General features: G+C 40.1%; 2 protein-coding genes and 1 long non-coding RNA gene across 7 annotated transcripts in view; all 3 read right to left on the reverse strand.

Annotated features, from left to right (window-relative positions):
- Positions 1-1368: 1368 nt before the first annotated feature.
- LOC122153462 (YEATS domain-containing protein 4) lies at positions 1369-7251 on the reverse strand. The gene is made up of 7 exons (XM_042793056.1): positions 7107-7251; positions 6804-6923; positions 5594-5660; positions 5398-5492; positions 3839-3931; positions 3674-3761; positions 1369-1679 (listed from the first exon to the last, which is right to left on the reverse strand). The coding sequence occupies exons 1-7, from the start codon at positions 7155-7157 to the stop codon at positions 1510-1512; spliced, it is 684 nt and encodes a 227-aa protein (XP_042648990.1). The 5' UTR covers positions 7158-7251; the 3' UTR covers positions 1369-1509.
- Positions 7252-29239: 21988 nt separating this feature from the next.
- CPSF6 (cleavage and polyadenylation specific factor 6) lies at positions 29240-55440 on the reverse strand. 5 transcript variants are annotated; one of them, XM_042792201.1, is made up of 11 exons: positions 55293-55434; positions 46776-46985; positions 44712-44815; positions 43798-43943; positions 42895-43068; positions 41266-41770; positions 39957-40049; positions 38778-38893; positions 38289-38442; positions 37178-37372; positions 29240-29655 (listed from the first exon to the last, which is right to left on the reverse strand). In XM_042792201.1, exons 1-10 carry the CDS (start codon positions 55350-55352, stop codon positions 37183-37185), a joined length of 1752 nt encoding a protein of 583 aa, XP_042648135.1. In that variant the 5' UTR covers positions 55353-55434; the 3' UTR covers positions 29240-29655; positions 37178-37182. The 5 variants fall into 5 exon arrangements, with proteins under 5 accessions (XP_042648135.1, XP_042648137.1, XP_032855680.2 ...); XM_042792203.1 differs by having other exon boundaries at positions 37178-37369; positions 55293-55425; XM_042792202.1 differs by lacking the exon at positions 29240-29655 and adding an exon at positions 29662-37046 and having other exon boundaries at positions 55293-55425.
- Positions 55441-64355: 8915 nt separating this feature from the next.
- Positions 64356-72089, reverse strand: part of LOC116963355 — a 9253-nt gene continuing 1519 nt past the window's right edge. The window contains exon 3 of the long non-coding RNA XR_004408103.2: positions 64356-64924. This is a non-coding gene — a long non-coding RNA (uncharacterized LOC116963355). The remainder of the gene's footprint in view (positions 64925-72089) is intronic.

Here is a 72089-nt window from a genome sequence, read left to right on the forward strand (position 1 = left end):
ATTTTGGACATACCTGCCACCTGGTGTCTGGAAAACAACCTCATATCTGAAAACAACCTGAAATTCTCTTAAAGCTGTATTCCCATTAAGAAGCAAACAAGCACTGATGTATTTAATATGGATTAAACGTAGATGGAGCAAAAATGTCTTTAGGTTGGTATTATTACCAGCATCTCTCTAGAAAGAAAAGGAACAGGGTGACTTAAATGTTCCTTCCAGTCCCATCCCTACTAACCACAAGAACTCTCAAGTACATCTCTGAATTAAGTGTATTTACACATCTCCTGTGAGATGATAATGACACTGATGCAAAATCTCCCAGGCACAGCCTTAAACAACTTCAGACTAATTGTAAACTGCAGTGTGCCAAACCCAAAGGCAAAGGAAAGCAGTTAAATGAGATGGACCTAGGTAAAAAAAGGATTTAGTGATAAATAATACTTGGTAGTAAATGAGTAAGCAGTCAGTGTCTGAAATTACTGTGGTGACTACTAATGTGTCTTAGCTAAAATACTTAAAACCCCCAAGTCTTTATAGTGGAAGCAGCAATGACAGTAACTACCAGTTTTGCACGTTTGATGCCTGAAGTAAACATTCCTCGTTGGTAAAAGTGATAACAGTAAGAATATAAACTGAGATAAGCAACGTTTTATCTTTACCTACCAAAGGGTTACTTCAGGCGGAGCCTAAAGCTTCAGTGTAGGCAGTTGGACAAATTACCGTGCAATTCAGCGATACCAAACTGTACCTATAGCACAGTAAGGGGGTTTCCCCTCCCCCCGCTTCTTTGCAAAGCAAATTTCAATACATCTGTGTTTCACAATTACCACCCGGGATAAAACCACTGTCTAAAGTCAGTCTCAGCAATATAAATTGCTGGTGTTTAAGCTAGCACCCCCGGCAAGCACAAACTGTAACTATTTGTCTGGAATCACATCTTTGTAGAGCTGATAATGGACAGACCTGCAGAAACCACTGTAACTAGACTTAAGCAAGTGGTGTGCCATTGTATTTCAACCCCTGCTTTAAAGCAGGGTATGTTATTTACAATTTTTCTTGAATCTTGTAAGTGGACAGAGACAAAAGATACTAAAATAAAAACCCACATACTTTATTTTTAGCTTTAAAGATGCATCTCTAAATATAATCAGTAGAAAAAACAAGTTAAAAAAGTAAACACCAAGCATTTTGTAAAATCACATTGAACTAATACAAGACTTAATACAAGGTTTTCATATACCACTCAAATGCAGTTTAAAAAAAAAAAAAGTAGTCTGGTTTCCAAGATGCCTTCTACTTGAAATCACTTGTTAAGTACCCACAGATTTTAACTATAAAACAAGGATACATCCTTTCTTTTTTCTTCTATTTACAAAGCTATTTGCCACATACTTCACTCATTTGCAAGTGAAATCAACGTAGTCTCAGTTACAGAATTGAAGAGAACATGTACAGTTCCATGACTGAAGTCCTTTTTTCATTATAGGCTCTTTAGCAAGTCAACACTCATCACATATCTTTAGACTGATCATCTTCCTCAAGTTTTCTGATTTCATTCTTTAAACAGTTGATGGTTTCACGACTTGCTTTCAGTCTTTCTTTAAGCTCAGCAATTTCAAAACTAGTTTTCTTTTTGGCAGCTTCCAGCTTTTCCCTGGTTTTCACTTCAAGATCTGCAACTGTGGTGTTGATAAGAGAAAAAAAAGAAATATTTAAGTACCATGAAAAGTCGAAATTATTTTTTTTAATTGCAACATTAATTTGGATGGTGTGTGTTCTGAAAAAAAATGTATTACTGTTAGTCTTAAAGATTCAACAATTGTAGTCAAAATGGTATGCAAATAAAAATCTAGAATATTAAAAAAAAAAAAAAGCAGCTTGTTTCACAGCCTCATTCAACCCAATCATTTTGCAGAGTTTTTGAAAGATTAAGTGGGAAAAAAACCCCTGACCTGGCGACCACAAATAAATGGGAGATTACAGAGAATTACAAATAATGTATTTGTGATGCCCAGTGACAGCATGTCAGGCCACGGGCAGCAGCTGAAAAGCAGGAGGCTCCCTCTGAACACCAGGAAACACTTTCCCACTGTGAGGGTGAGGGAGCACTGGCACAGGTTCCCGCAGCAGCCGTGGGGGCTCCAACCCCGGCGACGGGCAGAGGGCACCTGGGCAGCGCCCCGGGCAGCTGGCTCTAGGGCGGGAGGGGCAGGCGACCTGACCTCCAGAGATGCCTCCGCACCTCAACCGTCCTGGGGTCCCTTTTCCACGTACTATAACCACTTCCTACTCTCCATCCCACCGGAGTTTTAATTCTATGTATCTAGAAGATTTAGTAGTGCTACCTCTGCTTTTACAAATACCTGACATTAGGACATCTCAATCTGGTTTACTGAGATAATTTTTTTTTTTTTTAATTTGTTCGTACAGATGTTTTTGGACTAAGCTGGTAAGCCAACAAATCCATGGAGGCTATGGATATCTCTTCATATCCCATATGCTACATAATCATGGGCACTGACAAAAAAATCTTAGTTTTTATCTGCTTCAGCAGCACATTCTAAGGAAATATACAAAAAAATCCACTAAAAGTTTCTATCTGCTCTCAGGAGAAACATTCAAAAATTTTAAGTGGGAAAAGTTTAAATTGGGACAAGACTTTTTTATGACTTGAATTATTAAACATTTTCTATACATAAACCATAACAACATGCACTGTAACAAAAATCCACCTCAAGACTGGCTGAGGTAGAAAAACCAAGTAGCTCACACGTCCACACACCCTAAGAGACATAAGGCAAATTGGAACCCTAACTCTGCAGAGTTTCAAACTCATAACCACCCTTAGCTCCAGTAATTCACTGACTAAAAATACCTGAGCTTTGTTGTCAGGGGAACACACAGATTAGCCAAAGGCCAGGTGAGCCAGAATACAATGACATTAGAGTTTGTAACTAACAAGGTAGGATTTGGGCTCAGTAAATATCACATTTGCTTTCTGAGGGTAGAAGAGATGAAATCCAGAAGATCAGAACAGAAATTATCACTAAATGCATTATATTTTACGAATCAGTGTATTTTAATTTAATTTCTTTAATTCCCTTAATATTCTGGTTTATATTTGAATACAGATTAGATAAAATGGATGCAAAGAACTTTAAGCTCTACTGAAGGAGTACGTTATGAAACGACCTACAGTTAAAGAGTTAGAAGGGAAAAAGACCTGAAGAGCTTTCAGACGCTACTCTTTATCCCCAAAGGGTTGCTGCTTTGACTTAAACTGTTCCGGATTTCGGTGCTTAAAGCATGATCTTTGCTTGCAGTTAACATTCCCATGAGCTGAACAGAACTGTACCGTGAATACAGTGGCCTTAGTTCTGTTTTAACTCATCTTAAAGATGTTAAACTAAGCGCAGATCATGCCATAACTCTTCATATTGTGTAATTCATAATTCCTCTTTTTTTTTTTTCAGCAGACATACAGATCAGAACATCTTAAAAGTCTTCAAGTAAATATTAGTAACTTTGCAAAAGTTGAAGGTAACTTACTGCAAAAATACAACTTTTCAGCAACATCCAAATCCACTGTACTGTCACAGCCCAGAAAAATCACTAAAAGCAAACCCAACTACTGTTAATTTCTAAAATTAAAATATTTTAATTTTCAACTTACACTCTGTTTCATGCTTATAAGCACCTAGTGTTAGCTGACGAGATGTTGTTAACAGCTGCTGCATCATTGCAGTAGGATCTTGAAATATCTAATGAAGAAGAAAAATACAGGGTATCACTGATACTCTTCAAAATAAAGTGAAGATTACATTAAAAATTCTCATACCATTTCATCATAGAATTCAGAAACTACAGTTTTCTTTCCCAGGATGGCATTGGTATCAGACTGAAAAAGCTTCAGCAAGTGATACAAGGTTACCTATACAAAGACAGAATTTTATTAGCTTCACAATTGTAGAAAAATACAAATCCTCTTCCAGGTATCAACACGCAGTATTTGTTCTTACCAAACAATTGTATAGGATTTAAAAATCTTTTAGGAATGGAAACATCAACGTCATATAACTTCAACAGAATAACTTAAATTTAATACTCAGTGTTCAACACACCAGAGGCTTCTTGATACCTGAAAAATGTCTGGACAAGTGGTTTAGTATTGGTGTATACACTAAGACCACCTTCTCGTAAACATTTCCAAATAGACGATTTAGTTCAACTTTCCCAACTAATCTGTCAGAAAGTGCTTTCTGTGACCTTATCATCCCTTCTTGTGAAAGAAAAACCACCCGGGAGGAAGCTGTGAATAGCTTTTCACTGAAATTTCTCTCTGCAGAGCTACTCTTCCATTACTATACTGCAAATGGCAGGAGCTGGAGAGGCACTGGAGCCCCCTGTCCAGCCCTGAGGAAGGGCTGACCGCTCAGACCACGACCCGGGAAGAGGACACACAGCCCACAGTTCTTCCCTTCCACGAAGGGGCCCGTGAATGGCCGTGGAAGAGGGTGATACCTTTCTCCGGCTGGTACTTCCTGGAAAGGAAGAACATGACAGGCACCGAAACAGCCTTCCAAGAACAGCTGCAAAGAAAAAAACACCCAACCAACTTTAAAACAGCTTGGTCAAGCTGCGAATGGAGTTAACACGACAAGTCAGGATGCTACTGAGCACAAGAGCGCAGGAAGCCCTTTCTAGTCTGGTGTCAATTTTCACATATTCAAGAAAAACATTAAATTCAGTCTTCCCCTCATTTGGCAGAAAAAGGCTAAAGCAAGAGGATCGCTGTAGTTCGTGTGGCAGAAGGAACTCAGTCCTTCCAGAAATAAACACCCCCTTCCCCTAAAATATCCTAATCAAGTTTCCTACCTAAACTTGGATAAAACTGCAAGGTATGTCTAAAACACAGGATGGGAAGAAAGAAACTCATTCCAATGCTTTATTCAACTAAAGTAGTGTCTGAACCTGGTTTTCTTAGGAGAGACTAATGCTAGCAGAGTATCTTTGCTGCTTTTTAACTGATTATGAACAAATCTGATAGACAAAAAGCAAAAACCAACCAACCAACCAAAAATATTAAATTCAAATATCCTAGAACTAGGAAACTACATACAGGAGAAATCCTCAGTATGTGCTCAACCCCGTAAGGTGCAACATGCAGTCACATATTAGTTAATGTCACAGAAGCCAAGTGCAGGAAAAGCAGTCACGAATGCCAACAGTAAAGCACAGAAAAAGGAAAACATGGCCAAGCATTAAAAACATTTCCTACAAGAACAGGCTTTATTACTTCTATGGCTGATAGGACTTATTTTGATCAGCAATATCCCACACTGCAGCTTTTAGGCCACCATAATTAATTATGTGTTGTTAAAAGTTCAATGTACTTACAGGTCTTTCATTTGGATCAATGAAAAATATCTTGATGATTATTTCAAATTCACCCCAGCCTGTTTCAGTGATTTCATATGGTGGTTTGGTAACAACTGCAGTAGGAAACAAAGAGGTGTTAATACGCGTGATATAACCTCAGTGGAACTAACAAAAATCCCAGTTCTAGGAACAAATCCCCAGATGCAAAACCCACCTCTTAAAGGATTACCATAGCTTTCATGCAACTTGAATTGAATTTTTTTCACATACGCAGACATATCCTAAAACAGAAACATTATTTCCGATTATTTATACAGCACACCAAACTACTGCTTATTCATCCACTCTGCTTGTCTATCATTTCTTCTGACACAAACACAGTATTTCTACTGACTTTAAGCACAGTAGGAAAGCAAGATGGTAAATCCAAGAATTAGTACTGGCATGCAAGTCTGTCAGTATTTTGTTCCCATGAACACGCTCCAGTTTTCACCTGGCCTGGAAAGGTCCCTCTAAAAAGGTAAGAGGAAAAGAGTCTTCCCTCTTTTTCCTTTTTGGAACCCTCCCCCAGGCTATGCATTTTCTCCTCTTACAACTTCTCCTCAAATCCTGGCTTTTTAAAACCCTAACTCATCAGCACAGCGTGCTGCACAGCGCCCAGCAGCCGGGGCAAGGTGCCGCGCTCTCCCGCTCTCCCCCACAGCCCTGCAGTCCCAGGCACGACATCCTCACCCTAAAAGCTGATTTGTGCCCCACGTTCAATAAGCCCATCTTAACATGCTCAGGAAAGATACTGTATTTATTCTGGCCTGGGTGCTCGGTGGACTTCTCCACAAATCAAGCACCCCAACAGCAGGTTTTGGTGCTTCTTTTATACACGAAAATCAGAGACTACTACTTTTCCAAACATGCCAACTAGATACTGATTGGTTAGTGATTAATGTTCAGTTATAATACTGCTTACACAATACTTCTGCTACTACGCATGCTCCAGGGAAGGGTCTTGACCTGGGCAGGGGTCTTTTTGACCTGTGGGTGTGGTTTTTGGCATTACAATGAAGGTAGTTCACTTCAGGACACTTTAAAAGTTAAGTTTGGTTGCTAAATTAGTTAATTGAATAGTCACTTTGCCAGGTTGTCAAATAACTCATACTTAACACAGTCAGTCCCAGATATTCTTATGATCTATGATGGTCTATCTATTTTCCAGCCTTATGGCTGATTAAGGTCATCTCGATCAGTATTCAAAGTTCAATTCAAACAAACTTCAGAGCCTCGCAACTGTCCCCATACGCACGGTAACTATAGCTACCGGCACAGTTATTAACCATGGCTACCAGCAAGTGCGAAGTATGCTACATCAACACAATAGGTTAAGCCTCTCCACGACCCACGGTGAGGCCGGCGACGGTTTAACACCTTACCTCGTTTCTGTAAGGCTTGACATAGACCGTCCACTGGTGAGTGTGACCATCTTCTTCCCTTTTCTTCCCAAAATACCGTGCGACGTTTCCATACACGATCGGCTTCACAATGGTAACTCCCTTAAAAAGAAAACCCAAAACAAACAAAACAAAACAAAACAAACAAAAAAAAATACACAAAAAACAAAAACCAAAACAAAACAGGAAGAAAAGCAAAGATGACGCGTTTTGAAAGGCGTTTTCCCCGTGTCCGTCGGCAGCCCGCGGAGCGCCTCTCGCCCCCTCCCGCCGCCGGGGCCGCACCTTCACCCTGCCCCCCGAGTCAGGCCCGAACTCAGCCATTCTCTTGAACATATTGCCCCGGCCGGAGGGGCGCCGCCCGCAGCCGCGCCGCCCGCGCTCAGCTCCCGCGCCGCGCGCGCCCGCCCGCCCGCCCGCCAGGCCCGGCCCGGCCCCGCCGCCGCCCGCAGCCTGCCTTTCCCCCTCCCACCACTTCCGGCGGTGAGGTGGCGTCATGGCGGCGGGGCGGAGTGACGCCACACCCCCCCCCCCCCCCCCCCTTCCTCCCCCTCTTTCCTCCTTTCTCCCTTGCCCGCCGGGTGTGAGGCGCTCCTCGTGGCGTAGGCAAAATGGCGGCGGCTCGCGCCGCCTGAGGCGCCTGTGGTGCTGCTGCTCTCCCACGCTGGGAGGGAAAAAGCCCACATAGGACACAAAGAAGGAAAGTGGCAAGCATGCTAAAAGGTGTGCAGCCGCTCTGAAATTCAAAGTATCCAATCTGTGGGCTGACTGCTCCAGAAATCTTTGTACATCTCTGGAATATATAGGCTATCACCTTCTTTGGTAAGACATCATCTGTCTTCTAGACAAGATCCAAAAGCCAGAGATGCGTGGCAATTTCTGCGCTTCTGATTTCTGAGGAAAAGCAAAGGCCTTTCCTCCGGCAACTTTCAGTTACAAGAATGAGCAGAGTAAGTCCAGTGAAGCAACTCTACATATGATGCAAAACAAATGGCTGCAAGAGGATGCCATATTTCCTGCATTTACCTTCACGAGATAAGCTTGAAATATAGAATGAGGCTACTGGGGTGACAACAAACTAGTTTCTGCCACCATTTTATGGTTAATCTGTAACCAAGCTCCTTTGCTCATGGCTTAAGAAGTGTGTTTTCAGTTGGTCTTCTTGGTAGATAACTATTCAGTTGTGCTGTAGTGCAGCAAAAGGTGTATCACCCTTCTGGCTAACAAGTTATATTTCTGGTACAAAGTTGTCCACAAGTAACACCCATAATGAAAAATATATAAAAAGACATGGGAGGGAAAGATTGCGGTTATTTCCATTTTGTTTGCTCTGTGAACTTGGTGGTTCTTTGGGTGAGCAAGGTATTAAAAATTAACTGACACCATTTCACTCTGTTTAGGTGTGAGCAGCTTGTGTTGGCAGTTCTTGTCTTTGTCAAAACAAGTTGTCTTAGCAGGACCTGTTATTTACATTGTTTTCCTGCGTAGCTGAATATAACAGAATATATGTTTGAAATGTTTTCTTGTTCTTGTACGAAGGCAGACAGCTTCCCATGATACTCTGAACGGCAACAGAGGACAGAAGACTCTTAAAACCACGTTAATTACCAGAAGTGACAGGCCTGAAGAGCATCCATCTGAAGTTACTTTCCATTATTGATTCACTTTGGGGCAAGGAGTGTGCCTGGCTGTTGGGCTGAATGAAGTCAGAGGTCCATGTTGGCATGGTTTTGTGCCGGTATCTCTGAATAAGGCCACCAGCTCTCTCTGGACTGCAGGTGACTGGGGAGTGATGCCCATGTGGCTCCTAAGCAGCGTCACACATGGGAGGGTTGTGCTAACCCAAGGGTAATGAATTCCTCAGTTTCAGGAGGAGATGAGGCTGAGGGGGTTGCTGATTTACGGGGTTGCTGATTTACAGGGTTGCTCTGTGCCCTAGTTGCACCCTCCAGTCAGCCCAGCTCTGTCAGTTCCTGTGATGGATGGGAGAACCTGGGGGGCTCCTCCTGGGAGCTGTGGCCAGACCCTGCCTGCAAACCACTCTCCAGAGCCCCCATCCCACGGCCACCCAGAGCATGTGCTGGGGCTCCTGGCAGACAAGAAGACAGTGACAAGAAGACGGTAAATGCCATGCCTAACCCACTCCCGGGAAGCAAAAATTCCCTACCCCATTCCTTGTGCAAAATAGATCTCACATGGACAGTGCTGCTCAGCTCAGAAGTATTATAGCTCTTAAAGCAAGTTGACAAGACCGGCATGTAGACCAGTCTTTTTCAAGTGGTCAGCCTCTAACTGTCTTCAAAGAAAAATTAGATTTCCTGAGGTTAGTGTAACTTCTAATTAATGAAGAGCTTCTATGGAAACCTTTTTACTCTGGAAACATTGAGATGGACAAAAGGGAAGGACGCAGTTCCTGTTCTAAAGAAACCTTTTCCTCCCACATGTACATGACTGCTCTGCAGATCTCCCTTTGGAAAGGGGGAAGGGTGGGCTTGAATGTTCTTCTGCTTTGTATTTTGTTCTGCTTTGTTTTTTAAAGATAGAGGCGTGACCAACCTGTGCTAATCTATTTGCAGCTGGAATATGAGAGGGCAGCCCATCACAGCACCACCTGTAGAAACAGCTCACCTGAGCAGGGGATATTGCACGTGTGCTTGGCACTTGGGGTCCTGCCACCGTTGCACCACCAGCAGCTGCTGTTCTGTAAGATCTGCGATTCTGATACAGAAAATCAAAAAGATGATTGTATAGGGAATGAACATGATGGGGGGGGGGGTTGGTCCTTTTGTTCTTTAATCCAACCAAATATGAAAAGCACATGCAGTATGTCTTAACTTCAACATGTCCTTGGAAAACCCGACACAGGATTTCTACTCTTGAAAATAAATTCCAGCATGCTTCTCTACATTACTCGCTCTATATAGAAGCACAAATCAAACTCAACATATATTTCCACAAAAACAACTGAGGAAAATACTACCATGTCCAATTTATGCAGTGGTTCTGACTGTATTTAATCAATGCTGGTCTTCTGGACAGAAATTAAGTGTAAGTAAGACTTCACAAAGGAAACTTCGGAAACCAGCTCAGTGTTGAGGCCCTCTCGTCATTGTTACTGCCCTAAGGGTAAAAATGCAGACACTGGGAACGGCCAAAAAAAATACTCTGCTGAAGATAACCTTGTCTCCTTGCCGGCTCCTGCCTCCATGGGTGTGGGTGGCCCAGCTGCACACGCATCTCAGGGGATGTGGACTGGTGGGTGGGCTGTGGCAGGCAGGGTGTGCTCTGCAGTGGCAGCTCCTGGCACGCTTTGAAGCTGTCAGTAGTCATAGCAGGCAGAGCTGCTCTCACGGCTGACCCCGGGGAGGGGTGCTTTTGGCCACTGCAGACGTGTCCAAACAGACCTGCTCACCTTGCTCCCGCTGCCACGCATGCTTCTGCGGAGCTTCTTGCTCACAGAGGCAAGAGCAGAGGTTTTGATGAGAGGCTGTGTTCAGGGCTTTGCCTTTCCTGTCTGGACTTACCTGCCCTATTTTGTCCTGTTGACACGTCACTGCGTCTGTGTCAGGGCAGTAGGAAGGAAGAGGGATGGGGACAGTGATTCTTGTTGAAAATGTGGATGTCCCATCACCAACACACAGATTGCTCCCCAGACCCAGGATCAGAGGCCGTGAGCCTCCCCTAGGGCCAAAGGAGATGGGTTTAACAACTGCCACTGCCCACTACTCCTTGTTGCTAGGTCCCACAGCAGTGCCTCTGCCCTCCCCTCCCACTCCTGCCCCACTCCAGCAGCGCAGCCACCACTGGCAGATGGCAAGCAGAGGAAGGAACTGCAGCAAGTAGAAGCAGAGCAATTAGGAACTGGGGAGGTATGATGAGATGGGCTGCCTCTAGGAAAGGCTTCCTGATGACTGTAGCTCAGTTAGACTGTGGAAACATGGCAGGGAAAGAGATGGTGAAGAGAAAAGCTGTAGAAAATAGCTTCAGACTGTGCCTGCAGAGATGGACTAACCCAGTGGAATCCTAACCTCTAAACTCCGGCATTCACATCAACCTGCTCACTTTAACAAAGCTTGCTAAATGGAAATTCCCACCCCAAGTGCCTCCTGGACTTACAGACTTTCAGGCTGTGTCCCCGAAAATTATTCAGTTCAAGACACTTCATAGCTGCTGCCAGATCACACCTCTCACAGACCTTCCCCAGGGCAGCCAATGGTAGGAGGCAAAATGCAAGGATTAGCAGAGACTTGATGTTGCCAGGGTGATGCACACAGCCTTTAACAGCGGGACCACAGGCTCTCCTGTGCTTGTCTCATCTCAACCTTCTCCCACCTCCCTTTGGTTCCTCTGCTCTGCAGTAACCAGGAACGCAGCCTCTTCAGTACACGAGCATTTCTTGGTACTTAAAGCATCACTCCACAGCTGACAAATTTCTTATAGAATGTGTTAGGCAACAGGAGAACAGAGTAACGTTATCTCAGAATAATTTTGTTTAAACTCTGGCAATGCCTACCAAAGAGAGAGTTGGCTATCTAAACCCTGCTACTCAGATTTGTTAGGAAATTATTATGAGAGTCCTGGTCTTACTGAACAGTTACTGCTCACCACAAATCTATCGCCATTAGCAACCTAACAAAAATAGCCCTAGGAAATAAAGAAATTTTAATTGGCATAATTACTACGTTACCCTGTGCTTCTGCAAAGGTGGTTCTTCTAGTCGAGTGCTCAAGTATGGCAATACATCATTTGCGTATCAATATGAGCAGCCTCATCATGCTGCTTGCTGTGCGTTCTTACACAGCACTGGGAGCAGTGCTGGGCTTATCAGGGCTCAGGGTGCAAGGAGGCCGTGGAGCCAGTCGCTAGCAAGTCGCATCACACACGAGCAACGGGGGAAGAAGCAGCACATGCAGCCTCCTGAACAGCCATGATCAATCAACCCTCATCTAAGATCTCCCCAAATGGTGAAGCATGAAAACCTCTCTGCACTAGCCACCAGCACCTATGTATTATTCATGTTTTGATAGTGGAATTAATATGGAGAAATGGGTTTTACAGCTAATCTGGAGCCCCGAGGTTCAGCTTGTACAGGCTTTTTGTTTCAGTGGGCATAAGGAAGCTGAACTACCACAAACAGATCTGCTTTCTAATGACATTCAAATCTGGTTACTTTTGACTAAGACTTTGAAATTCGGATCTGCTAAATTCATTTCAGAAGGTGAGTCCTGGCAAGAAACAATATGCCGGCATACAGTCTTATTTGATTTGCTTTGTTAGGACACCTTTGCACAGGGAATTGCAGAAGCTTTGATGGGTGGGCTGGAAAATAGTCTCTGTCATGTTCAGCAACCTCTAAGAGTTCAGACTTCCAATGTGTCCCACTTCAAACTGCAAATCTGCTAGAGAACAGCAGCTTCTACTACTGCCCCTAGACGCCACCTTCCATGCCAAGCCCCTTGATGATACTGTTTGCATCACGGTATCAGCTAGGTCACTTTAACAACTGTAAAGTGTACTTTTTTCTCTTTTTGAGGATTAACATTACCTCATAGTCAATGAAGTAGCCTGGGAGACCTGTGTTCTTATCTGACTTCTGCTGAGGGCAATAAGTAACTAGGGAAAGGGACACCTAAATACCATAGCTATCCAGTAAAGGTCTCAATTTTTTTTCACAATGCAGCTAAAACCCTAGTCTTCAAACTTAAATGTTATCCTCATTATTTTTATCCTCATATTTATAAGTTGACTCTAATAACCAGAACTGTGCTGTCACCTGTCTTGCAATCCACAATTAGTATTTCTAAATACCAGTGCAGAAATGGTAGCTTTTTACTGGCCAGACAGAAATACTCACCGTTACTGCCTCATTCCCCTGCCAGTGGTTGCCTGCCAACTGCACATGTACCAACCCTGGCTGATGTGCTGGTTTTACTGACAAGTAACAAATGTGGTGCTTGAAGCCATGCTTTGAACTTTAGGGTATCACAGGATGGTTGAGGTGGGAAGGGACCTCTGGAGGTCATCTGCTCCAACCCCTCTGCCCAAGCAGGGCCACCTAGAGCCAGTTGTCCGGGGCTGTGTCCAGATGGCTTTTGAACATCTCCAAGGATGGAGACTCCATAACCCCTCTGGGCAGCCTGTGCCAGTGCTCGGTCACCCTCACAGTGGAAAAGTGTTTCCTGGTGTTCAGAGAGAACCTCTTGTGTTTCAGTTGGTGCCCATGACCTCGCCTTCTGCCAACCTGCAAACGTCTGTAATCAGAGATTGCTTCGCTCCTCACCCGCTATGGCCACAAACAGGAATGAATGCCTTTAAATCACAGCCTGCAGCACGACTAGGGGAAACACCTTGCCCATTACAAAGGTGAATAAGCACAGCCCCAGCAGGAATTTGACTCCTGTTTGAACCGATGCTGCAAATTCCTATGAAGTCTGTTGAAACAGCGATGTGTGGCAGGAATTTTTGCACAATGTCCATGAAGCATGTTCTTGTTAACCTTCCAAGGGTGATGCTCTCTGATCATCCTGCCCACACTTGCTTAAATTAAAAGGAAACAAACACCCCCCAAACCTCCTTTATCCTCCTCCCTCTGTGCCAGCCCATTACCACCATCAGGACCTTCTCCCGTGGCCTGAGGCCCTTTTACCTCCTCCTTGCAAACAACTGCTCGGTCTTACCCTGCTGTTGCCCCCAGCGCTGCAGTGGAAGGGAGTTGCCTTGCAGGGTCGTCCTCTAATCTGTCCCTTCTCTGTTGGTATTTCACGGGTAACTGGATTCCCCTTGTTTCTTCACAGGGCTGGACATCCCTCAGCCCGTGCTTGCGGCTAGGAGAGGGAGAAGGGCTCTCCCGAAGCAGGGTCGGTGAGCACTGGTGGTGGGAAGCAGAGCTCCATGCTCCCTTGCCAGGACCATTCCTCCCTGCCGTGAGCTGGGCTGGGAAGAGGCTTTCAGGACACTCACCCAGCGCACCAGCAGGAACACTCTGGCTACTGGTGAGGGAAAGGGCTAGGAGGGACTGGTGGTGGCACATCTGCAGCGATACACGCCCCAAGAGCAACCCCCGGGGACAGTTGTCATTGCAGTGGCAAAAAGCTCAAAGTACAGTAGCTGCAGAGTGGCCATCAGCCGCCTCACGCCAGCCACAGGTTGCAGTATTTTTGAGGAGAGAAACAGCAGTAAAGGACTACACATCGAGTTGTTTTAAAAATGGCATGTCCTCCATATAGATTTAGAGCTCCTGTTCTCTCTCTCTTACTGTAGCAGGTACTTATTAATTTCTACTTTTATAACCACTTTTTAATTCAAACAGCTTTTCTGTTGAAGAAAATTAAATACATCTCTATTCTCCCAATTTTTTCTCTAATGAAAAAGTAATGTTTTCCTTCACAAAGGGTCACCTCTAAGAAAGGTCCTGTCCTGCCCATCACAACTGCCCTAAGAGTTGTTGCACGGGAGGAACTGGAGGTCTGGGTAGCTACAGACATTTCCAATAAAAATTCAGTATGAGAATGCAGGGTAAGCACACTGGCTGCAAACTTCACTGAAATAAGGAACATTTAAAGTAATTAATAATACTAATGTTTTAAACATAATGTTAAAACTTCAGCATTCAACTCAGATCTGTTGTTTCAGGCTGTGGGGAAATTCTGGAAAACAATACAACTTTGATTATTTTAGGATATTCATACTCCTCAGGAAGCTACAGTTTTTGGGGGGATACAAAGGAAGGTTTTGTCTGTCTCTCAATGAAAGCTCAGAAAGCTGAAGCAAAAATATAATTATCCACCAGAGCACTGACTAAAAATTGTAATGTTCATGGGCAAATCTCCCCAAAATTATCTCCAACTACAGTCATCTGGGAACTAACCCACTTTCCAGGTCTTCTGTATAGTTGTTCTACTTTACCTTTTGAGCTGGAAAATAACCCCAACACATCCCAAAGGAAATAATACTTGAAAGCGTTAGTTTTGCTTCCAGTTCAGGTTGATTCTATAAACCTGAAATGTTATTAAGAATATGCTTTTGTCATGGCTAAGCAACTGCATTCACTGCCCACAGACACTTGAAGTCAATCCTGCGGCTGAAGCCATAGAGTATTTTCCAGCCTTAGTCTTTGTGATGGATGGAAGATGCCACTTTCTCCTTCATTTCTTTGGGGCTCAGAAAGGAAAGCAAAAGAGGAGAAACTGACTTCATTTATTGTCACTCACCCAGTCAGTCTAACACTCTCGTACCATGAGAATACTACCTAGTAGTCTCTTAGGCCAGGAACAACTTTCTTTTTCAAAAGTTGCATTTAAAGAGGCCTAATAAGCAATTTCTGACCATCTTTCAGACCCTGAGGCTATGAACCTTTGGGACTTCATCCTTTATTTTGTAGGTGTGACAACTCTCCCTGTGCTTAGAAGAGCACTCCTCTCTTTCTCTGTTATTGAAAACGTTCCTGAGTGCATAAAAGACAGAAAACAGCAAAAACAATTCTACATTCACTCACAAAGAAAAGCTCGCAAGAAGCATCATCGTTCAAGGAAGTTCTGGCCTTGGAGCTAATGGATAAATTCCTGACTACACGTTCCCTTTGCACCTGGCAGTTCTGACTCCAAATCACAGACAAATAAAGATGTAATGAATTACATGGAAGCACCTGGGAGGCATCAGTCAGATCGGCAGCAAAAGCTTGATGATGTAAAGAAAATAAGCAGCTTTGCTTCACCTTGGGCACGTTCTTTGGATGGGCTGGTGCACTCCTAGGTGACGTTAGTGAACGGGCAGAACAGTAACCAAACATCACCATCCCTGCTACCGATCAGCAGAGAGCATTCCTCATTTTGAGTGTGCAGACGCAAGTGCAGGCACTGCTTGGACAGCAGAGCACCTAGAGCAACAAGTGCTCTGCTGTCTCCTACTTTATCGTTTCACTGTAGTAAAGCAGCAAGAAACTCTGTGACAATTCTGCAGGCAATTCATGGGGAAGGTTAATTACAACTTGTTTTACACATGAAATGCTGTGGAGTGGCTTTGGCAAACTGCTTAGGGTGTGCCTATATAAACCCTGCAACACTGTTCACTGCAGCTTTCTTATTTCTTAGCTCTGTTGAGCCAGATAACCATGTCATCTGTCTCTCACTTGATGTCAGCCTGCCCCCCCCAAACATTCCTGTTTGGTTTGTGATGGACAGCTGAATAGTTTGCCAAGATTATAAAAAAGTGTGATACTTCAAACAAGCTTTGTGAAGGACAAAGACGTGCTGGAAACCCCACCAGAATTTATTAGAGAGTCTATGGGTTATTTCAAAGTAACTACATAGCAAGAACAATAAAATGCACAAACTCAGTGACAAGGATGTTTCTCTATAGTATTTTAGAAATTACTCCAAACAGCAAGATGAACTGGCAGAAATAGCAAGTAGCAGAAGGCTTTCAGCCAGGTATCTTTCAGGGCAAAATTGCAGCAACTCCAGTTGCAGTGCTATCAACAGAACATGAGGAAAAAGAGATCGAAGAATTAAAGGGCTGCTAAAGACAACATAAAAATAGGCTAGTATTTTACAAAGATACAAAAACTTAGAATTAGTAGAGGACAAGGATTTCATATAGGAACAACTGAATGATCTAGAAAATGGCATAGCAGGAACAGAATAGGATTTAAGAGCATCACAAACTTTTCTATTGGAAATACTTAGTAGGACTACATACCCCAACTGATGACAGTATCTACAGGAGGCTGTAGCAGGGAAGATAATTTCCCTGCTAATGTTACCATGCAAACCCTGTTAAGGCCCCATCTGGAAAAGCATCCATGTTTCTCTTAAGTGAATAAATATTCTCTCCTGTTATATGAAAAATGAACTGAAAGGCAAATATGCAAGAACGGGAGGAGTGAGCGTAACACCATCTGTCCTAAAGAAGGCAAGAGCTTCCTTAAAGTAATTTACCAGAATAAAGGCAGAGGATGTATTAACTAGTTGTCATGAATGCCTTAAGGGGTTAAGTACAAGGTGAAGGGAAATAACTAGATGGGGAACAGTATCAGCACAATTAACGTAATCTAGCCAAGAAAAAAATCAGGCAGCATCATAGAAGGTTTCTAACCCCCGGAGCACAGGAGGAGTGGGACAGCCTTCCCATAGCAAGAGCAGGAGCAACCACTCCAGTCAGACCCTACTGGGTTGTAAGATAAATCTCAGAAGGGGTTGTAAGATGCAGTTCGCTGCCCCAGAATAGGATGGAACTTCATATCCTAGGCAATATATTCCCATCTGTATTGCATCTTTGCTTTCTCTAGTGGCCTTGCAATGAGGTGTGCAAGGGTAGAAGACACCCACCCCACTCCCAACCCCTTTTACCTTTAATTTGCCATGTGGGACATGACTTGTCCTAGAGAAGACTGATATGGAAGAATGAAAAAGAAATAACTTCCTTTTTTTTAAACCTCATGCAAATATTTGATCACCAAGAGACTACTTACTTGAACTTTTTTACCAAGATGGAAGCACTAGTTTAGAGGAACTGAAGAACCTGGCACTGGACGCATGCTCTATGCCTACTGAAATAAAGGAAATCACCTCAACTGAGGCAGTCTTCAAAGCAGTCACTTTCAGAGTCACAAGTAAGTTGTGGCATAGGGGCAGCTACAGGGGAAAAAAAAATTTATAGGAACAAATAGAATGAAAAAACTCTGTGTAATGAGATGATGGTGGAAGGACTGGAAATGAATGGTATTTTTTGAACTAGACCATGTTACTCTGGTTCCTGTCTCTAGCAAAGGCCTGGGACCACCCTGAACACAGGTGCTGAACCTGCTTCTACCTATCTATTTTTGGGGGCTGCTGCACGTGATCTGCCACCCAGCCTCCACCCAAGTGTGCAGTTTAGGTGAAGCTTTATCATATGCCACTGTAGTGAAAGAAATGAGCCATGCACAGGTTGCTGGCTGCTCCTCACAGAGCTGAGTCCTTCCCGTGCCAGCCACCTTTACACTTCACAGCTCTCTCGGACAGCACACGGATACTGGCACATTCAATAAAAAACAACTTCCAACTCCACACTCTCAGTAAAATGAGCAGGTGCCTTGGCATCCTTCCCAGGTTAGGTCGATGCAAGATCTAATTGTGTATTTAAAATTGCCATTTTTTTCCAAGTTAAAGAGAGGTGGGAATATTTTTATTCTTTGTAAATGGATTACACATAATCTCACAAGGGTTGACCTTTCAGAAGTGCCATGTAAGACTTTCCTCAAGCTTCTTCCAGTCCTGGAAAGGACAGACCTAAGTGGGGGAAGAGGTCACCCGCTCCAAGGATCAGGCGCAATTGGAGGTAGCGCAAACCTGGCTCCAGCGATGGACGCTGTGCTGCTGGCCCTCTTGCTAGCCCCAATGGTTTTAACAGACCATTAATTCAGTGTTGTGGTAATGCATTTTGGTTTTGGTAACTTGCCAGTTTTATAAATAAAGAATTGAAGAAGGCAAGGTTTCTAAAACTTCAAGTAATGCACTCAAGCCCCTCACAGTTAAAAATCAAAGCTAGTTATGGGTGTAATCAAAAAAATGCTGAAGGAGGTCAAGAATTTTATTTCTAAATTAATTTTAAGTAAAAGCCATAAAATTACTTTTTAAAATATTATAAATAACTAAATGGAACAGTCAGGGGATAACTTAAAATTAGGAGGGCACAGGAGGAATCCCACATGACAGGGAAAAAAGAAAAAAAAGTTACTTTTCTGAAGTATACTGATACCACTGTAAAAGAAACCCCAAGAAAATTCTCCAGCCGTGATGGAATCCAGACAGCAGATAGCTTTAATCATTATGGAGAGTTTATACTTACACAAAGAAGCTCAAAATACAGCTTTTCTTGCAGAGAAAAAGGCTAATCACTCTCATCTGTTTTTATAACTGCTAATAAAACATTGGCCTTCTCTGACCTTTTTCACTGAAAGTAGTTTATGTATTAAAAAAGAACCCACCACACAATTGAGACATTATTTCCAGCAGTTTCTTCTGCAGGGCTCTACTGGCCATTCTACACTGTTGACCATTTTCATTACCCTTATACTACAGGTCTTTGAGAAAACAAGGGCTGTGGACCTACATCTTGCAAAGATTCCAGGCTAAATGATTTAGGAAAGTGAGAACTGCAGTTTTAATTATGTATAGGCTCCAATTAACTTTTTGAGGTGGGAGCCCAAGTCCCTTACAGCTTGATCCATGAATAAGGATTCTGTTTGGGATGAATGGTCTCTGTTTTCATCCCCTCCCACCAATGTGGAGCTGTAACACATCCAGGCAGAACCACATATTTTTAAATGAAGCACAGTCTCCAGATTGTAGAAGGTGGCAAGGGTAGCTGCCTGTCAAGAAGTAGTCAGCTAAACAGGGAAAGGGAATACCAGCAAGCTTTAGAAATATGTTTCACCATTCTGAAATACAGTAACTCTACAGAGTTCCCTCGGGAACCCACCCATCTTCTGCTGGGTTTTGGAGATGTGTTCAACAGCCAACATTTTCTTTGCCTGTGTGGATGGGATCTTCCAGTGTTTTCAAGGTCAAAGAAAGGCTTCTGAGTATTGAAATATTTGTTTCACTCCAAGTGTATTATATAGGAAAACATGCATGGGAATTTAAGAGCAGCACACTCACAAGGCATTCAAAATATGTAGAAAATAAGGCAAGAAGCAAGGACAAAAAAAAAACACAGCTTGTTTATTTTATGGAAAAAGGCAAAGATGCAACTGCCATCTTCTTAAATTTAGACGGTTGAGGATTATCACATCTAGTTCTGCTGGCAAAGCTCAAACTCATAAGGAGGTGGATACGTGGGATAAATGATCAATGTGTGGATATCACAGGAATTGGACAAACAAGGGTCACAGGCATAACAATGAGATAATGAATTAAGCAAAGAGCAGTGAAGAGGTTTTTTCATGACACTAGATGGCAGGAAGAGACCCTCCCACACCACTTCGGCACATCTGCACCATTTTGAATGTATCCTTCCTTCTGTGACAACACCTAGGGGCCTAACTTTGCCATTAATATACAGGATAAAGAGAGAAAATCTACTCAATGAGTGCCAGTGCTAAGTAGATTCAAATGTTTTTGAAAATGTTCAGCAATGTATTTTTTTTTTGTTTGTTTTAAAAACCCCACATGTTTACCCTGGGTCAGGTAATTTCTGTAGAGCTAGAAAACAGTGTTTGAGAATAAATTAATTCTATTTCCCACTTATACAAAGGGCACAAGGTTTACAAGACTTACAGCTACTGCAGACTGATGGGAAGCAGAGTGCTAACAATTTTCTGCAGATTGTTTAGAAATGATGAATAAAAAGATTCAGACAATTAAAAGGGATAGTAATCTTCTATGGGTGGAAAAAGACCTGTATTTCTACAAATAAAAATGGTATTCAGTCGTTTCTCACACCATCTCTTCAGGAGCAGAAAAAAAGCAGAGTAACAAAGGCAGTAAACTTTTGATCAGTTCCTTGAACACCATATACTTTGTGTCTCAGCATTAAAAGCATGAACCAACCAGCATGTTTTCTGTAATATTATACGTTACATATGTATAAAAGACATATAATAGAGTCTATAATAAACATGTTTACTATAATATTTATAATAATGTTAAATAGATAGTAAGAGTTTGTTCTCACTTTCAGATCAAACTTAACTAGCAAAAATCTGTCCAGCAAAAAAACTTAACCTTTTCCATTTAGTACCAGCCATTTAGCTCCCTTGACACAGAGACAGCACTGCACCTCTCAGCTTGCAACATCCTTGAAACAAAATGTGCTGCCCTCCTCTAGCTGCCACGCCATCAAACTGCTTCTGCACCTTTCACAAAACCTCCTTGCATCCCCAGCCTGAAAGGAAATCCATTCACTCCCACCTCCCCCTCACGTTGGCCTCTGTTGCCTCTCTAAAGGCTCTCTTGTACATCTCCCAACAAGTTACTTTTCTTGGATGTGGAACAGGCTTATTGTCTCCCCACTTCCAGCCATTTACTCACATTTTTCAGAAGACAGAAAAGCAATGTTTACCTTACGTTCTAAGACGTAAAATAGATAAACATTCAATGTGACCAATACATTTTCTCCCTCTTGCAGTCCCAGCCAATCTGTCCATCTCTTAAACTGACATGCTCTCATGAGCAGCAGTGGCCTTACCTGCTCTCATAGGGCATGAATGAGCATCAATGCACTCTTCCCTATGTTTGGAGTAATCTCTATTGTTAGCCAAGGTGCATTCAGAAAGTCAAGTAGTGTCATGCTTTAACTATTTTAGGATATGCCAAACCTGCTGTCAGAGGTGTTGAGTGTGCACACTACTTTCCTTTAACAAATACACTGTGCTATCAGGCAGTTATCTTTGGAAAAAATGCAGATGTGAACTTGGCAAACATCTTCTCTCAGTTGACTACTTTATTTCTGAGTGTGATGCTACAGGTCTTGAAGAGGATTCAGGTAATTCCCAATGCAAAACAGAGGTTCTGACCCCAAAATGATAATATCAGTGTTTCCTTGTCTGGCATGTCATGATTTGTTATGGTCTAGCATTTCCTGATAAATTGGGTATTAAAAAACTCTCCGGTGCTCGCATCTGGTTTTCCTGTAATAACGTTTGTTAAAAAAAATGTATCTTTGTGATCATAAGCTACGCCTATACCTCTATCTTCCCATACTCAGCCTGAAACAGACAAATTTATCTTTCACAGCTTCATAGACTTTGCTTTGCTGATTTTGGCATTTTATCTGCTTTCTGCTGCTCATTTTCCTCAACTTACAAACTCCCCTGAACCAGCTACAGTACTATGAAATGGTTTGAAAGATGAACGAGGGGAGAAGAAGGAAGGAGGAACAGCACTAATACTCTGAACCTGAAAATCTCTTCCCACCCCAAACATAACACAGGTCAAAAAGGACACTTCTTAACTGCTTACTCCATGTCTGCTTCCCAGCAGGTGCTTAGATGTCTTTCATTTCCAGAGAGACAAATTCCAAAAACTAAAGCCTCTCCCTGATCAGTAGCGCTCTTCTATGGGCAGGAAATGAAGCAAGCTGCAAGCTCTGCAAGAAGAGAAAGTTCAGTAAGTGCCTTCAGCCAGGCTGGGTCAAAACAGGTGCAGCAGCAGAAGGCAAGGTTTCCTCTCTGCATAAAGACATCCTGGGGACTTCACTGTCCCACTGCTGGGGCTGCAAAACCAGCAGACCTCAGCACAAAAACTCCAGAGCTATCTCACACAAGCAACCATTTTAGGCTCCCCTGCTAAACTCCACAAATGCCTTCCACCTCCCTCTCCTCCGCAAAAACTCCCAGTCAGTATTAAAGGCCACGCAGTGATGTTACTCAGCCAAGTACAGCTGTGCTCAAGAACAGGTTTATCCTGGTGTGGGTCATTTTGGTTTTTGACATTTTTTTCTTCTTGTTTGCAACCCTGACAGAATAGGGTAGATGGGAAGGGTTAGTTCTCTTGTCTGAGGCCAGTCAGCCTGCAGGAAGAGGTGGCACAGAGGAGGCTTTGGCACCAGTTTCCACGTTGCTGGGCACTGCAGCAGGGGGGCAGAACAAGCAAGGACAGTAATTCTTCTGCTGAAGCCTGGATTCCAGCTGGATCTCACCCTTCAGCTCACCTCAGGTTCCAGGCCTTTCAACCTGCAGCAGCTATGAAGAGGACACTTAACAAGACTGGAGGCGAGGTTCTTTTAAACAGAATTGAACAAGAAACAGTTTTCCTAAAAAGCATCAACTTCCTTGTCTCTAATTCAAGGGATGATATCTTCCCCAGTGCTTACATGGGAAAAAACAAAACAAAACAATCCGTATTCAGTGCTTACCTTCCTTGTTCTTCTGATACCATTTCAGATCAGACCTTGATGATCTGGCATCCTGGCTAGTTAACCTACGCTTGAATGCTTCCACAAGAAATTCATCCATGTATTATTGAATCCTCACATTTATCTCAGAGTATACATCCTGTATTTTTGAGGACGGGATGCTTTACAACTCTCTCCTAATCAGCAACAGAAAAACCCTAACCTAGAGGAAAATTGCAACAAGTTATTTTAAAAGAGAGTTCACAGTGATTTTCCCCTGTCCTTTCCACCCAGAAGGAAGCCTGGAATCCCCCAAACCCCACCAGCCACAGCCCAACACTCCTTCTATCTCTGTCCAAACCCTCGCCCTGTCAATGAGGCCGAGCTACAACTCATCCTCATCTTGTTACAAACCCAGCTTAACTGTGAAATTCGGACATAGTCCAGTAAATCAGTGGCCAAGTTAGTTTTCCTATCCTGTTGCTTGCTATTTTGAACAAGTAAAATTTGAGCCCTTTAGAGTAAACGAATGTTATTTTTTTTATTACAGGTTGAGAGCACTAGCCAAAGAAATTCAGGTTCATTTTCTAACGAGCTCTGTTTCCTCTACACACACCTATACCGTCACCCACCTTCATTCATTCAAAAATCATGTTTAAATAAAATCATGAATGTTGTGATTTTCCAAAACAACCAGATTGCATTTCAGATTTCTTTTTGAAGCTGTAAAGATTAGAAAAAAAAAAAAAAAATCTTTCCCAAGTGAAAAATCAGCACTCTCACAGAATCTTACCACTGCCAAATGCCGGAAGCTTGTCACAGACAAAAGTTGCAGCCAACAACACTGCAAAATGACACCAGTGATCTAAGATGGTACAATGGATCTACAGTTAATGAACTTCAACAAATATTATGAATAGTTCACCCTTAGTATGGTACCGTATGGCAATGCTATTGACTTTTTGTATGTAACATACAGGTGTGTTTCACATATACAGTGTTCTGATTTAGCAGGATAGTAAAACATTTGGCCATCAAACCACAGTGCCCAAAGTAGTTTTAAATTATTACAGGATGGATATTGACGTTGGTACCAGACCAACTGTCTGCATGAGATGAGCAGACAACAGTTCAACCTGCCATGCAGCTGTTTTACCACTGCTGTGTTTAACACATACATGCTTTGTCATGATTAACATTTGGCAGATTTAGTCAACTCAAGAAGCCAGATTAAAATACAAAGGTTTACCATCATTGGTTTAATGCCTCCTATATAGCAAGTCCACGGATCCAAATATTCGTACATGTTTGATTCTGAAAAATGTAATTCGGACACAGCAGGCTTTTTTTTTTTTTTTTCTTCGGTTGACACATTACACATGGGTTGACTAAAAAAACTCTGCACTTCTCACTGATTTTAATAAAGACCAGATGAGAAGGACAAGAGCTAGTATGAACAAAACTAAATCTAGATTCAGAAATAATTATAGCACAGAATCTAGCTACAACTACATCAGAATGTCCACACTGAGTTTTAATGTCTGAGTATTTGGTAAGACTGACATAATGAGCACTGTAAAGATATCAGACAAGCTGAAATGAAGACAGACAAAAGTTCTTTTTTTATATAAAAATGGTCTTTATTTCTTCAATACAAGGTAAACTACTATTGCAGTTTAAGACCAACACAAAAGTTGGACAGCAAAATGCTTAACAGTCTCCTAAAGGCTGAAAAAAAAGAAACCCATGAAAGCTGAAAGTTATGCAACTGTTCAAGTATAACATCTAAAAAAGATGAAATGATCCCTAAACTTAACTAAGTACCTCTGCTGAAAATGTATTAAAATCCGCATTTGCTAGGATACCATCTTACCTTGTTGAGAAATATAGGTCTCCAGAAACTCAAGTATTCAACAGACTCTTTGGCCTGCCAGTATCAGGAAACTGTTTACTTATATATATAAAATCCTTTGGAGTCAGGCATTCTGACAGACATCCATTTCCTTACATTTTACATTGAAATTCTGCGTTACAACTCAGGCAAGCCCCCCTCCTGTATTTCAAAACCATTTCTTGAATAGTTTACTCATACATCCTTGTGCAAAATGGGAATCAGGAAATGGAATGGTACAGGAAGACAATACAGCCTTTGTTTAGAAAGTCAGCAGTGCTGGTAATCTTCATAAAAATGTAAAGGTTTACCAAATAGGAATGTATTTCACCTTTAAAACACCTGGCTTTCCCCCCCCCATTTTTTTTTTTTTTTTTTAATTTTAAAAAAAGGACACCTGCAGTAGTAAGGAAACTGAATTTGCAATCACTTGTATTTATAAAAGCCACACACATTCCTCATTTTCTTACATTTGAAGATCAAGGGAATGTCTGTTTCATAATGTAGTAATAATATGCACAGTTTAAAATATTTTCTATTACAAAATACAGTATACAAGAGGGTGAGGCCAAAGTCTATTACTTGAATATACTCCAAAGTGTTAGCACTGAATTATGTAAAAATCACATTACACAGTATGAATAGATGGGAGTTTTTACAACTTAGATGCTCCATTTCATTGGGATCAATGGTATACTGTTTACTATTTTCAAGAGACTTCAGTAAAACTAGTGTATTTCCAAAGAAAGAAGCTTTAAAAGACTTAAACACCGGCATAGGTCATACCAGATTCTAAAACCTGCTGCAATAACTGGGGCTACAGAAAGGATTCAAGAACTAACAAGTACATAATACACATATAAAATGAAATGCTTTATCATATTTTGTCCAACATGGGTAAAAAAAAATCCCACGAGAACTTCGAACTGCGGAACCTCTATGCTCAGAACAGCTCCTCTGTAACTCATCCTCTAAAGCTAAAATGAATCTAAAAGTACGTAGCATGTCGTATCTTAATTCTGGGGGGATGGGATAGGGAACAAAACCAAAAAAACACCTCAACAACTCCCCCCACCTCAAGCCTCTCTGCAATACTAATTGCAAGGCATCACGGTAAACAGTTGCAAGAGACAGTATTTCTGCATAAACACAATGACTATAATTAGCATGCTGCAACCATTATGCTTAAGACCTGTGCAGTCAATTACCAAAATAAAACAAACCCATGTTGCTTCTTTCCTATGTCAAAATACTTATTTTGTAAAGAATTCCATTTTCTTTAAGTATATGCACACTGACCTACAATTTCCTCCTCTAAGATCTTGAAGGTTTGTATTTCAACGCAGAAGCAATTTAGTGTCTTGGGTCTCTGAAGGGTACCAGTCTTAAACACACATGGTTTAAATTTATCTTAATGAGCATTATGTTTGGAAACTTAAGGCTGTATCTCAGTTTACACCAGAACCAAAGACAACTTTAAGAGGCTATGTATAAAATTCTATAAATAAAAATAGGAGCAAAGTCTGTTTAACCTGTACACAGAGAGCAAATGGATAAGAAAAGGAAATCAGTAAGTATTTATATAAAGAATGCCATGTATTTTTACTAGAAACGCAGATGACAAGTATATACAACATTTAAATCTTCAATTATCCACATACAACTAGGAAAACATTTACAAGGGTATTTGGGTATTCAACTAAACAACAAGGTAAAAAAATACTGTTAGAAAAACTAAGCCTCACCAATTTCAAAGGAACAAAACCAGAAAGCACTCACTCCTTAAAAAAAAAAAAAATTCAAGCTAATGCCTAAATTTAGTGAGATATCTTGTTTAACACAAAAACAACAGCTATCCAAGCTTATAAACCACACTGTAAATAAAATCTGAAGAAGTTCTGATAAGCATTTTCCAAAATGCAAACAGAACTAAAATTATTGGCACGGAAAGCAAAATGGGAATGAGGAAGAAAAAAAAGACTGCAGTTTCCAAAATGCTGCTCTTCTGGAGAAATAATTTTGACCTGTCAAAACACATAGTCCAGTAGAAATTATAGAAATTATACCTAAAAAAAAAAAAAAAACCCAAACCAAAAAACCAACCCTCTACTTTTGAAAAACAAGCCTCCAGTAAAACAACTTCTGTTGCTAAAGCACTGCAACGTGTTGGTTTTGTCTTTCAAGATAAAGTAAAGGACACAGCCTTAAGATATTATTTTCAACATTATTTATAAAATCAATGTTTGAAAGAAATAAAGTATTTCCTCACAGACTATTTTGTCCTTTCATCAGCAAAAGGAGATGAAATACAACCGGATGAATATCAAAGACCACAGCAGTAGCCATCATGACATCATCACCAGTCAGTAAGTTATGAAACTGCTATTTCCTGAGCACGTGCAGGAAATTGCCAGTAATGTTTAATAAACCAAAACCTGGTAAAAATTCTACAGAGCCAGTTATACATGATGCGCATTAGGCATATTCCTTTTTGGTGTCTATCAGGGTCTTTGGACTTTTTTCTGTACATTTTTTTTGTTTCATTAAAAAAAAATCATCTAACTAAACTCACAATAACAAGAGTGTATTATATAAATTGCAACACGGTACATTTATCAGTTAAAACTAAATATTCAGAGAACAGGCAGAAATAAGGGGCTTCATACAAGGACCTCATCTCTCAAGTCACAACGATCACTCAGTTTAACTTATGTTATTTCCCCGCTGCTATTCCCTCCCTGCTAGTTCCATTGCCAGCAATGGAAATCTATATGCGAGTGAGAAATTACACTCTGTGTAAAAAGAGTAACAGTCTCCTTAAATCTATTTCAATGTGGTGTAAAATATCAGTTCCTGCATAAAATGCTTGCAAATTTACTTTTTTATTTTAAGATTTAATATATCTATGCAATGGAACATTACTTACCTGCTGCCTCTCCAGTATTAGCTATTCCCCATGTAACAGCTACAGGCAGGTTATTTCTTCCTTAAAACTTATTACACACATCAGTAAACAATGTTTTTAAGTAAAGAAAAAAATATTACAACAGTACTGTTTGCAACCAACACCTATTCACAAAAAGCAGGAAATGAATCATGACTTGTTTGATACAACTTTCAGTTTTACAAAATTGTAAAAGGCAGTTTTCATTTTTAAACAGGATTAAACAAACATGTCAAATAGCTTCTCAGTAGCAAATAGTTCAATAAACACCAGTGATCCCATGCATGAGGAACTGAGGTACACAATTTAAGGGGGGAGGGGGGGGCAAAAAAAGGGAGGGGATAGTCTGAAGCTGTATGTAGCCAAGTCCAACAGCATCAACCTGGCTGCAGGTAGTGTGACTGACTGGTAGGTGACAAAAATATTCGAGCATTTCAGACTTATGCAAAGCTTTTGCAGTTGCACAGGCTACCGGTCCCAACTCAGTAAAGCATAAAAATCACTCACATATGCAAATAAGGTACTTAAAGCATACGTTTACATTTCTTGAAATCTATGGAATGTAAGCACATGCTTTAAATGCTGTTGAAAACCAAATGGATTTAAGTGCTTTCCTGAACAGGGTAACATTTTAGGTCGCTGCAAAATCTTCAAAAAAAAAAAAAAAAGGGTAAAAAAAGAAATCAAGAGTTGTCTAAGAGTTGCCTCTTAAAGCCATCTGAGGTCTTGAAACTTAACTTAAAACATTCAAGTGCAGCTATTTGAGTAAGTGAAAAAAAATCCAAGAATAAATCTGTTACATACCAATTTACAATAGACTAAAAGTGAGCCTTGCCTTTGTACAAGGCTGCCAGAAACTAAGTTTTTGCAACTTATATGAACTTTCTATTAATTTGCATTTCACACAATGAAATTTAAAGCAAATTCTTAAATTTCAAGTCAACTTTCACTGTGAGCTCCAATAATTTGTTTTTAGGTAAATTTACAAAACCTCATCTGACAGATTTCATTAGCGCCACTTTTTGCTAAGACATGTAAATATTGCCCATGACTGAACAAGGACATACAAGTGTACCTTCTCTTTTATATGCACGTATGAATAAACCCCGAAAGACTAAAAAATACCAAACCCATAAATTCTGAAAAATGGAAACATCTGGTTTCTTCTGGCGTATTTCTAATATACAACTATGTACAGTCTGCTACGGCCTTGGGGGTGGAGAAGGAACACACACAAGCACTATTAATATAAAACTGTAAACAACTGCAGGGTTTTGTTTTCTTTTTTAAACCTAACCCTTCCACCCCTTATTATGGACATTTTAAGTTCATATGAACAGTTTAAGTTTATATTAACTGTAGTGTCAACCGGGATCAAGGCTGTATGAGAGAGAAAATTTTCAGCATGCTAAAAATTGCAAACCTGGGACCACCTCTCCTCAAACAGACCAAAGAGCTGCAGTTTTTACAGTTTTATATGTCAATTAGCAAATTCACAAGCCACCTAGATAAACACTGCTAGAAAGCAAAATAGCATTAAAGGTTTTATGTATCCACCTATTTTCATATCAAAATTGAATGTGAGAGAGCAACATTAGTATGTTTAACTCACTGAATGCAAGATTAGGTTGAGGCATATGCAAGAACTATTGCGATGTTTTTAAAGACAGCATCAATGTTCTCATTGTAACATTATCTTTAAATATTGCTGAACACAAGACTTTCCCTGAGGTGTAAACATCAAATAACTTGAACAGCTTTACACATCAGCCCCATTAAACAGTTTATTACAACACTACATCTACTGTAATCAGTGGTGCTGTGTACAGACATTATCATATGAACAGTTTAACATGAACAAACTACTATAAAAACAAGCATTTACTTGACTTTTTCCAATTGCTTGCACATTATAATTGCCATATGTATATAACCAGTAATAAAGTTGCAAAAGCTATAAGGTTTAAATCACACAGGTTTCCCTCAAATAAAACAGTTAAGCAACATAAAAAAGTAAAAGAGCTACTGGTTACCATGTATGCAGATTTGCTTTATTCAGATCTATTCCTGTTCATTTTATCCATGAATCCTTACAGGCTCAGTTCAATCACATGAAGCAAACTGCTGGACAAGCATCTTTCCTTGAAGAATGTATCTTGTCTTGCATGCTGTTCCTCTTCCTTCAGCTGTAATGTGTCAAAATTTGTGATGTAGATTTTGCTAGTCCCCATAATACACAGAAAATTGTTGGCTTATCTATACATACACAAGTCGTGCATCTACTTCACCATAATGTAAGCTAACACAAAATACCCAGAAGCAGTAGCTACTTGTTTGTGCACACAATTTTTTCTAATACAATAGTTAAAAATAAAATTAATGTTGTTGTACAACAAAGTTGAAGGAATATAAATTTCACAGTTGAAGTATTGAGTGATAAAGGAAGAAATAGCTACTGTTCCTGTGACTGATGGAAACATTTATATAGAACATTTCCTGAAGTATGCATTCTGCAAGAGTAAATGAACAAGCACGGAAGGTAATTTTGCCACAACTAGATTTTTACATTTTTACCTGCCCACTTACAGAAGTTTTAAGATGGTTTAACATTTAAGCAATGCACTGATTGTATAATGAAGTGAATGGCTCACAGCTCAGTAACATTTAAAAGTGCACAGAATCAGATACCAGTACTTCAAAATTTTCAGACTAGTGGCAAGCAGGATGGGTTTCACATCTAAAAATACATGCTTGCAGTTTAATCACAAGAACCCACTTTTCAAATAATACAATATAGATTTGCAGGTTTACTTGCCTACGCGCCCTACAAAAAACCCCAAGCCCTACTTCCTATTCTCATCTATTTTGGCAAATTAAGTAACCACATCATTCAGAGTCAATTACTGTGAGAGTTCACAAAATACTTGGGATGGTATAATTCCATACACTGGATTTCAGTTGAATTCCATTACAAAACAATTAGCTATCTTCATTAGTAATTCACAATTTCAACATTCAATAATTTCAAAGACTTTAAATCAAATTGTTCAAAAAAACCAACACACTGAATTGTTCATTTGAAAACCAAGACATTTAGAGGAGCAATTTCATGAACGTGCACCAGTACACAGCTGTCAAATAGTCTTCGACTAGTTTAGTAATTTCAAAGCAGTTAGGAAAACAAAGTACTCAACTTTTGCATGAACAATTGACACATTTCTCCTTCCTTCCCTCAAAGTAACTGTTAATAACAACTTTTAAAAAAACATGTAACCAAGAAGGCTCTATACACTACAGTATGCACATAAACTAATCCAAATCCGAAGCAGTGACTGGATTTTCTTATTTGCAGATTTTGTTCCCAAGTCACGAATGTATCAACCAGTAACTACTTCCGGGGAAGTTCGTCCCCAGAGACCAAAATTTCCATAGGTGTTATGTACTTTTAAAATTAATTAGTAGCAAAGTGACAAAGTGCTGCCTCCACAAGAAGATGTGTTCAGAATTGCGAGCTAAGTTAGCACAAACAGACAGGGGACAATCGCAGGTTTTTACTGGAGAAAGTTAAGTATATGACAGCTGTGAGACTGCGTGTCAGAATTTGCTGCTCTCATCATACAATTACTATGGCAAGAATTATGGATCTTTATCACTTCTATGGCAACAGTTAACAGATCCAAAGCACCATATATGTGACTGATAATACTAGCATTGGAAAGCTTCAGTTCCTGGGAATAATTTGCTAGATTTGTAAGGGTACTTATGGAACTACAGGAACTTTAAAGAATGCATTATAAACTGGATTTAGAATTAATACTTCTCATTATAGGGCTTCTTAAGATGGTCAGCACCACACTGAACCTCAGTTTTAAAAAACACAACCAACTAAAATCCAAAGCAGTGTACATTTTGGTTCCAAGTATTCTGCCACTACATCTTGGCAAAACTGGAAACCTTTGTGGTTCCAAAAGGAAGAATTAAATCTGTATGGATTATACCTTCATGCTCAGCCCTTTTCAGTATTCTACAAGGAAGTAGAATATTGAAGTAAGAAACAACTTTAAAGAAAAAAAAAAAAATTAAATCTCTAGTCAATACTTTTCCATCTGCCTCAAGCTCATAAAAGCTATCTGCCCCAAGCATGTGTTAGGTTTGTACAATTAAACACCATACAGTGATCAGTTTCTCAGCATTTCTACTAATAAAACCCAAATTTCAGACTTGTCTATTAAATAGCTATTTTGTGGTTTAAAAGTTAGGGGTTTATGCCAGCACATTTCACAAGTGAAATCCCAGAACTTAAGTGATCAAACATTTTTGCATTTATGCAAGATGCAACTTGAACATTTTTTTTCCAAAGACAGACTCTTACAACAAAACCCAATTGATTTCTTACATAAAGCATCTTGCAGTAGCAACTCTGATTTTTTTCCTTTTAATTCCAATTATCCAAATAAGCATATAAAAGATTTAAAGAGCTTTTAGAAGTGTGAAAATTCTACAGTATTTTAAAGCTGTATGTGCATACACCCATCATATTTTGTTACGTGGTTTCTGATATTTTCAGAGATTGAATTTCAATCTCCCGACACGTTCACATTTCAGTAAAAAGCATGATATACATTTGTCATTATATCCTAGTAGCTCCTAAGAATTACTTCATGTAATTCTCCTTTATTTTTTCTATACATAAAAAAAACACAAAGCAAAAATCTCACAGAAAGTATCAGCTTGAAAGCCAAAATTTAACTTAACCTACAATCCAGAACATCATAAACCTCCAAATAACTGTGATGCTACAGCTATAACACAGTGAGAAAGAAGGAATTTCAAGCTTGACTCTGTATGTCTTTCTGCATGCAAGCTGAGATACATATGTGATTCTGTTCATCATATACATGTAACAAACAGACTATTTTACCACCATTAGCACCTTCTTCCATTTGTTGCATATTTCCCCCCCCCATTATTATCGTACTTACCTGGTATCTTTATTCAGTCTTAGTGCATAACTAAAGATCAACATCAGAACAATTTCCTGATTTTATAAATAATTTTACATGGGAAGAAAAAGAATGCCCCCGAATTAGTTTAATTCATCATAGGTCTTTCTCCTTACTATTCCGGCCTGTCTATTCACCAAAATTAACTGATGAACAGAGAGGTGTGTTCAGAAAACTCCATCTTTAGTTTACAAATTAAAAAGATGTAAAGTATTGGCAAGTATCTTTCACATTAATATATGAGGAAGACACAAAAAGGTAGATCAAGCTACCACAGGAAAACATAAAAATGAAGATCTCTCACTTTTTTTTTTTTTTTGTGTAAAAAGAAATCTTAGTTCTCAAACCACAATGAGCAAAAAGGAAAAAAACTAGGTTTCTTCATTCTTTGGAGAACACTGCATCAAACCAACATTTTCACTTGCAAGTAATTTATGTTTTAAATGCTGTAAAGCCTTAAAGTTTCTTGGGGAACTTTCACACAGCTCTGATTTGTCAAAACCACTGATTTCACAAACAAAAGAAAAAAGCACTGGATGTGGGGAACACAAAAATATAAGTGTGTCTAAAGACACCTCAGAAGACAACAAAATTACAGCATCACGTTAATGGAAAAAAACAATAAAAGTTATGCAGTTATGCATTTGAAAATAAATAATAGCATAAGATTTTCAGTTCGTTTTTCTTGAGTGGGATGATTTGAAAGTGAGAGAAATCACTGAACATTAAGAAACAAACTACACATTTCTGTAAAGCACCAGAGTAGATAAAATAGACTTATATTGAATCATATGCACAAAGCATTATTTCTCTGATGAACGTTAGATGCAGTAGAATAGTGCCGGCCCCACATATGTGCTTCCTCAAACACACACATATTTTTAAAAAGACAGATCAGATAAATAACGCTCATAATAGCTTAATACTAAGAAGATCTGAAATAATCCTAGATAGGTACATATACCCAGGTCTTGAACACAATTCATTACCACACAAGTCACTTAAAATTCTGTTATTAACTAGAAGCTTATTACTAAAGTAACTCACAAAAATAGGCGCTTTCCTGTTAATTTCCAAGGTTTCTTAAAAGGCTAATTTTGTACTTCACTTGATGTTTAAGTGGTTGCTAATATGCTGTTATAGGACAGTTCCTACTCATACAAGCAAAACTATAACGAATATTACTTAAACTAGCAGTACTATTTCCCCTCCTAGTGACACCAAAAAAATTCCAACCTCATTAATTCTTAGATCACTCCAAAGCTGAAACTACTTCAGAGAGAGCTGAGAGCAGTTTTTGAAGAATCATGAACCTCAGGCTTTAAGTTATTTTGCTTACAGTGGTTTGAGAGCAGAAAAATCATGGAAAGAGCATGAAATATGGAGTACAAAGTCTACATACATATCAACTGTTACAATGTTGTGGTTCTGTCTTTGCAGCTCAGTCCAAATCCAGTTTAAATAGGAAATAATCAATCAACCCAATAACAAAAACATAGAATGAAAAATTTAACATTCAGCAGTTATAGAAATTAGGACAGGTTAAGATTGGGACAATGTATCAGCTAGAAATACATCATTGAGTATCAGTTAAACTGAAAAAAAAAAAATCTGTCTAAAAAAAAAAGTCAGGACTCATGCTGATGAAGTTACATTACTATTCTGTTTGTACACATTAATTTTGCTGTTAATCCTTCTAAATATCATTGTTGGATTCTTAGTCTTATTGAGTAATACAGGTTAGACATTTGTCTAAAATCCACTGTTCTCATATCTAATAGGCTTTCTACAAGCAAAGGCAAGATGTTTCAAGGAAACATTTGGTTTAGTGAAATGGATTATCAATGTACATGAAAGCCTTACTCAAGTGAAGGCACAAAAATCTTGCAAGAATTTAATTTTAAATAACAAAGTGTACAAACAGAAGTGTAAATACCTGCTATGGTACATCTAAATCTTTTAATAGAGTTTTATTATTATAAACACATTTAGTAAGTTATTCCAATTTAAGCGATCTCTATAAATGTAATACAGTACAAACTGAATTTCACTGTATACAAAAATGTTCACAATGGACCTTTAAAATCCTTCTAAACTAGATGTGGAACACTTTTTAAAAAATGCCAGTACAGTATCACAGTTATGATTATAGGTACACAAGAAGAAGTATAGGTGCCATTCATAGGGTGCAGGCACAGAAGCAACTTCATGTTATCTGGCAAAACACAGTAATGTGGGAAGTAACTCTTTTCATCAGTGCTGATATATAAGTGACTGAGACTGTTAAATCCGTTTATGAGTATTAACCAATGTAAAGAACAAAACGAAAAAAATGTATGGCAACATACATCTTCGTGAAAATGAAACATACAAACCAGGAGATAACTGTATTTCTTTTATATGTGTGTGTGTATAAATAGATAAAAACAAAACTACAATAAAGCCCTTCTTCATTAAGACAGCAACAAGACAAAAAGTTTACAACTTAACTTTAAAAAATATCAAATGCTTGCATATACGTGCAGAATACTAAATTTGCCCTTTAAATCAAGTTCTTAGGACCTACTTTCTTTGCACAAGGGAATCTTACCTATGCAACCCCTCTGAAAGAAAAGTGCCAGCACACAGAGTTGAAAGATGTTACACATATAAATCCCACCTGAACCTTAGATCGAAACCAGTGTTTAATTTTTAAATTGTGCTTCGGAAATTATAAAATGCAACCTAATGCTATTTGATATGTTTTCCTGGGGTGACAAGGTAAGGAATCTGTACTTGTCACAGAAACTCCATATCTACATGCACATTAAATACACAAAAAAATAAAACTAGATTAACAAAATATGCCAAGTGTAAAAAAAAAAAAAAAAAAAAAAAAACCAAAACACAAAACTATCTTAAATTCCAGGTCATAAACAATTTTTAGTGTGGATTGCTCATCTCCACCAGAAGGAAAGCACTCTGTAAATGCATCCATTACTCAGCTCAATCGTTACCTCCTATTAATAACAACTATTTGCAAATATCACCAATACTCATTTATCATAAAAGGTAAAAATCCAGTTCAACAAAAACACCTATGTTTACTTTTGTTAAATCTGTATTTTTATATTCTGATAAAATTATATATTTTAATTATCTTAATTTTAAAATTAAGAACCACAGTTGCTATTTTTATGCAATTCCCAAAATATTTCTACCAATCCTTTTTTTATGACAAAAAGTGGCATTAACAGATATACACTGCCAACTTTATTTCTGCTGCCATGTTTCACCTTCCTATTTAAGCCTTTGGCTCCCCTTCTCTAGGTTGGTTACAGCTTTGTGCGTCCTCTGTTAGTGTATGAATCCAAGACAACAACCCACTTAATACTTAATAGACTAGAGTATTTAGTATCAGAATTTGTTCTCTCCCAAAGAAGTCAGTGACACAAAAGCCTGAATGGAAAACTGACATTTAACTAATACAGAATTATATTTTTACGGCATTTTATCCAATTTCTGAAAAGTTTTGCTCAATTTAACTTCAGCAAATGGACTTCCATGAGTAAATACCACGTGAAAAGCTGGAAACTAAATCTGGAAGATAAATGTAGGAAATGGAAGTTGGGCAGATTAAGTCTGCAAGCTTCAATTTTAATGTAGATGTAGTGGGAAGTTATTCTAAAAGAAAGAAAAGACCACTGCAGAGAAACTAATAGGTAGGGGTTTTTTCCAACTGTCAAATATAAGGAATAGCTTGAATTCCCAGTCCTCAAAACAGTACATTATATAATGCGATGAACATTTCTACATATTTTAAAGCTCTCAGCAGTACACTGAAAAAACCCATCATTTAGCATGCTACTCTGTAGCTATCTAGAGAACTGATGCATGCAAGACTGCAGATATATGAAAAAAAGAACACATTAGTTTGTGAACAACTATAAGCGAAACAATCCTTGTGTCATACGTTTGTTTACTAGTCTTCAGAAAATGACTTCACTATCAGAGGGGGAGGGAATGAAAAAATCAGGGTGATGGGGAACAACTAATCATAAATCTTATTGAAGATAACGCCTGAGTTTAGCTAGAAGGCAGAAGACACTGACAGGTCACATTTCATAAAACAGAGAGTGAAGTCTGGCCATATTTCCTGAATTTGAGTAAAACTTAGCAAAAACCACCCAAAAAAACACACTGCTGTACTTGTGCAAGGACAGCAACTATATACACGTCTTCCCTAAATTGAAATAATCCACACATGACATGTGAATGGCTAAATGCTGCAGTCCTTACACAAGTAGATCTTAAAATAAAATAAAAAAAAGAAAAAACACAAGTACTTTAAACTACAAAAAAGAAATAAAACCATAAATTTCATATAATATTCTAAGATTACAAAGAGAGCAGACTTTTTCTGGCTTACTGATTTTTTAAGAATTGGTTTAATTACATTTCATAAAAACTGCAAACATTAATATCACCTAAAATTAAAAAGACAGCATGCAAACTGCAGAAGATAAATCACACAAATACTCCCTCCCTCCCAAGACCAGTTACCTGTTGTTACTTACCTAGGTTCATGTCAGGTGCTGCAAGAAGAAAGTGATTCAGTACATACTGCAGGACCGTTTAAATGCAGACATTAAATGGTGTAAATAATCCCAAACCTAGAGTAGTTACTTTTAGGAAGTCAGTAAAGCTCAAGAACATGAACGCTCACCTTCTTTAACGATGACGATATTCCCTCTCTCTGTCTCGTTCTCTGTCGCGGTCTCTGTCACGATCACGATGCCTCTCTCTTTCACGGCTTCTTTCCCGGTAATAGTCATCATGACGATCTCTACTACGTGATTTGTGGCGCCTACTTTTTTCTCGTGACCTACTGTGGTCCCTCTCTCTGGATCGCTCACGTCTTCTAAAAGAAATTACTTCATTAAATTTTTCTTCAAAATACAAGGCATTTGCATGCCAATTTTCTGCTCTGAGTATGAATATGATCAAAAAAGGATGAGAAAAGCATCTGTTCGCTGTGATGCAGATTATGTTTTTGTATATAACCTGAAACAGCTGGTATAAAAGGTGGTGGCCAAGAACTCCGTTACAGATAGTAAGGTCCATCCACTTTCTAATCTATCAAGGAAAAGTCAGAAAGTACACGCTCAGAATGGAGGACAAGGTGGCTGAAATCATTTGGGAGAATGCACCATACCTCAAACGATTGCTACCACATGGTTGCTGATCTGCGTACTGACTACACTACTTCTATAGTGTCCAAATGAACTAGAGGTTGTGCTTGTCCTAACACAACGTTCTGAAAGAAATACCAATCTCTTATTTGTACTAGTAGAAGAGTCCATGAATTTCAAATCTACCTACCCCCTACGGACAACAGCCAAAATCATTCCGCCCAACTTCTTTCCCCCTCCCGCTCAAGTGTATTTCTACTGTGAGTGACAAGTGTGGAGAACATTACTTTTAAGCAAAATGAAAACTGGCATCAAGTATCCTCCATCTTAATTTTCAATAGCAAATTCTAATAAAAATTATGCACTTAATTGATAAACGATAATTCTATTTTGAAATTTACACATTACAAGAGTACCACATAGGAAAGGATACTAAATAAAACTAAGAGTTAAATTTAATTTAGTCAGCCTAATTTTGAAAATATGGGTTAATTAAAAGGCAGCCAAGTTCGGGAACCCCCCATTTGGTTCTTTCACACATTTCGTGTGCAACTCAGCAAAATGCTAAGCTGCTTAGATGACGCAGTTCCTTCTCTGTGAACTAGTCCTACGTTACACCGGGCAGATGGAAGAGGAAAGTTTTACCTGGATCCAGAACCATAAGACTTGGACTCAATTCCATGAAGGCAGTCCTGAAGAGAGCTAATAAGTACTTTACAGCGATCATCTGCAGATACTTTGGACTGTTTAATTAAGGAAATTGCAGTTACCAAGGTCTCTATAGCACTTCCATAGTCCCCTGAAAATGATATAAGAACATGATCAGAAAATTATGCAAATTAAAACAAAGATTTTTATCTGCAATAGTATTACCATTTTGAGTATCCTCTCTTCAACAGCCATCCAGATCACTTACTGTTGAACCAAACATTAAAATATTGTCAAGATCAGTACTCAGAAGGCATTCTCAGAAACTCATGGGAGCACAAGTACAAAATCAGTCATAGGTTGGTATCTAAATTCAGCCTCCTATTATCAGAATGTGGCTTCAGAGCTGTCAGCTTCCTAATAGAAAAACTATAAACTCTTTCCGGTTGGGTAGAAGAGCAAAGACATTAATTAAGTTTTACTAACCAGCACTGGCATCCGATACAGCTCTTGAAATGGCACTGCTTGAGATCGCTCTATTTCTATTCATGATTTCTTCAAATTCTGCTTCACTTAGAGGTGTCCTTGCAGCATCCATTTCTCTGCAAGCAATAAAACTAGTATTTAAAAGGTTAAGAAAAACTTCAGAAGATATCATTGCAGTTTTAACAATCCAAGTTTGCAACTTTAAGCAAAGTGACAAACAGAAAAGAAAGCAGGATCTGGGTTTGGGTTTGGTTTTTGTTAAGGACCATGTTACAGTATAAAATCCTGAAAGCTAAAGGAAAATTAAAAAAAAATAAAAAAACCCCAAACAAACAAACAAACAAAAAAACAAAAACAAAAGAAAAAAGGTGAAAAACAATTAAGACATTGCTGTATAAATAAGACTTATTCTTGTTCATCCCATCTATTCTGAAGATTCAGCAGCACTTAATATTGTGCTTTACAAATACTTATAATTTTTGTAAAATCCTCCAAGGTATCTAAGTAGATATTATCCCAATTGAATGGATGTGGAAATACATGTACATAGGCAATGCGACTTTGAGCAAAATTAGAGATCATTTTTATAACAATACTGGAATTAGAACTATATGATCCTGTTTCCCAGATCTTAACTAAGACCAGAATACTGTAACTTATGAAAAGCAAATACAATCTATCATCTTTAAAACACTCAATTTTCTGAATGATACTTCAACATTTTACAGCTAATTTTGTTTTGGTTTGGTTTTGTTTTTGTTTTTTTTTATTTATTTCTGGTCAAGTTCAAGGTGCTCCAATTTGATCTCCAAACCAGTCACAGTAAGGAGGAAGGAATAAAGCAGAATCCTTGTACTCGTACTTTTTTCCTTTAATTATTAGCTACCTATATAGGGTTTCCAAAGTAACAGAAGTTAACCTACACAAAAATTTTCTCAGAGTTTTGCAGTGTCCTATTAGCCAGTCTCTGTATCATATAGAAAATTTGGAGAAATGTGTTAAGAGACAAATGCTGAGACTGTTAAACTGGCCCACTGCTTGATAGTTCTAGAACAGTGTTAGTTGTTCTGGTAGAAGGAAAATGCAGAATAATAAGCAATGCTATCCTCTTAATTGCAAGAAGTGGAACAAGATCCTATAGCCAGTTTAGCATAAGAGGAAATGTCTAAAAATTCATACCTCCCTGAGTTTTGAGTATTATTTTTCGTGTGCCTCCCATAGAATGGAATATGTAATTTTTCTCTTATGGACATGTTATTTCCAGTGAAACGCCTATGATATATAATTAATGACAATTTAAATAGTTATGGATGATAGTTTTAACATTATTAATGAAAATACTGGACAGTAAGTTATACTGTCCTATTCCCACTCCTTCCCTCCCCAGACATTCTATAAACTGCAGACAACCTCGATTTTGACCATCAAAAAACAACCAACACCGTATTGTTTTATTGTATTTCAGGCAATTAAGCCAATTGCTTGAATTTCTATAGTTTCTGTATGAACACAGTACGTATAGATGCGTGGGTTTTTTTTAAATTCGTGATAACAGACGAATCAAAGTGTCTTTGCAGAAAACATTTTAAGCAGTAAAATCACAACTGAAAAATCCAAATGTAATGTAAAAAGTGTCTTTCTTACAATTTATCCCAAAATTTTCTGACAAATGCAAATATGGTAAAAAAAATTAAAAAAAAAAAAAAAAATCAAGAAACAGCAGCAAGACAGAGATGCTTGAAAGCACAGATGAAAAAGATGTTTCAAACAAGATGTGAAAAACTTGACAAGTCTAGTCAGAGAGACTGAAAAACTCTGTCCCAGATAGGAATAACCATAGGAAAAACCTCTGCTACAAACAAAGCAAGATTGCACCAAATGAGCAGAAGCATCTTGACAGGAAAGACAGATAAAAATCTTGCAATAACTTCACACCTGGCTTTTGAGACAGGCTAACTTTGAATTGACTACTGAAGAAAAAAGGGACAAGCAGAGCTGCTGAAAGATGAAAATGCTATGAGCTTGGTATGGCACTGTACTCAACATACACACATATTCAAAAGGGAGAGCTCCAGAATGTTCTAAAAAGACAGCTTGCAAAGCACAATGATAAAGGCACAAGTCAGAATTTCAAGTTAAGACAGAAGCACAACCAGAAGCTGCTGCATAAGAAGTGATATATAAGTCTGCATGTAGAACACATGGAATGATGACATTGCCAAATACAAACAGCAAAGACAAACAGCTCAGAGCTGAAAAGGGAAAGGCAGATTATTGGTGTTGCATTTCAGGATTTTCTTACTGCTGCAAACGTGTCTGAGAGATACTTCACTGAGAGAAGTGAAAAGGGGCAAATTAGAAGACTGTTGGGATCCCTTCCAGCCCTATTTTTCATTATTTCTAACATTTGCTTTAAAAAGGAAAATCAAATGCTTCCTACAAGAGGAGTAAAATCTGCTACCAAGCACATTACACGAAAAGCACTCACCTTCCAGGGGGCCCATAGTCACCTCTGTCATATGGTGGAGGTCGGCCATACGGATCTGTCGGAGGCGGGCCACGGCTGTCTGAAGTAGGTATGCCACTATTGGCAGGTGGGGGGAAGAAAGCTGGATTCACATGTGGTGCAGGTGGTGGAGCACCTGGGGGTGGCCCAGGGAGATGTGGAGGAGGAGCAAGAGTCAGGGGTGGCCCAAGAGGGCCAGGTGGACGAGGGGGAAATGGACCCGGAGGTGGAGGTGGACCCTGCTGAGGTGGTGGGGGACCTGGTGGTGGCCCGTAGCCTGGAACTGGCGGTGGAGGGCCAGGAGGAAGTGGCCCAAGTGGAGGCTGACCAAAAGGCTGTCCTGGGAACAGAACTGGCGGTGGTGGACGGTCACCACGATTAGGAGGTCCAGCTAATGGAGGTGGGAGGACCTGACCAGGAGGTGGAGGACCTGGCGGTCCTGGTGGGCCAGGAGGACCTAAAGGTGGACGTGGGGGAGTTTGTCCAGCTGAAATAAAAAGACAAAAAAAAAAAAAAAGAAAAGAAAATATAGTTAATAAATACAAAGAAATAAAAGGCTTAGCAAAATAATTAAAATTCTTGCCTTTAAAAAAATATTCTTAAAAGCAATCAAAAAAACAAAACCAAACCTCACTGAACAATTTGCAACTTATACAAGACATGCACAGTCCCGCTTTGGGTCCAATAGCTTAGAAAATTTCTAACAGTTGCTTGACTATAAATACCTAAAGAGAACGACATCAACTTGAAAACCAATAATCCACCCCCCAGTCACTTAATAACCTACTGTTCTTACCAAAACACCCAACAGCTCACAAAAACTAGAAGACATTGCATCCTACTTACACCTGCAGCTACTCTTTCATATTGGGCATAAGACATACCATGTTAAAAATATGGGGAAAGCTATATTGAAAAAGGTAAAGTAAATAGAGTATCCAAACCTACTTTCAGATCCTCATTAGTGATTTTTCAATTTCACCACGTCCCTTGACTGTTAGTACACAATCTACTACTAAATTCCATTTATTAAAAATACTTAAGCTGAAATAAGAACTTCACTTCAACGCAAGCCTGTCTGGTTAGCGGAGATTTCTCCCATATCAGCTACCTAACTAAACATGAACACCTCTTCAAATCTGTGGTACTGTAAGTGCCAACTAACTGACCTGTCAGTGGGCATGAATTAAAGCTGAATTTCTGATGATATGCAAACTTTTAATGCAGTATGGAACAGTTATTTTACACACTGCAACACAGGCATTCTCACCCCATATAGCAAATCAGAAAATCTGAACTACACTGCACTAAAGGCAAGTATACTTGCTAATGTGATCTATCTTAATTTTTTCATAGTTTAAAAAAATGTACATTGACACCTTATAAAGAATGTCTCTAAAAAATGTTATTATATTGCAATGAAACTTAAGAAGTACAACTCCCTGATTAACTATCAACAAAGAAATAGTCGAATCCTACAATCCAGCTGTGAACACTGATTACAGCACATGACTGGAACTGCCTTGATCTTTGTAATGCCCTGAATAAGCATGCTGCATTAATACAAGAAAACACAAACGAAACGGAAACTCCACATATGAATTATTTTACCTGGGAAAGGTGGTGGTGGCCCTCCTGGCCCTGCTGGGCCAGGAAATCTGTCTCCACCTGGAATGGCACCTGGAAAACGACCTCGCCCTCTATTACTAGGTGGAAATGCTGCTCGTGAGCTTCCTCCTGGGGGACCAGCTTTACCTTCCCCAGACATCTGGCCAGACTGCGTGGCTGCAACGAAAAAACAAAAAAGTGTAATTACATAAGACAAACAGGTTAAAGCTTTTCAATTCTTGATGCAGTGCTAAAGCATGACCTTATGAGCACCAACTTGTTCCTCAGTACCCAAATCTATCTGGGGAGGAAAAATTGCTTTACTGAAATATGGCAGTGTTCCAGTACCCCCTTACTAATGGAAAAGCATCTGGGGAGACTGTCAGTCCTTCCTTTAATGCAGCCCAAGGCCACAAAAGGAATACGTTTTACACATTAGAACTGGAAAGCACAAGACAAGTGGCTGGAAGAAAGCACAACACAAAATCTCCCTACCCCATTTTATCATAAGCACAACTTACCCAGATAGCAGAATTTAGTTCAGTTTGTCTACAAATGTTAAATTTCTAAATGCTGTTGTACTTTAAAAAAAAAAAAAAAAATCCACAAGAAAATGAGAAAGCTTCTCCAACTGTAAGACAAGAGTTTCACAAAGCTGCAACCTTCTTTCAGTGAATGCTCTCCCTCGTCAAAACAACAGATCTTCAGTATAGTAAGTGATTTTTTAAAAATTTTATTTTTAGGAGGACCATCTTTAAACAAAGCTGCAACTTCATTCACCTTCCTAGAAGTAGTTTATACTTATTTTAAACCATGCAGAAATTATGAGAAGCTGAGAGAAAAGCTACAGTACTACTTTTGGAATAAAGTTCTGTTTTCCCAAGACAGTACATGTGAAAGTCTTACTTTTCCTTGACTGCATTTCAAACTGACTCAGAAATTGTTTATTACATGGAGTTACAACAGGATTCTGCCCATGCAATTCCCTTTTTGGTAATAAATCCATCAACTTTTTGGAGGATGCTTCTGATCCCACACCCACAAGGGCAAATCTGAAAGAAAGAAAGAAAAAAAGAAAGAAAGAAGAAAATTTACACCACAGTTTTTCCATTTCCTGAATATCGGGATGCCTCATGAAAAAGATTATACACAATAAGCAAAAAAATACTTGAAAACTACATACAGAAACTGTCTCACAGGTCTTAGTCCAGTTTTCAGAAGAGATATGTCCTATAATGAGGTACTGTAAGAACCACTACAAGTGCAAGTACAAAATGAATCAGATGATATCACAAAGGCAGTTTTCTGTTGAGTATCAGTACACTACACGTGAATTCATATGGTCAGTTATTATTAAGCATTCCGTGTATTCTCAATACTACTAAGGAGAGAGAAAGGCACATTCATGCAAGGAAGATTAGGTTGCCCATGAAAAATGGGCTCAAGCTCTCACATTCAACAGTTAATGGAAAATAAAGCATGTAAAAAAAGATTTAATAAAGGAGACTGGGGAAACAGTATTTACACTATGAAGAACAACAAATGCCACCACCACACTAACTGAAACCTAGGAGCAGTCTTAATGAAAATAGCCAGCAAGATTTAACTCACAAAATAATGACACGTAATACTGTCATAAAAATTTATCCCTGAAATTTAAGTCATTAGCATGAAATTATACACCAAATCATTGTTGGGTATCAATAAACAAAGATTATACGTTCAAAAAAGACAGTTATAAAAAACTGAGAACTCTTTCCCCATTTCCACTCTCCCAAACTTCAGTCCATTTACAGAAAAAACAAATGACAAGTTCTTACCCTTTAGACTGGCCATTAGCACGGTTTTCAAAAAATTTTATCTCCAAAATATCATTTACCCCCAGTGAATGAACCGCTTCAGTTAAGTCTTCATCTGTTGTCCACTGAAAAACATTTTTAATATTAAACTATGAAAGCTTATCTGGAACACCATGAAAAGGGCAACTATGTTTTCCATGGGATTTTGGTTGGGGTTTGGTAGGGGTTTTTTGTTGCTGTTGTGGGTTTTTTTTTTTGGTGTGATATTGGTCAAGACAAATACTTTATTCAGGCTGTCAATATTTTCTGACTTTTGGAGAACAATCATTTTATAATTCTCAAAAAAATAATTTAAAAAATGTACACACTTCCCCATATGCTACATTGCACCAACTCTTCCACACAGTATTCTAGATACAATATGCAAAAAAAAATATTTGTATTTGACTAACTTGTTTTCTGAGAGTTCGAGGATTCAACTGAACTATTTCAGTAACTGCTACTTTTTCCACACCAGATTCATTTTTTTCTCCCACTGATTCTGTTATTTTCACACAAAAGTCAACTTTAAAAGCCATATTAACTAAATGCTCTTTATGAGAGCTTTGACTAAGGAGAGTTTAGTGAACTAAATATTATTTGCACAAAACCAGCAGGATTTACAGACAAAAGAAGGGAAACTAGCACAGAAACTATGGTTAGAAACAACTGCCTCCACTTAACCAAACCTACTTGCTGTAACTTCCTATTAATTACTATGTAACATTTAACGATTTTGCTCATATCTGAAGATACAAAAATAAACCAATACTCATGATTTTCTTACTCCTTCTTTAACTCCATCACCTCTTTAAATTCCATATGGGAAGTGCAAAGAAGGCTTTTGAGATCCTGAACTACTTATCTGATCTCTCTCAAATCAAAGCTTTTAAAAAATTACTTTCCTGAGAGCTAAATGCAAAGAAAACACACACAGCAGTAATGCTGAAGTAAATAAATGCACTTTTTGAAGTGGATAACTTCATTTATGAAGCCAAATAATGAGTAACAGGCACAAATTGCTCCACATTGGGCCACCTGCTTTGAAAATTGTGACATTTGACATGGATGAGTTCAGCTAATTCATGCGCATTTTACCAATGCCATTCATGTATTTTAGAATGGTACAACTGTTAAGTCAGCTGCTCCTTCACTTACCTATTAGCTCCTGAAATTAGGATACTGTAATAAGTAACAAACACACACCTAAGCATCCATACAGCATTCTTTTCTGAGTTTAGCACTAGTAAGAAATTCATCAGATAGGAAAAAGCCTTGAATGAGAACTTTTCATGCATGGACTTGGAAGAATTTTATTTCAGGTAAACAGATAGAAACTTTAGTTAATTCAGCTACTGACCAGCTCCTGCACTTTGTTTGCTTAATTGCAATTGATTTTAAGATGCTTTAATGCTAACAAAAGTAATTGTTTTAAGGGCAACTGCAATTCAGTGGCTTATCCCAAACCCCTTACTCCTAGGATGGCAGAAATAAGCCTCAAGGCAATACCCGAAAACTGATTTGATGCAAGAGTCACAGCCCTGAAAAAAGGTGAAAAGTAATTTCAAGAAAATTCCAGAGAACCTTCCAGTTCCTTTTTAAACTAAAAACTTCAGCAAGGGTTTACTTAAATAAATTCATTCAATAGTCTTAAAGTATATGCAGGCATAACGTATTTTATAGTTTAAGCTTGTTCTCCTCTTTCGTTCAATTCTCTGAAAACCTTAAGAAGATGGCAGCACAAATATCCCTTCATAACACTTAAAACACAAGAGGAAACTTTATAGTTCATATTTAGTGAAGATTTCCTCAGTTTTTCAGACATCAAGACAGCTGCAGACAGGCTTACTAGATTTTCAGGTAAAAGTTTTAAAAAAAAAAACCCTAACCAACCAAAAAAAACCAACCAAAAAACCCAAACGCACTTGCTTCACTGTACTCTTAATATTTCATATAAAACAATTTTAAAGACAAAAATAATTACAAATAAATATGTTCATAATTTTAAAATTCCTGGCTACACCTAAACAGTAGTAAGATACTTACCCAAGTAAGATTTCCAATGTACAAGGCAATTCTTTTTCCAGTATATGTATAGACAACATTTGGTGCAGCTCCTTTACCTACATCATCCCCAACAGATGGTGGGAGAGAATCCATGTAATCACGATCTTCTGGGGCATCTCCATTATTTGCAGATGGAGAAATTACATCATCGTATAAATCAATTTGATCATGTCCACCATATTCAGCTTCCTAAAATACAAAAGACACATTGATTGTATTTAATATTAAACACACTTAAAACTTACTTGAAACAAAACGCTGGGATAGCTGCCACGTTCCACAGCCACGGTAAATCCGATCCAGCACCTATACAACATCCCTGCTGAAAAGCTAACCCCCAGTTTCATCCACATTAAAGTATATGAAATACTTAAGACTCCTATTATATTCTAAACTGACAAGAAAAAATAAAATCCACAAAAAATACCTCTGCTCACTGTTTTGCAATGCTTTTGCCCTTGTAATATAAACAGAAATCCAAAAATCCAACAAGTCCTTCTCCCAGAATAAGAGACATTATCAAGGTGCAAAATGAAAGGCTAACATCCATTCTCAAGAAAATCTTTTTTCGATCAAAACATTTGGTAGAGTGAACAGATTGAGTCTCAAGAGCCCTACTGACAAATGCAACATTCTACCTTTCAGACTTCCACTGCATTCCTAACTTGATTTTTATCTCCTTATTCAGAAAGGGTCAGAATTCTTTTGTGTTTCATTAAGTTTAATAAACCCAAGGGTTTGTATTTATTAAACATTTATTTATTCACGGGCTACAGAGGGATTGTTCTACACCATCAAGGCTGCCCCTGGAACATTTTGGTTCAGAAAAGCACTGTGAGGTTTTGGAGTGAATCACTCCCTCCTCCTTTGGGTTGGTACAGGTTACAGCACCATTCTGGCCAAGTGAACTAGATTCCTTTCAGAGGGAATGGAAACAAGAGTTTCTTTCCAAAAACTCTGCTTCACTTGCTCAACAAATGCATCCTGCCGGCTAAGTGGGAACAGACAGGTAAAGATCAATCAATAGTCCTTCAGACAGTTTTGAATCGTAAGTGTGGCAGGAATATTTGGTCCAAAAGGCCAGACTAAATTGAGTCTGAAGTAGACCATGCAAACAGTGTGTTAGGTAGACGGAGGGGCCTGAAGACCAACTGCCTCAATCTGCTGATGTGCTACTACCAAGTCGTATTACTTTTTATTACACAGCTGTACTGTCACCAAAGACAGACAATTAAAAGATGGATAAAACGTGTTGACTGTAAATTATAATAATCTTTACCAAAACATGTATAAGACTTTTTTTAAAAACAGTGTAACATTAACCTGTGGGATCGCTTACTTCCAAATATGAATGAAGCCAAGTATTATATATTTGCATTAAGGAACTATTTTTAAAACAAATATTTCTTTTGATACTTGCCATTTTTCATCTTATATATCACCACTCATCATATTCAATGGCAATAAACTCCACAATGGGATGCTGATATCCTTTTTTACTATCCTAGCAATCACTTACGATCGAACAGCCCAATCTGTGAGAAAGAGAGGCACCACCTAAATGTCTACTGACAGGAAACCAGTAACTTCTCAGCAAGTAACAGTGGTCTGACAAAGCTTAGGAGAGTCTAGCAGTGTTTAATGTTAACCTACAGCTTGTATATCGACTTTCACACATTGCTTTGCCACATGCAAAAGCTGGACTTCAAAAGCCTGCAGAGTGTTCCTGGTCTCTTCCATCCTGATCCAGAACAGAAACAACCTCACCAGGTTCTGGTATCAGAGATATTTCAGCATCCACTGTCTTGTGAATCTGTATCTAGAAACCCATGCAGACATCCTACATAGAATAGTTCAAGGTACCGGGATGTGGTGACTAGAGAAGATCAAGCTGGATTCCTCAGAAAAGAGGCTGCAAAGCTAGCAATCTTGATAGAAAACCCAACATAATCCACAATCACCATCAGATGCTCTGCTAACTTGAAATTATGAAAACACTATAAACTGCTGCAGATACAGTGAGGGTATAATTAAAATTGAAGAAATAAGTAAACAAAACAGATAAGCTAAGTTTTGGCATTGCCAGTCAAGTAGATTTGATCCTCAGTAAACTGCACTGTCCCAGTACTCCCTAAACTTCAACAGAAAAAGTATCTCTCAAGATAAGTTAATAATTATTAAGGGTTTCGTATTTTCACCTAGTCTGTCTAGTTCTCCGTTTCAGTTGATTCCTCCTGTCATCATAAATAATGCAAGTATGTTCAAAGAACTGCCTAGGACAGGCCTAAACATGACATCTTACAGCAAGACTAAGGATGATGTCACAAGGCAATAAAGGAAATTCTCTGCTAAACGTGCAGTAATTCTAGTCATTTGTGTGCATGGGTGATGAATTCACCAAAGTAGAATTCAGTCTTCGTAGAGAGATCCAAGCAGGCAGCTACCAGTCCATGAACCCATCTCTCAGAGAAGGCTGAGGCCAGCATTGCCAAAATACCAGAGTAGGCCGCAGCAGGCCACAGCTCCACTGCACTCCTCTAGTGGCAAGAAACAGATCAAGTTTCTATCACATAGGCTTTGAGGTCATCAACAAAGGAGGAGGAGAATTATCAGGGCAGCACAGTCTGCATGTAATTTTGGGGGGCCCCAAAGTGCCTGACAGCATCAAGTGCCTTAATTTAAATCAATAAGGAGACTACAGAAAACCTAATGTTGTTCACCATCTCTTCTCATATCATGCTGGTTTTGCAGCCAGCATAGAATTCATTCAGTTATCAGTCTGTCAACAAGGTGTGTGGTTAGATGATTAAGAATGATCCGAGCCAGCAACTGTGAGTGTAGATGGAAGAGAGGTGTCTCCATGGCTGTTGCACAACATCCAACAACCCTGCCTCCTTTATATGTGTAGCATGGAAATTTACCTAAACACACCCTTTCTTTCCTAGACGCAGAAGAGTAAGAAAAAAAAACAATACAGGAAGTTTTACTTCTCTAGACTTAACTATTTCAACAAATGCTCTGCCTGTACCAGGAATTAGTTTTGACCTCTTCCAATTTCCTTAGTTAAAAGACAACCATCAAGCATGAAGATAAATTATTTCTGCTGAATTATAGTAATTCACAATCTTACAGATCAACATGCTAAGAAACAAAGTCAGCATTGTTATTCTGTTCCCCTCTACAACTGACTCAGGCGTAGCAATACATTTCCAAAGCCCATGTTTTAACTAGACCACAGTCTGATATACTAGATCGTTTGCTCTGGAAAATCAGGACTGAAATTCCACATTCTGTGTTATTAAGTGGGACTGGCTGAATAAAAAGAGTACTGAAAAAACATACTCTCAAACATTTATGCCAGACTAGCTGTTACACTTGCAGTTATTCAGCCCTTCCTCAGTATTTTGTATTTTAATTACTGCTTGCAGTGTTTTGCAACATTCAAATAGGAAAGCCATAAACACATGGAACATCACCGTCACATCCAGAAGGGACAAATTAAGAGTGTTATTTCTTTTTGGAACTTAGCAGCCATACCTCTGAGTTAGAGAACTGGTCATCCCCTTTACAAATGCTGTTTTGGAAATGACTTTTTGTTGGTTTTGTTGTTGTTTTTGTTTGATCGTTTTTTTTTGGGGTGGTTTTTTTTTTTTTTAATTAAATTTCTTTAAGCATGTCTGAGACTTGCTTTTTCCACTCAACTCTGTTCAATTTAAGAGGTAAACACTAAATTACGCCTCCAAAAACTCATTAAAAAATAAATTGGTGACATAAAAATTTTCATGGCAAACATTTGCTATTGTTTCTGAAAAAAAACATTGTGAAGCAAAAACAAATTATCCAGCTTCTCCCTTATCACGTTTTCATTCAAGTTACAGAGTATGTGGTCAAAAACTCTAAATACACATTAGCATCCTCACTTTAAAAAAAATTGTAGGTCCTGAAGAACAAGTTAAAGAGAAAAGCAAAAATCTTTCTGGTTTCGATTAGCTGCCTGAACACAGACAGGAACCTTAACAAAAGAGCAGGCATTTGATGTTTCTAAAATAGTCCACTGCCTGTGGCAGAAACACCCACCAAGGTGGACAAGTTTGTTAGACTATAAGATTCATGTTTACTCTACAAACCCAAATGCTCTCAGCACTACAACTGGCACACCACTAAAATTTAACCAAACTGATTCCTTGTCAAACTGAGGAACTAAAAATTCACAAGGAGTCAAAAGTATAAATTAAATGTTGGTAGTATCACTTTGCATTAGAGCAAAGCTAAGAGGCACCAGATGAGATGGTCTCAAGTTTTCTGTGGTTTGATATCTGCAAATATACAAACGTTCTCTTTCCCAGACCCCTTCCAGAAGATAAACAGAACTGATGAAATACATATGCAATTAGGCATTGCACATACACGTTATAACAAACGCTAGTCTGCCAGCTTATGTTTTTCATGACCAGGACAGCTCTGCCCTTCCAAGTAGAAATTTATACCAATGTGTCCATCCCTTCCCATAACAAGACAACTGTCCTCCTGATAAAAGGCTGTTAATAACCTGTTTTATGTGGCCACTAAATGCTAGCTTTTATTATTTATTACACAAAAAAATATTTTTCTCTCTTGTGTTATAGACAAGATGTCAAGAGAGTAACTAACATGTTCCTAAGAATCTGTAGCCACAAAAGTTCCCAGATAATTAGACTCTTAGCTGCTTATTCTACCTAAATCACTTTTATTATCCAGTTACAAAATACAAAGTCAAAACTCTTTCATTTCTAATTTGTTAGCATTTAAATATCAAACTAGAACACTACAGGCATGTTGAGACATATCCACAATACAACTATACAAGTATACACATTAGAGTATAAACAAAGCAAGCACTTTTTCCACAGCATTAAAGTAAAGAGATCCTTAAATTGTTTTGTATCCTCTGCTTGGTCAGCATGATTTTTATATGTATAGTATAATAAGAACAGTTTTTTAATGCTTAATTATGTGTATGTGGAAAAAAAGCTGGGAAATGCAAAGCCGATCAGAGCATCAGAGAATTTGACAATGCATGGTCACACAGATCTTCAGGACTGCAGGGAAGTAACCCAGATTGTTGGCCAAAGTTGCAGGCAACCTTGAGTCAAACCCAAGCCGGCCTCATGCACAGGCTCCTCATTATCATGCACAGATACTCTAGGTTTTAGTGTACAATAACACACCCTAATATTAGCTAAAGTGCCTCTAACCTTACTGTGGTCTTCTGCCATCAAGAGAACGCCAGCCTCAGGCATTTGTATGCAGATAATGCTAGTTCTCATGTGCACCACAAATCTCTTTCTTGAAAAGCGAGATGTGTAACACGTGTAGGGAGATGGTCAAAGTAAAATATGCCATGCAATACCTAATTCTTACAGGTCACAAGCAATGTATGCAGGAAGTATTAAATTTACAAGACTCTTGCCTCAAAACAAGACTTCAAATATGAAAGACCACTGAATGGGGAAGTCAGTTTAGAAGAACAAAATGGAAAATGACTCGACCAAGTTCACCCCCACAAAAAAAGGCAAAAAAAAAGGCAGGCACAATTTTAAAAAAATAAATACAACTGGTGGGAGCCAAATTGAGTAAAGCTGTAAGCCCGAGGACACAGATTACAATTATGATGAACAATAAATTAATGAAAGAGTAAGAGGCAACACTAACAGACATAGTTTTGATGAGCTCCAGATGGAATGGGAAAGATGTATTTTCACTAAGATCTGACTTCAAGGCAAGTTAGTCAGCTCATTGCAACCAACACTAAACACAACCCAAGACACTTCTCAGTTGTCATCCATCTTAGCCAGCTTGTAAACCCATGGCTCTGTGGTTTTTATTTCACCCTTATAACCTGTGGTTCATTTAGCTCTAGTCAAGCAGAACATCCCTCTCCTCTTCTCCTGGAAAAAGGCATTAAAGAAACCCGGTAAGAGCCTCAAGGATGAGTACCTTGAGACCCAGAACAAGACAAAACAAACCAAGGGAAGCTCATCCAGCCACAAATCCTAAATGACCCATTTACTACAGATGCAAACAAAAGTTTTGTCCCAGGTTGTGTAGAAATAATTTCATACTGTACCCACAAGAACAACAAAGCTACACAGTATATTTTTCAGTCCCTGCTACTGACAAGACTAGTGGAAAGGGTTCCTATAGTCAAACTCAAATGAATATTGGCAAGTCTAATTAACATAGTGTAGCACAATGAAAAAAATGATAGCTTACAGCTTTACATGTAAAGAAATTCTTCCTTACAAATATGGTGTTCCATAAAGTGTCCGCTACATAAACAAATTAGTAATGCAAATCATTTTCTCCCTACAGCATTTTCTCAACTGTAATTTTCAGCCATTCACAGATATGCAGAATCATGTACCGTCTTACCAATTTAAGCTGTCAGCTTCAAATCAGAAATAGTAAATCATGAATAGAGGCTTACAGAGGACCCCTCAGAATGTCTGAGTTAGAGGTAGTAATATTGTAGACAGTAACAACTCGCCTTCTGAAGTTCATACTTGACAGAAGAAAACAAAAAAGTGCAGAGGTGTCAAGTCTCTCCCAGTAAAACTTTCTATTTTAAAGTAAGATAGTTCAACTAAGCAGGTCCTGAGACAACATGAAAGTCACAAAAATTAAACTTGCAAAAAGAAGAAACGGCAAAATTTTAGGCAAAAACCCCACAACACCCAAAGCCAAGCTGAGGGAAAAGGGGCACTAGCCTCTTCTCGCTTTTCTGCCCTGTATTTTACAAGGTGCACAAATTGAGGAAGCAGACTGCAGAAACACAGCCCCAGCAGGAGAGCAACTGGGCTGAATACAGTGAAAAGAGGAAAAGGGTCTCCTGACTGCTGGAATAAATTAAACCAAATTATCACAAGACTCTCTTAAGCTGTACCTTCATCACTTTTGTTCCAGCAGTATCTGTCTGCGCTATATTTACAGCATAGAAGTATTCTACTCTGAGGGCTTCTGCACATGTGAATTTACACAAACACTACTGGATTCAAATTGGTTTTGTTTTTTGGTTTGTTTTGTTTGCTTGTTTGGTTTTTTTTTCCTGAAAAACTAGATAATGAGTGTTTTACCTGGAACTGATTAAAACAAAACCAAGTTATTAGAGAAACCGAAGATATGCACTCATGCTAAACACTATTTGCCCTACGGTTCATTCAAATTTAAATTCAGTGGTCTTCAACTGTGAGGGAGAAATCTTCACATGTAGACAAACTAAGAGCAAATCAGTCCTCTCCATCATCTGCTCTCTAGTATGGCATTCTTTTATAGTATACCTTTATGAGATTACTAATTTCTGAATTATTTTATCAATAAATACATAAAGAATTAAAGTTTCTTGAGATATAAGTTGCTATCCAAATTAATTCTTACTTCCATAACCTATTTCCCAGTTCTCTGTGGGGTAGGCAGGCAAACAATTGGGCATTACTCAGTAAACCCAGTAAATGTGTGAAAGTGCAGTTGTTCTCGGTTATTTATGTTCTAGGACAGGAACAATGCAATCTGGGGCAATGCAACCTGGACAAGTGCAGGAGTCACAAACAGAACAGATGGCACACAAAACTGACACGAACATCAGATTTTAGTAGGAAAGCAGGCGCACGGCTTTGTGGGAAAGATGAAGGGTAAAAAACAAAACAAAACAAAACAAAAACCTAAAAAAAGTGGGCTACTTGTAATCCAGGGAAGTTCTGTTTATTTCGTACATGCTTCCTCACCAAAATAGAGCTCATCCTCTAGAGAGCTGCGTGACTTTTTTAACTAGGAAAGAATAACGAATTAAAAAAAAAAAAAAAAGGCACACAGAAAAAAAAAAAAACCCACACCACTAAACAAACAACATAAAAAAGGGAAGACAGTTTCCCCAGCGCTGCAGAATAAGGGTGCTCCAGTTCGGCCTCCCCCGCAAAGAGCGGTCGAGAGGCTGCTACCGCTCGGCGGCTTTTTTATCCACCTCTGAACAATGGCAGCGTTTCCCCCCGCCGCCGGGAAGAAGCCGCTCTCCCCAGCCGCATCCGGGAGGGTCCCATCCTCTACGGTCGCCTCCGACCCGGGGCGGGAGAGGGATCTGGAGCCGCTCCTGCGTGGGCAACTTGAGGCGTGTGTGGGAGAGGGAAGGAGGGAGGGGAGGGCAAGCGCTCGCTGCCGGCACAGCGCGGCCTCTCCCGCGCCCTGCCCGCCGGCAGCCTCCCCTCAGCGGCGGCGGCAGCCGGGCGGCGCGGCGCTCCTCGCCCAGCCGGGCGCTCCACAGCACCCGCGGCCCGGCCCCCGCTCCCCCACCCGCGGACCCGGCGGCGGGAAAGCCCGGCGGCGGAGCCGGACGAACAATGGCGGCGGTGGCAGCGGCGCGGCCCGGCCGCCGCGCTGAGGGCCCTGCAGGCGGCGCGGCGGCCAAGGCGGGCGAGGGAAGGGGGAAAAAAAAAGAGGGGAGGGGCCGCGACCGGCCGCGCGTACCTGGTTGAATTCCTCGCCCACATCGGCGTAGATGTCGATATGGTCCACGCCGTCCGCCATGATCCCGCCCGGCCGCGCCCCGGGCCGCCGCCAGCCGCGCCCGGCTCCGCAGCCGCCGCCGGGAGGGAGGGAAGGAGGGAGCGAGCGGGCGAGGGGGAGGGGCACACGCGTCACTTCCGGGCAAGGAGGGGGCTTCCGGCAGCTGCCAAAATGGCGCCTGCCTGAGGGGAGGGTGGGCTGCTTCGTCCTGTCCCGGCTCGGCCCGGACGCCCTGAGGGCGGTGGGGCTAGAACGGCCGAGCCCAGAGCGCCCCGCCCCGCCCCGCCCCGCGGCGCCTCCCGCTTGCCCATGAGGGTCAGTGCCCGCCCGCGGGCATCGCCTCTGCCCTTGCCTGAGCGGCCATGTTAGGTCGTGGGCTGGCGGCGCTTCAGCGTGCGAGGGTGCCGCGGCGCCCGGTGCCGGCGGTGCCCGCTGCAAAAACCGGTTGTCGTGGGCTCTTTGGTCTCGGACCGTGCGAGGTCTGCTGGCTGCTTACTCGCGTTTCTCGCTTAGCCTCGCTGCCTCGGTTTGGAGGAAAAGTGCTGCCCAGCCGAGGAAAAGCACCTTGATTGCTTAATATAGCCAAGGGCTTCGATTGACATCTGTAAAATGGAGCAGAGTGGTACGTCTTGCCACAGTACGATGTGTGGAAGGGGCATGAACATGCATATGGTGTTCTGTGTTTAGCCAGACCCTGAAATACTGTGCTGTTACAGAGCTCGGTTTTAATGTCACAAAGTGAAGAAAATAAGTGTCAAATCAAGAGCTTTTTTTCAGAACTGCTAGAGTTGCAAAGACAGTTAAAGATTATTTTTGAATTAATGTGCCTATTACCCAGATCCACGTTTAAGCTCCAGGTGATTTCAAAACCAGTGAGAGTCTCCTGGAGCATAATGCACAATGTGCATAATGTACATCATAGATTATGTTTTATGTCGCACATTATGTTGCACATCCAAAAATAGAGCTGCTTTTTTAACCTTATGAGCTGACAGGAAGAAGCTTGTTTCTCAGACTGAATTAAAATAATGTAAAAACATCACTGCAAGGAAAGAAAATGCTAAGTATTCTTTTTAGCTTGACTCAAAATTTATTTTTCCGTGACTGTTTCCAGTTACGGAACACTACAGGCTTTTTAGGAAGGACAGGCAGGGAGAGGGGGTGACACCCTCTGTCAGTGACCAGCTGGAATGCATGGAGCTCTGCCTGGGGATGGACGAGGACCTGACTGAGACCTTATGGGTCAGGATTAAAGGGATGGCAAGGACAGGAGGCGTTATAGTGGGTGTCTGCTACAGGCCACACAGCCAGCAAGATCGAGCAGATGAGGTCCTCTGTAGACAGGAAGGAGCAGCCTCACATTCACAAGCCCTGATCCTCATGGAGGACTTCAGCCACCCTCATATCTGTTGGAGGGACAACACAGCAGTGCATAAGCAATCCAGGAGGTTCCGGGAATGTGTTGATGGTAACTTCCTCCTCCAAGTAGTAGAGGAACCAACAAGGAGAGATGCTATGCTGGACCTCGTTCTCACCAACAAAGAAGGGCTGGTGGGGAGTGTGAAGCTCAAGGGCAGCCTTGGCTGCAGTGACCATTAAATGATGGAGTTCAGGATCCTTAGGGCAGTGAAGAGGGCACACAGCAAACTCACTATCTTGGACTTGAGGAGAGCAGACTTTGGCCTCTTCAGGGGTCTGCTTGGCAGAGTAACATGGGATAAAGCCCTGGAGGAAAGAGGGGCCCAAGAAAGCTGGTTAGTATTCAAGGATCACCTCCTCCAAGCTCAGGAGAGATGCATCCCAACAAAGAGGAAGTCAGGTAAAAATGCCAGAAGGCCTGCATGGTTGAACAAGGAGCTCCTGGGCAAGCTCAACCAAAAAGGAAGCCTACAGCGGGTGAAAGCAAGGACAGGCTGCGAGGAATACAGAGAAACTGCCTGAGCAGCTTGGGATCAGGTTAGGAAGGCCAAAGTCCTGATACGATTAAATCTGTCCAGGAACATCCAGGGCAACAAAAAAAGCTTCTATAGGTATGTCAGTGATAAAAGGAAGACTAGGGAAAATGTGGGCCCTCTCTGGAAGGAAACGGGAGACCTTGCTACCTGGGATATGGAGAAAGCTGAAGTAGTCAATGGCTTTTTTGCTTCAGTCTTCACTGGCAAAGACTCCAGCCACACTGCCCAAGACACAGGAGGCAAAGGCAGGGACTGGGAGAATGAAGAACTAGCCACTGTAGAAGATCAGGTTTGAGGCCATCTAAGGAGCCCGAAGGTGCACAAGTCCATGGGACCTAATGATGTGCATCCACAGGTCCTGAGGGAACTGTCAGATGAAGTGGCTAAGCCACTATCCATCTGTGGCAGGTGCACCCGCCCAGTGAAATTGTGGCTCCCTGGCTGTTGAACCTTTCCTGTGCCCTTGTTCTCAGGGCTTTATGACAGTTGGGGTCTTTGGCCAATAGGGGCTGATATTGACCACAGGTCAGATTCGGCTCGGTATAAATGGAGTCCCAGGGGAAGCCGTTTTGAGCTCGTCCAGCCCGGAGCAGTGTGCTGCAGGTAAGGGCTCTCCCCTTGGGTTGGGACGCCACCCAAGGAGACTCCTTGGGGTTCCTACAGGTTGGGGCACTGCCCTGAGGTGTTCCTCGAGGTTGAGAGTCATCACCTCTTATTAGATGAGCGATTGAGCATTTTGGGTTGTCGTTAAACCCCTGGTTGGCGTTTTGGGTTGTTGTTAAACCCCAGAAGATTGTGTGGTGATAGCTTGTTCTCCTCTCACGGACATTTGGACTTGTTGTTTGTATGTTTGCAGAACGTTGATTAATTGTGTATAAAATTTTGCTTTTTTTTTATTGTTAAGTGGTTTGGGAGTTTCCTTAACACCATCATATTTGAGAAGTTATGACAGTCTGGTGAGTTCCCACCTACTGGAAAAAGGGAAACATAACCCCCATTTTTAAAAAAAGAAGAGAGAAGACCTGTCAGTCAGTCTCACCTCTCTGCCCAGCAAGATCATGGAGCAGATCTTCCTGGAAACTATGCTAGGGCAGATAGAAAATAAGGAGGTGATTGGTGACAGCCAACATGGCTTCATTAAGGGCAAATTGTGCCTGACAAATTGGGTGGCCTCCTACGATGGGTTACAGTGTTGGTGGATAAGAGAAGAGCAACTGAAGTAATCTACCTGGACTTGTGCAAAGTATTTGGTGCTGTCCTGCATGACATCCTTGTCCGTAAATTGGAGAAACATGGGTTTGATGGATGGACCACTTGGTGAATAAGGAATTGGTTGGATGATCGCACTCAAAGAGTTGCGGTCAATGGCTTGATGTCTAAGTGGAGATCAGTGACAAGTGATGTTCTTCAGGGGTCAGTATTGGGACCAGTGCTGTTTAACATCTTTGTCAGTGACATAGACAGTGGGATTGAGTGCACCCTCAGCAAGTTTGCCAACGACATCAAGTTGAGTCAACATGCTGGAGGGAAGGGATGCCATCCAGAGGGACCTTGGCAGGCTGGAGAGGTGGGCCTGTGCAAACCTCATGAAGTTCAACAAGGCCAAGTGCAAGGTCCTGCACATGGGTTGAGGCAATCCCAAGCACAAACACAGGCTGGGCAGTGAGTGGATTGAGAGCAGCCCTACGGAGAAGAACTTTGGAGTATTAGTGGATGGAAAACCATGAGCCAGCACTGTGCACTTACATCCCAGAAAGCCAACCATAAGCAGGGCTGCATCAAGAGAAGTGTGGCCAGCAAGTTGAGGGAGGGGATTCTCCCCCTGTGCTCCACTCTTGTGAGACCCCTCCTGGAGTGCTGTGTCCAGCTCTGGGACCCCCAGCATAAGAAGGACATGGACCTGCTTGATTGGGTCCAGAGGAGGCCACAAAGATGCTCAGGGGGCTGGAGCACCTCCCTTCTGAGGACAGGCTGAGTTGGGGTTGTTCAGCCTGGAGAAGAGAAGGCTCCGGGGAAACCTTATAGCGGCCTTCCAGTACTTAAAGGGGGCTACAGGAAAGATGGGGAGGGACTCTTCATCAAGGAGTTGTGCTGGGTTTGTGTGGCAGAGGGTTTTAGTAACAGGGGAGGGGCCTACAGCGGTGGCTCCTGTGAGAAGCTTCTTGAATATCCCCCAGCTCCAAGTCAAACCTGGCTCTGGCCAGGGCCGAGCCAATCAGCAACGGTGTCTGCACCTCCATGATAACATTTAAAAAGGAGAACCTGGGACGGGGTTGGGACTTGTGAGGAAGAGTTACAAGGACACCTATGTGAACACTGAGGTCAGTGGAAGACAGGAGGAGGAAGGGGCGAGGTGTGCCAGTGCAGAGCCCCCCTGTATCCCATGGTGGGATGGCAGGGCTGCCCCTCCCTGCCACCCACGGAGGTCTGCGGTGGAGCAGAGGCCGGCCTGTGGCCTGTGGAGGAGCCCACACCGGGACAGGCAGCTGCACTTAAAAGAGGCTGGGACACTGAGGGGAGAAGCGGCCCTCACTGTTGTAGTTCGGCGCTGGGAGGACTGCAGCTCACAGGGGTGACCCATGCCAGAGCAGCATGGGAATGGCTGCATCCCATGGTAAGGACTCAGGCTGGAAAAACTTTGTGGAGGACTGTCTCCTGTAAGAGGGGGACCACATGGAGCAGGGGAAGAATGCAAGGAATGCTCCCTCTGAGGAAGGAGGAAGGAGCAGTGGACTGACCATAGCTCCCATTCCCTGCCCCTGAACCGCTGAGGGGGAGAAGGTCGAGAGATCGGAAAACTGAGCCTAGTGTTTGAAATAAAGTGATGTTCTTTTTTTTTCTTCCCCTAAGGAGTTGTCTGTCTTTTGGCCATAACCATAATGGGTGAGGCACCTCTCCCTGTCCTTATCTCAATTCCCAAGGCTTTCGCTTTATTTTCTCCTTCCCATTCCTGAGGGGGAAGGGGTGAATGAACTGAACGTCATTGTGGTGCTCATTTTCCCTCTGGGCTCAAACCAGGACAGGAGTGTAGGGATAGGAGGAGGAGAAACGGTTTTAATCTGAAAGAGGGTAGATTTACATTAGATATACGGAAGAAATTCTTTACTTTGAGGGTGGTGAGGCATTGGAACAGGTTGCCCAGAGATGCTGTGGCTGCCCCCTCCCTGGAAGGGCTCAAGGCCAGGCTGGACAGGGTTTGAGCAACGTGATCTAGTGGAAGGTGTTCCTGCCCAGGGCAGGGGGCTTGGAACTAGATGGTATTTAAGGTCCCTTCCCACCCAAACCATTCTACGATTCTATGACTGGGAGTACTTCCCAGTTCCCAGATCAGCATTTGTGTCCCAAACTGTCCTAACTTCATGTTGGATCCAGGACCTGGATACAGACCATCCCTGTCTACCTTGCTGCCACCACGCTGTAGTCTCCATTGGAAGAAAAGATGAACAGACCAGAAAAGAGTTGAAAAATCAAAGAAACACAGCAAGGGATATGCTGTGGAGCACATCTGCCAACAGTCCAGCTATACCTCAGACATGGAGATCTTGGGCATTATTCCTGGAGTTTTTACTTATCCAGCTTGTGGCACATTAAAATTTACCAGCTGCAGACCTCATATTGTTCCTGGTGTTAATAATTCTGGAAGCCAGAAACCCTGTAATTGAGTTTGTTTTCAACTCTATTGGAGTTTCCTGGTTAGAGGAACTAGCAGATGCCTTACCCTTCGAAAAAGTTCAGAGTATCACCTGAAAAAAACATTTTAGATATGATAGTTAGAAGCAAACAAACAAAAAGCCTTAATTGAACTTCTAGTGTTTGTTACAATTGTGATTGATAATACTGTGTTTGATAACAGGTTGAAAGTACAAGTTCATGTCTATGAATGCACAACCCACATGTGAATTGAATGATTCACTGGTTTTGCAAGGAAGATTCACCTCTGTATTTGCCACAGTGCCTACAGGTACTGTTAAAGTATTGAGATCTGAGTTCACATATTTGCTTAATGATGAACTGATTTAGTGACTAGTCTTCTACAGAACAAAATGAAGTACTGTGACACTTAATATTTCTGGCTTCACAGAACAAAGTTACTGAAGACAAGAAAACTTAGCCCTTGCCATCCTAGTGATCTGACAAAAATTCACAGGAGAATTCACAAGTTGCATGCAGATGAATGTTTTATATGCATCTGAATATCGAATAAAGTTATGCATAGATTGTAATGATGTTTAAAAGGGCAAGGAAATTAAGTATGAATGAGAAAGTCATTACAGTCACCTCAGAAACCACCTCAGGGATTGTCACTAGCATTTGAAGGACCTTGCTGAGGGTCTTTGAAGAGGAAAAGACATCACCTCTTCTTTGCTCTTTAAGATAATGAAGGGTGATCAATGAAGCCCTTGGACCCCCCTCCTCAGTGCTGAGTTTCATGCTCAGGAGGCTCTTCCACTTTGGAGGATTTCTAAATAGTTTGACTTGCTAGATTTAATGCCCACAAGCATTTACAGGATAGGCCATGATCATTTTTATTCCTGTATATATATCATTAAGCAAATTCTGTAAACTGTAGGAGATTAAGTATTATGCAGGCTGTTCTATTTAGTCTGCTGTGTTTTCATTCTTTTCATGAGTAGACTTACTAAATATGTCTTCATATTTCTTGTGGTCAGCCATAGCTTCTTTATGAATTATTACCTTTCCATGGAGCAACTTCAGAGTTCATCCACTCCAGTGAAAATGTTAATGCTTCGTGTTTTGTAGACATCAAAACTATTTAGACCTTCGCCTGGTAAAATTCAGAAGGCTGAGGTGGAGGTTGGGCTGAAACACAAATATGTTTATGAGAAAAAAAGTTATCGGTGGTACAGCTTGGTCTGGGAGAAGAGTCCTGGTAAGGTCTGTTTGGGACAGCAAGAGCAACAGGTTTCAAAGTAATTGTACACCTTCCAAACTCATATACCACCATGAGAACAAGTAGTGGCTGATGAACTGGTGTTTTCCATCAGTTCCTCTTGCACACCATGGAATATTCTTTCATCTGACAGCAACAGCTGCAGCTCCCTTGATCCCAAAAGCAGGAGGAAAAAGGGACACTGGCAGCTCTACATAAGAAAGTGGCCTATATGTTAAGTCCCTGTTTCTCATGGATCCACAAGAGCCTATTTATTTGTATATTGTTCCTTTGGTCTCTTGAGCAATAAGGATGGAAATTCAAGTATAACCCTCATTTTGAGCATAAAAGCAGCAGATGGTGCTCTGAGAACCTTATGATGCATGTCATGTTAGCCCACAAGACCTCTCCATGCTTTCCTCTTCCAGGCCTTTTGGGGCCTTTTCTACTAGGATGTTACTACTGAGAAACAAAGGGGAGGAGAATGCTTTTACCACCCATATGTATTGTGTATGGTTACTTCAAAATACCTTTAAATGTATTACTTCCAGGTAAGAGTGGCAGAACCAGTTTCAGTATAATAACGTTTGTAAAAGTAATCTATTTTTGCTAACATCAACAAAAATATAACTTTATATTAAAATAATAAACTTATGTTAGAAATTTCCCTGAGGAATCGAGACTGAGAATGGTACAGGAATTTTCAAATTGACTTGGTATTTTAATATCATGCATTAATGTTATAGAAAACAAAGTGAAAAGATAAGAAGTAAGATAAGAAAAAAATGCTGTGTTAATCAGGATAATACTCAAAATTAGAAGAGTCTTCAGCTTAGTTGAGATCTGCAATGTATGTTTTGTTGTATAAAGACCTAGCTATTTTAGTCTAAGTGCACTGAATATGTTTTCTTTCTTTAGTTGTGGTCCTGAAGTTTCTGATCTTTCCCAAGCTGCCTGAAGCCACTGTGCATGTTTTTTATTGCTTTTCTCCCAGTAAAATAATCCAAATGGTAAAAGTCTGTACAGTCTAAACTGTAAGAAATTGTCTTTTCCACTGAAATGCCTCAGTTTATAAAACTGCTCAGACAACAACCAAGAAAAAATGCTGTGTTCTAAATTAAGTGGCAAATAGGCACAAATCCTTGACCACGTACTTGCTTTCAAAGGCCAAAATTTCAAGTTTTATTAACTTTAATGTAACAGCAGGCTGACAGGGAAAGGGACAGTCATGTTCCCATTCCCAGACAAAGGTGGCAACAGCCTGTGCTGGGAAAGGGAGAATATTACTTCATCTTTTGGTTGCAGCTCACTGTTAGGTTGGATTAAGTGTAACATGAAACTGCATCCAAAGGGCATGTACAAGACCTCCTACTGACACAGCGATTGTAGGGAAATAGCTGGTATTATTCATCTCTTGTCCAGAGTTATCTTTTTGTAGGTATTCATTTGTTCTGGGCTCATACATGGGAGCACAGTGTTCCATCATTTTTTTCCCACCTATGGCTGCCCATCAGTCTGCTCATTCTCTTGGTTCAGCTATTCACTCTGATTCAGAGCCATGTTGAAAATTACGGGTAATAAGGAGATGATTTACAAATGGCATGGATATCCCAACCCTCAAGGCAGGAATGTAAGTAATATGCATGAGGTGATAATAAATTCAGTTGCCCTGTTTGAATCCACTTCTAGATGAGCTGCTAATCAGAAGGCTCAGTTACCTCCAGCAAAAGTATTAAATTGAATTTCCAGCTTTAAATCACATACTATTTTTTTGATAGTTTCACTTTCCTTTTGTTTAAAAACCTTCAGAATTTAATTTCTACCCTTAAGAATGACACTAATCTATTTTTTGCAATACCTTTCTGCAGTTAATCTCCTCTTCTAAGTTGACTGAAATCTCTTAAATGTGTTAAGTGCATTAAACATATCTTTCCTTCTCTGGATGGGCTATATGCCTATACAAACAAAGGAACAGCACTATCAAGATCACTTTCAGATGGTTTTGATTTTTCAAAGAATTTAAACTCTGGGATAACTTAGTTGCATAGGTTTCTGTTAATTTTCTTTTTCCTTTTTAACTTCTGTTTACTTTTGGTATCAGGAGTCAGTCTGAATTTGAAAAAAATCTTCACTGCTCACTCATGTATTGCACACGCCTTAGCATATTGAGCCTAGGCTGATACGACACTGTTCTCCAGGCTTCCTCTCTTTCAAGTTCAGCTTTTTAGAGGTACAGTTTCAGACAATAGAAGCCTCCTCCATAACATTCAGGTTTGTTTTGTTGAAACTTGTACACTTCCAGATTTCAGGAGTGGCAATATCTATCATTACTGTGTTATAAATAAGCAGAATTAGTCTGGAACCAATGTATCTTATTCAAACGGCACGCCGTCCTGTCTCACACTAGTCCTCCTCTGCCTCTACGCAGCTCTGCTGAGCGATGTCCACGTGAGCGGCTGGCGATGGTCAGAGGAGAGGTGCCCATGCTGATGGCCTCCGGGAGCTCATTGCTCCTGCTGCTGGGATGGTGTTTTGTGTGGTGTGGCAAGTCCCAACTCCTACTCCAGTGCTGGGGTCGCAGCAGAGGGGTTGGGTGTACCCGTTTGTACCGCCGAGATTTTGAGGAGTGGCAGCACTGGGGTACGGCGGGCAGGTGCAGCGGGGTGGGCAGCAGCAGGCACCCTTGCAGAAGTGCAATGGGGAACAGGGATCGCTCTCATCTGCAGCTCTGCGGGGGTCCGACCTGCCTGCAGACACATGGGAGGGGAATGGCACTTCAGAGTTTTTCTTTCCAGCATGCCCTGAATGTGCCCAAGGGGCGAGGCTGCACAGGTACCCCAGGGGTTTGGTCAAGGATATTGCAGAATAAATCATTGCTCTAAGTCCCATGGCAGTTTCTTGCTGCCCTGCAATTCAGGGTGGAGGGGACTTGCCCCAGAGGAGGAGCCGTCAACCGCTGCCCGTACCATAAATCACAATTATGCTTGCACTGATTGCAGTTGTTACAGGACAAAGGTTTAGATTTAAAGACAGCGAAGGGAAGCAAATAAATGGAATATGAACTGATGGAAGCTGTGTGCGCTGGCGAGCTGACACCACCAGACTGACTGACAGAATACTTGTAATGCAGCAAATCTGTGTTTTTCAAGGCCATTCTCAAGAAATGCTACAGCACTGTTTTCATGTGTCTAAATAGGACATGCTTTTGCTGTTAGCAGCTTAGTGACAGAAAAGTATTTCTTATTCTCAACAAGGTTATTTCTTTAGGAATTTTAAGGGTATTTTAGGAATAAATAATATTCATATGTAATAATTAACTTCTGGTGTGTAAGGTCTCATTCTGAATCAGTTTTAGCCCAACTTCATTTTGTGTTACAGAAAATACACAAAGTGCTCATAACTATCTTGCATTTTCCCAACCCTTTAAATATGAGTTTATTATGTAGTTTGCAAATATTATAATATACTCATTAGCTCTCTCTCTATAAGTTAGATAGGTATATCATGATATTTATTTTAATGAAAGGAGACATTTGGGCTCAAATTTCTACCTACTGAATTTGTGAGAAACTGGAATCTTGAGTGCCAGCCACAGCAGTATTATTTGAAGTCAGTAAAGGCTGATGGAACTTAGTACCTTTATGCATTTGAGCTACTCAGAATGAGTGGGCATTTTTAAAAACATTAATTTTCTCTCTGCAGGTATGAGATCATAAAATAACATCACTAAAGCAGAAAAAAAAAAAAATCACAAATATTGGAAGAACACCTCAATGAATGAAAACAATCACAAAAATCACATAATTTGACTAATTTAAAATCCAAGCAAGTAAATACAAACTCCTGTTTTGTGTCTGTAACCCATCTGAGATGACTGAAGATGAGCAAACTTGGAGAATAAATGAGAATCTGTATTAGATTCATTAGAAGGGAGATATCATCCTAAAATTAAACTGATACTTTATTGTAACAGAATGGGAAAGGAAAAGTATCTACAACTGTAATTTTGTTTCATGTGTGTGTCTTCATTCATTTTGATTGGTTGGTTTTTAACTAGAAATAAATACTTTTGCTATGAACTGAGCACATATATATGAGGTGCAATGGAGAATTTCACAGACAAAAATAATAAGTTTGTATTCATGTTTAAGGTAGAAGTTATGTTTCTGTCAGACATTTTGCATTGAAATTAAAATTAGACATGAAAGAAAAAGAAAAAAAGAAAGAAAAGCAAGAGAAATCAGAAAAGCAGGATCAGAAAATGTGAAGTTTGTCAGACAGATATAAAATGGCTCTAATATCTGTTTCTATGGCTACTAAAAATAATTGGCTCTGAAGATAAACTCGGTATTTTTTTTCAGCAGGAACATTAACGTTGCTGTCTAATGACACACACTCCAAATTATATTCTCTGCCCCAGACTTCAGTATGTAAAAATTCAGTATTACCATCATATAATTTCACACAGATGACCTGCAACAACTTCTAAGGACAGGGAATAATCCCTGAGAGAATCTCAGCTCCTCTTCCCCGAGCAGTAAACCAGAGCCCTGATCCATCCCTTTTCTCAACTAAAGCCCACCAGTGCTCACTCATCTTTTACATATGCCAGAGTCAACTCAGCAGGTTTTAACTCTGTGGAATTACATTCCCTTTCATTAAGATCAGCTTATTACACATCATTGCTATGAGATTCATGATGTCCTTTCAAGAGCAGTTGAAGATCTCCAGGCACTGCCACTGGGGGAAGGGGAGCTGCCCTTCTGCAACCATTCCTCCTGCCTGCACCTCCCCTCTGTGCCTGGGCAGGTTCACGGTACAGTTCACTCCAGGATCCCTCTGACTGGGCAGGATAGATGAGACTTTGCTAATTCTGGGTCCCTCTGTCCTATAAGGTCCCCCAGATTTACTCCTTGCTTGTCAACCCCTTCCCTTCACAGACCGTGCAGCACATACCCACTGCTTCATGCAATAAAAACTCTCTCCTGGTAAGCTGCAACACAGCCATCCCATTCTTTCAGAATCTTTGAACTGAAAAAAAGCAGACAAAGGAGTAATTATGTCTTTGGGCCACAACGGCACTATATGTGATCTGTAGAAGACCAAGGGCCAGGTGTTTTGTGGAGAGGAGGAAGCCATTCTCCAGAGGTGACCAGCCATAAAGAGAGTAGCTGCAAGTCCCTCTGCACCACTTGGCACTCTCTTAATTAGCAATAAATTCAAACTCATGTAGACCATGGTGAACTGGGTCAATGCGGTGGCCTGGCTCAAAATTACCATGATAAAAAGAGTAAAGCTGACATGAGGCCATACGAGCCTTTGTGTGAGCAGCTGGGAGTGGCGGGGGCCATGCACGCAACGGTTGGGGAAGGGCAGGGCAGGGCGACCTCTTTCAGTGGCAATTCTAGTTTATGCCAGTTCCAAACAACTGTGAAACTATGGCCTTGCTTAACACCTTAGCTTGACTTTTAGTTAAAGGTTTTTTTTTTTTTTTCCAGAAGTTCTGGTGCCATACCAAATGAAAAATAGCCATTTTTTTCAGCTATGAGTGCTATAAATGCGTTGAACAAAGGACTTTCAGAGAAGAGTGCCTTCAAGAAGTAAAGCATTTTCACACAGCCTTACTAAAATGCCCAGTGTCAAACTCAACCTGCTGATACAGAATTAAATCCTTAGAAAGCCCCATATGTTACACAACTAACTTGCACCAGTCTTTATGTGAGATGACCTCTCAGCGAGCTACATTATCATGTGTTCCTTTAAGGTTTGTTTTCCACTGCTCAATAAAAATTCCAACAGGAGAATCATTCACAATCCAGCAAAAAGGAGAAGGGCATACAATGCAGTTCACTGGAGAGACAGAATTACCCAGCTGTAAATCTCCGCTGTCTTTGCAGTGCAGCCATTAGCTGCAAAATGGTCTGAGGAATCAGCAGAAAGGGCAGGCTGGTTTCAAAAAGTAGGTAGCAAAAAGAACAGAGCCCCTTCAGTCTAAGACACAAAGCAGTATAGCCTTGAATTTGATGTTCAGTGGTGCAACCAAGTGCCTTTTAGATGTGAATCCTCCTGACTTCACCTGGAAGTTGATGCAGAGGTTTTGAGAAAGATACTAGATGTTATTTGGTTGCAGGTTTGTTAAATTAGTGGAAGTTGCCTGGAGTATGAACAGAAATCATAGACGACAGTGCTCACTTCCTCTTCATAGTGAAAATTTCTTTCTTTGCATTTAGAAAACTAAAGCCTGACACAGAAGGAGTGCTAGCACCTTTTTCTTTATTTGCATCAATGTAGAGGGTCTCTGGAACATAATTACTTTTGGTCTAATAAGCGTGTAGAAAAATTAGATGTTTTTTAGTCATTGACTACTCTGCAGGGCTGTCTAGACTACAGCTGCACGATGAACACATGGGCTGCAAAACTGTGGGCTGTGTGTCAACTGTATCTGTCCTAAGAGCTGATTATGTCCCAGTTGTGATACCAATGTGCCAGAAGGCTCTCTGGAGGCTACTCGGTATCTGTCTCCACATTGCTTGAATCAAGGGAACCATCTCTAACTAGTAACTGTCCCTGTAGCGTGTTGCAGTTGTCTACAAAAAGGCAAGTTTTTCAGCCCCAGTTCTGTCTTTGAGATCTCAATGTCATTGTCCTGTAATACTTTACATATACTCATCACACTGGAGCACTGGGGGAGGGTGTGTATGGAAATGTGCAACTTTGCATCCTCGCTGTAGCAGTTGGGCACAAGATTAAACTCTATGGCATCTTTTGGGGGAGGGAGGGGATTAAGGTTAGCAGAGTGTGCATTTAATAGACCAGAGTATGGAAAAAATCCCTCTTGAGCAGAATGGTTCATCTCGTGGGGTATCCTCTTCAGCAGCTGCACTCTCAGAAGTTTCAAAATAAACTGCGAAAACTCCAGATCTGGCAGGTGTAGTAAAACCCAACAACAGGAAAATTTCCTTATAAGTTTAGTATTTAAAGACTGGCTTTTTTTGGCCATCCTGAACTCTGAAGTAAGTTATACACTCTCAAAAAGTCTTCACTGTCATTTGTGTGTCTGTCTGGTTTCCTAACAGTGCTTTATAACAATGTTGTAACTCTGGATGTCCCTTCTATTTATATTCATATGTGATACTATTTTGAGTGCTTCTAAATTCATAGCTTGATTTGATTACAGCTAGAGTGGAAAATAATTGAAAAATAAGCTCAGGACAGGGAAATTTTATAGTATATCTGGACTATCTACTCCAGTAGATGGCGCTGTAATTTAAGTCAAGTGAGCAAGTCAGATGAACTGGGATTGTACAAACCTCTAAATAATGGGATTCTTTGTGCAATTTTAAAGAGCATTCCAACAAAGTAAGTAAGGATCAGACCTTTGGCATGCATCTGTGTTGTGGCCAAATTCCAGTTTTAGATTTTTCAGGTCAAGTGGTTTCCTTAGGAAAACTATGAATCATGCATTTGCATAATAGTTTTTCCATCTGCTTGCATTTCTTCACTGAGAGACTTATTTTTGTTCCTTTTAATATTTCACTTGAAAACACATACATCTTGTTTTGTTTATTAAATTCTGTGAAAATCTTTGGATTGCTATCAGCAACATACAACATAATGATCTAATCTTTCTAACTAGTTATTACTAACCTAAACAATAACGTCTTGCTATAAATTGGGAGGGTTATATCCTGGATTGATACTGCACATACTTGATATTTGCACATTAACTTGATCTATCTGAGCTAGAAAGTATATCTGACCTGATACCCATAATACTGGAGCACCCCAAAATGATTTACTGCTTGTGGTCACATAATATCTCAGGAGGTAGGATAGCAATGTTATTCATATTTCCAAATAGAAAATCAAAGAACAGGTAGACCAAATAGCTGTACCTCATTCACATAGGGACTGTGTTAGAATGGAGACTTGCATTATATATGGAATATATCTATATCCCAGATACATATAGAGCGCATTTTTGTTCTGTGTATCCCATTTGAAGAAAATAGTTCACATTCCTCTACGCTGGTATTTCGGTTGTTCTGGTATTTTGCAGAATGAAGGCTTCGTCTGAAGTGAAGCTTGCTGCTAAACCCTACCTTGGAAAAGACCCTAAATACTGGATATCTGAAATAAAGATGGCTGCTTTACACAAACCTAAGGCATTTGTAGCTATTACTAGACCTCTTTCCTATTACTAAATTTCTTACCAGTGTATTGAAAAAATCACAGAGCTGTAAATAAATTAATTTTATGACTTGATAATATATTTAAAAGATAAGCTGAATCTCTCCAAGAAGTAGAGAAATACATAATTCCAGAAGAAAACGTAAGAGATTTAAACCTTCCCATGATGCATCGTTTTATTGTCCAGTGTATCTTGAAATACAGCTGTGGCAGCTACTGCATTCCATCAGGGTCATCACTTTCTTCAAGATAATTTTAGATATGTATGGACCTTTTTTTCATCAGGAATACACAGCCAAAATAAAACCAGATCTTGAGGTCTAAGGTTTTTTGTTAGTGTTCAAGAAGTGCAGAAAGCACTCTGATATTTTTTTATTTTAATTCATTGGCATCTATATGACTGTGTTCATCAGACCAATTATGCTGCTGGTAGTACTTATAATGCAAGGACATATTTTTCTAGTATAAAAAAAAAAAGAATTTAAAGACAACAAGAGCTAAATCTGAAAGTCAGGGATAACAGGATATTGCTGCCTTAGAAATATGAGTTTGGTAAAGAGCTCACAAAGCCTTTCCAAAAGCTAAATCTTCTCTGATTTAAATTTGCACTAGGGTACACTAGATTGCCAGAATAAAAGCAGAGAGCACTTTTCTGTGAACAAGGAAAATCCTCAGAATTATTATTCATAATGTACATTTTTCATAAGATTGATTTTTTTCTTACTTACCTTGATACATAAGCAACCATGTAGGAAACCTCAAATGAACAACCATTCAAGACATAATTTGAAACAGTAAATAAATGGGCCTGGATAAGACAAATAATTGAAACATTAGAAGAGTGAATCTAAATAAGTGCAAACTACAGGCACATTTTTTATTCCAAAAAGAGCAGTTGCCAAGGTCTATTTTAAAATAAAAATTGAGAATGTAAATTTTGAAGGAAATCATATCCACTGTGAAATACAGAAGAGAGAATTCATCTTTAGTTTCACAAGTGTCTTCTTTCTATGAAACCTGTCTTAAAAATGAACCTAATGAGGGTTTTCATATACTTCATGTTTAAGGTCTTTGTATAATTACTGGAAATAAGCTTATAAGTGAGATTCCCTGAGCTAACCTGCAGAGGAGCCTCATTCCATTAACAAGGGGCTCCTGAACTAGATGCCTTAATTCCAACAATGTGAGTGTCCTTCTCAGACTTTTATAATTTTATAATTTATTTCACTGAAACATTACATACTATTCTAACTTGCTTATTGGATGTTACAATTACATCATTAAACTACAAATATGAAATAAAAGGGTCAGAATCCTTAGATCCAGGGTACTGCTTTAAGGAATGTGTCTCTGAAAAGTTTATAGTTTCATGTAAGCCATTTATATATATAAGTGAAAGAATAATCTTGAAAATATGTTCTAATAATAGTGGTTGTATTAATTTTATAGGCAGAATGATTATTTTCATCTGCTTGTAACAGATTTACAAATTAAAACAAGTTCACCATGGAGGTACCCAACCTACTGTCTGATGTTGCTTTGCCAGAATTATCTAAAGTCCCTTATTTCTTCCACAGGTACCATGAGGTTATAAAAATACTTTAAAAAAATTATTCACTACCAACTCCATACCAGTAGACAGTGTAACCACCCTGCTTTTCACCCCCTGAACAATCTGGGATGACTCAGACTCACAACTTTACTTTTGGGAAGAATCATTTT

The sequence above is a fragment of the Tyto alba genome, unplaced genomic scaffold, assembly GCF_018691265.1.
Source record: "Tyto alba isolate M040663 unplaced genomic scaffold, T.alba_DEE_v4.0 Super-Scaffold_2, whole genome shotgun sequence".
In the NCBI taxonomy this organism is placed as follows: domain Eukaryota; kingdom Metazoa; phylum Chordata; class Aves; order Strigiformes; family Tytonidae; genus Tyto; species Tyto alba.

Bases quoted from the DNA above. Each gene is read 5' to 3' on its own strand.
- CPSF6 (XM_042792201.1), bottom strand. From the start codon at position 55,352: ATGGCGGACGGCGTGGACCATATCGACATCTACGCCGATGTGGGCGAG. The intron at 41,771-42,894 runs GTAAAATAATTC...TTTTTATTTCAG, and splicing joins GCCACCACCACCTTTCCCAG to CTGGACAAACTCCCCCACGT. The intron at 37,373-38,288 runs GTAAAACTTTCC...AATTTCTTTTAG, and splicing joins TCTTATGGTTCTGGATCCAG to AAGACGTGAGCGATCCAGAG.
- LOC122153462 (XM_042793056.1), bottom strand. From the start codon at position 7,157: ATGTTCAAGAGAATGGCTGAGTTCGGGCCTGACTCGGGGGGCAGGGTG. The intron at 6,924-7,106 runs GTGCGGCCCCGG...TTTCTTTTTAAG, and splicing joins ACTCGGGGGGCAGGGTGAAG to GGAGTTACCATTGTGAAGCC. The intron at 5,493-5,593 runs GTGGGTTTTGCA...TTCCTACTGCAG, and splicing joins CTATGGTAATCCTTTAAGAG to TTGTTACCAAACCACCATAT.